We start from the raw sequence: 70,789 nt of genomic DNA, 5'->3' as shown, positions 1-70,789 counted from the left end.
TCTGGTTCAAGGCTTGATCTGGCCAAAGGTAACATAATATGAAAAAGAACATGACTGGAAACATAATATATATGACCAAATTATATTTTTATATGTTCGGAAAATATTTCTCTTTGGACAATGAAAAAGAATATGATTGGAAAAGAAAAAAAAAGCATCTGAATATTTACTATTGCTGACCCAACTAAGAGTTTAGCGATGAAGGTATCCTCAATTTCACCACTACATTAAAAAAAATATGAAACACATCTGAGCAAAATAGAAAAAGAAAAACAAAACAAAATGGGAGTTGTGGGGTCTAACAAATGAACGTTCAATGCCTATGGTGGCTAGCCATGACTCTCCGGCTAGCTGTCTTAGTAATTTTCACAGCTTCAATACTATCAATTACACTGCCAATTTGGTTCATCTATAGAATAGCTAGTTAAAAATGAAAATTTCCTCATATAGTTAGAACATAATATGATAATAGTATTTTTAGATTGAAACGAAGGAACTCCTGAGAGGGAAGTCATGAAAATCAAAAGATGGAAATAGCTAATTTACCTTCCTCAAAAGAACATTGCAAGCCTCTTCATGAGTGGAAAATCACAGATCTTGTTGGATCAAGGTACTTAAGTTTTGGTCCCTTCAAATGGGTGACATGACGCTGATCACCAAAGATAATTTTTGCGGACTCATGCTAATAAATCGTTATTTTCCAGAAAACTGTTGACTGAATTAATGTTGCAACGTCCAAGCGCCAAAAACACCATCAAAAGCAGCTCCTTCTAAATAGCCACCACTTTTCCTAACCCAAATGTACTCTGCAAAGTCAAGTATCTTTCAGCACATATTCACAGGGTATGATAGAGAGAGAATTGATTCATGATGCTTTCTAAGCTTGATATCAATTTTGTTATTGTTTAAAAATAGATATATAAAAGTGTTAAGTAAGATTAAATAGAGGACAAAGAAGCAAACCTGATTTTGAAGGGGTTCATGCATGACAGTGCCTTGAAACCAAGTCATGCTAAGGGCCAAGATATTTGCATTTTTATTGTTGACATTAGTAGATAACTTTTTACTTGCAGTAACATTCCTGCTCCTTGTTCTTGCTTCTTTGCTTGATTTTAGACTGAAAAACGTGATTTTGTCCATTTAAGCAAGTATATCTGAACTGGATATAAGAAATTCAAGGACCAAAATGTGGCAGAAGTATAAAGGAACCAATTTAATTTAAACAATACTAACGTGGAAGATAAGTAAAGTTTGAGCTATGATGAAACAGAGGTTGAATAACGCAAAAAACTGAGTTAGAATTCCTAGCCAATAAGAAATAATGTGCAGGCAATAGCATACAGAACATAAACCAATACTTATGATCATTTTAAAATGAATCTATTCCCTCAAGTCCAATTAAAAATCAGAAATAAGATTTGCTTATTTCTTCTATGAGCTCGCAATCACTAAAATGTGTGCTCAACTGCTCATGAGTTCCTAAAATACAAAAGCGACAAACGTTCTAAAATTTGGAAAATAAAAAACAATCTGTATAATAGACAGGTTTTTCAATAAGATGATGGGGTTGTTGTTTACCCTTAATTTTGGATCCAATTTTCCAACCAATGCCAACAAAAGGGTCACTTTCCCTGTAGAAGAAGTTGCAACAATTGTATGGATTCATATTAATAAACCATATTCTATGTGTTGACCTTTTAATGGTGTAGAGGAAGCTGCCCTTGATTTTGCTAGGAAGTAGTGCTTACCTGGTTACCATAATCCTGCAATGGTGGGAACAGACACATGCATAAATGAAATGCTCACACCTCCGCACCCTTGATTCTTAGAATGTTTCTTTGAAATATGAAGATAGCGTCCCCTAAAAAATTGAAATCCAACAGAGTCTTTCAGCTTAAATATATAGCCTAGAATATAAACCTAATTTTGAATTTTTATTTCTATATGAATTCAATAAATTGAAGTTTGACAGGGGAGTAATATAAGGTCAAGCGCAAATTTGAATTCAAAATCACTAATTAATAAGGCCAGGAGGTTAGCAAATTGATAAAACTTATATCTGTAGCATCTTCAGTTTCAAACACATCCCAATGGAGGCTCTAAAATAATTTTCTAACATGTATGATGAATTTTGCAGAACTGACCCTACAAAGAAGCAAAGGAATGTTGTGCCTCTTGATATTAACTGTTTCATGGCTTATATAACCAACAATAGCAATTGAATATAACATAATCAAGGTAAAGAGAATTACTGTATCTTCATATGGAGACCCTCAGTCTACCCTATTAGATTCCCAGCTGCACTTGCTTTGTTTGCTTCACTGGGAATGAGAACGTAAAACCCAGCCAAGATATGTCTTCCTCGGGGTGGATGAAAACCTTCAGGTTCTGAATCAACAAACTTTGCAAGAGCTGCTGCTATAAAATAAAATGGTCCCTGAAATAAACCGAATGATTGTATATCAGAGTGTAGGCAAGCTGAATACTCTAATAGATTTTCCCTCAACAAACTTACCTCTGAAGTACTGGTGACGGGGTTCAAGTCTAAACTGCAGCAACAAATGGGGGCTAATCGGTGTTGGGTTTTGGGTACTTCGCCATTGACTTTGCTACATGTTGGTGGTATCTATATATGTATGTATGTATCTGGTTGCATCCGAAATCAAATCAGGTGATGATGCAAGGAACCTGCAAATCATGCCAAAATCAACTAATAATTCCACACTTCAACTTGTTATAAACATGTATGTTTTCCAAGTAAGTATCCGATTAGCTTCCTTACAATTTTTCATATAAGTAACTAATACTAAATGCTAAATACCCACTCCTACATTGAACTCCTCAATAAACCCAGCAGCAGAATTTAGTCAATTCAATATGATTGATCCTTAATACAATTCAATTGCGATTTCGCATTACAACAATAAACAAAAAAAATTGTAACTCTCCAAATGCAGTCACAGATTTGTTTTTTCTGGAAACCCTGATCATTTGCACTCTAATTTCTATATGTAAACAAAAAAGATGCAAGAACATAGGCAGCAGAAAGGAGAAGAAGCAAAAGAGATAACTCATGTTGATATGAGTTTCCTAAATATAGAAACTCATCGAAACTATGAGGACACATATATCCTAAAGACAAAACCTAGAAGAATTATACAGAGAATCTAGCAATTGTACCCGGGCTACCTGCGTATAGCTCTTCCTAATATTTTGTGATGTTCAAAGCTCTCACATGGAATACTATTAATGTTATCCCGTTCAGACACCTTAGCAAGCTGCTTCAGTAATCACCACAGCAAAGAAATGAAAAACAAAACCTATGTGCAATGAGAACATAAACGACTCAAAATATATCAATATCATCTCTTAATTAGATCCAGGAGTAAATTCATAGAAGAGGAAAGAGCAGGAAGCCATGAACTGCAAAGCCAAGGGAAAAAAACAAAATCTCAATCAAATAACAAAACACAAGTGAAAAAACAAAGACTGAGATTGTTAAGAATCTTGTCACTAAGAGAATCAGGATTTGCTATAAACATAAAAGCTCTTACCTTTATGGAGGATCTGGAGAATTTGGGACCCTAAATCAAAGAGCAACTCTGATTTAGAAGACGAAATAGAGGGTGTAATGAAGGATTAATTAAAAGCAAAATGAAGAAGCACAATCTATGGAATGCAAAAATTATTTTATGATTTCAAGCAAGGTTAAGAGTGTACTCAAAAACGTCAAGAGAGGTCAGTAAGCATCCAAATGGAAAAACGTCAAGAGAGGTCAGTAAGCATAAAAAACGTCAAGAGAGGTCAGGTATTCGAATGCAAAAACGTCAGTAAGCATCTTTTTAGAGAATCGGCCTGCAGTACCCAAATTCCTCAAAATCAAAATCCAGGATATAAAATCTAAAATTAGGGTAACTATAAACCATACATCGATCAATTAAGACCTGAATACCTGCAGTGTCGTCGTCGTGCCGTGGAGAGGAATGACGTCGGGAGAGGGGATTTGTGACATGAACTTTCATGATAGGAACACATATCTGACGAAGATCGCGATATGGAAGAATCGAAAGAACGGCGTCGGGTTGAGAAACAGGATGCAAGATGGAAGAACTTGAGAAGGAAGAGAGATACTGATTTGTGTGAACCGGAAAGGATACGGTGGTGAGAGAGGAGGGGAAAACAGTCTGGAGTGAAACGGTAGAGAAGAGAAATAAACGCATTTTGATATACATGAATGCTATTAAAGAGAGATGTGTGAAGGATAAGGAAATTGGTGTAGGATAAGAGGAATGCAGGATTGAGTGCCATGTAGGATTTTTTCATATATTAACCAATCAGGAGGTGCCACATATGTGATGACTGGACTGAGATCTCTTCCTGAATGTATATACTATGGATTTAAATACTCTTAAAATCAATTTTTTTTACGTTAAATAAAATCAATTTTTACTATTTAGATGTTGGTAAAAAAACTCATTGGCCAGCCCCTACCGCTTAGTGCGTTGATCGTGGGGCGAGGGATTAGTCTCACGGCTGTCGGGATACCTTAGTCAAGACCAAAAGATGTTGGTCAAATCAGTCTCTAATTTTGTAAGCGAGTTTAATTTTAATCCTTCGGCAAAAAATGATGTTTAGTTGTGGTAAAAAATAGCCACTAGTTGTAGAAAAACCACCACTAAATGTCATATTTTTCGCCGATAGACTAAAATCAAACTCACTTACAAAATCAGCGACTAATTTGACCATTAACCTTTAAATATTTATAATATTTATTTATATCACGAAAGGTGTCCCATAATAGTTTTATTTGTAAAAAATATCAATTGATTTTCATATGTAGAGTCTGTTTAAATCACTCGGAGCTCCAGCGAGTGATGAAATGGCATGGTGATAGTGTAAGTGAAGCTGACGTGGAATTAAAAAAAATAAAAAAATATTACACATCATATAATTAACAAAATTAAACCTATTTCTATTTCTCACCCTAATTTAATTAACCAAATTTAATCCCCCAAATTTATCCTAATTCCCCCAAATTAACCCAATTTCCAATTGCATCAAATCAAAATTAGGGTTCATCTGTTCTTCCTCTTCTTCTCCTTCTCCTTCCCATTCTTCTTCTTCTTCTTCTTCCTTTCTTCTTCTTCTCTTTTCTTACCCATCATCTGAAACAGGGGAAACAGAGGAGAAGAGAACCCACTAAAGGTATGAAAAACACTAGAAAGGGGGGCGGGTTTGAATAGGATTTTATGTTTAAAAACTTTCCCTCTAAGATTTTAACAAATTTTCTCGGTTTCAAGAACACAAAGTGCAAGAGATAAAGAGATGAGAAAAGCACACAAGTGTTTTATCCTGGTTCACTTGATAAATCCATCAAGCTAATCCAGTCCACCCGTTAAGGTGATTTCTTCCTTCGTAGAATGAAGGTAATCCACTAATCAAAGATTGTTATAATTGCACTAGCACACTTTGCTCAATGACTAACAAATCTAAGAACTAGCAACACTAAGACAGACAAGTCTTAGTCTTCTCAAGAATCCTGACCTCACTGGTCTCTCAAGGAACTACAAACAAATTTGTAGAAGGTTTGGGTTTACAATGAGTTGCTTCTAAACAAGCAGGAGTAAACACAATACGAACAATGAAGAAATATTGCTAAGGTATTTGCTGGCAGTTTTCACTTGTATTGCATAATTGTTTCTTAGCCAATTTCTTCTCTCTTCAGCCTTTAAATACTCCAAGGTGAGATGTTGTATTCGTTGAAAGAATCTATCCGTTGGAGGGCAATTCTGGAAATTCCAGAACATGTTGTGGCTGAACCTCGTAGGTAAGGCGGTAAGATTAGTACACTGCTTTTGTACTATTGACAATGACATTGCCTTAGCCTAGTTGACTTCTGATCTTGGCAACGCTTCATGTTGGAACTTGTGAAGCAATGTGATCAGAGTCAGAAGGAAGCTTGGATCCTCTGACCTTCATAACTTCTGCTTCTGGACCGTTCACTCTGGACATCTGGTCTTCGGAATTAGAAGTACTTTGGTCTTGAGAGTCAGCTTACTCTTGGACTTCAAAATCTTCAAGTCTTCAGCTTCTGGACCGTTCGCTCAGAACTTCTGATCTTCAGAATCTTCAGCACTTGAATCTTCAGAGCCCACATCAGAGCTTTAATCTTCAGAACATCTAAAGCGTTGACTATCGTTCAGAAGAACGTAGTGATTGCAGAAGCGTTGCATTGGTTACTCTTGGTCATTAACTTCTGATGGATATGCCTTTGAATCAGAATCAGAAACTGTTTGTCAAACACTTAAAAGACAAACGTTAGACTACCATAATTGTTCATACACAAACTTGTTATCATCAAAACATAGAGTTGTACCACCTGACCAAATCTTGGTCTTACAATCTCCCCCTTTTTGATAATGACAAAACCAAGTATTTTGATGAACAATTCTTAAACAATAAACTGAATACACTCAGAGTTTAAGGTATCAGAGTTAAACTTATCCTGATATGTATGGTTTATTTAGCTCCTTCTGAATCCAAGCCTAGAGCTTGATTCTGAGCTAAGCTCCCCCTGAATCTAAGACTTAATGAAATCGTTAGAAATGTCTAGATTCTGAGCTAAATTGAGATAGTGATTAGGGTGATATCAATCAGAGCATTATAAATAGTTCTATAAATAGGTCCCCCTGAATCTAAGACTTAATGAAATCGTTAGAAATGTCTAGATTCTGAGCGTTATATGATATAAGCATTGTAAATGAATCAGAACTATAATAGATTAGAGTATATAATTACTTCAGAAGAAGTGGAATGTATCCCTTGCTATTGCCTCATGAAAGATCTATAGTTATAACGATTGATCACTTAATCTCCAAAGGAAAAAGAAATTTTAAACTTATCAAAAACATAGGTTGTACTCCCCCCTTTTTGTCATAAGCAAAAAGAGTGTGAAAAACTTAGCTTGAAAAACAAAAAAAAGTACTAGGCACTCCCCCTGGTTAAAAGAAACTAAGTTCACATAATATAAGATAAGTAAAAGAATAAAAGAGATCAGATGCAAAACTTATAATATATAAAAATAAAATATAGTAAAGACATCAGAAATAAGAAGATAGCAGAAATAGAGTTCCTAAAGACTACGGTTTAGGATCTGGGAGCCTCTTCATGATAACTTCCATCATCTTGACAATACTTTGATTGACTTGTGCTTGTTCTTCAATATGCCTCTAGAAGTTGTCAAGTCTGGCGACAATTGCAAAAGATCAGGTTGAACCGGAGCAGAAGGTGCGGCTTGAACATAAGATGAACCCGGAGCATAACTTGTAGCAACATTAGAAGCAGAAGCAAGTGCTTGTGCCTTCAAGGCGGCAGCTTCAGCTTCCAACATAGCAGCCCTTTCCAGGGCTTCTAAGCGAGCAGCTTCTAACTTAGCAGATTCAATCCTTGCAGATTCAATTCTGGCAGCTGCAGCTCTTGCAAGTTCTTCAGCTTCTATTTTCTCAACGTGTAACCTTGCAGCTTCAGCTTTTGCTTTCTCAGCTCTTGCTTGTTCAACATTTTCTTCTCTATTTCCGGCTTCCAAGGCAAGTTGTCTCAGATTTTCAAGTTGAAGTTCAACAAGTGCTTGTCTTCTTTTGTTCTGAACTTCTTGCTTTTTCTTTGCAGCACTGACTCTGTCACCTTTGTCTTGGTCAGAAAATTCCAAGATGTCCTCAATATCGAATCTCATCCATCCACATAAAGCATCCCACTGAGCAGCAACCAAGTTGGGCTTTTCACTAGAATCAGTAATGACACACATATTCTTCAGCCTAGTCGATGCCCTATAATTAAAGATATTGATGCATTCCAGAAGATTGGTTGGCTCGGGATAGGTGTAGGGAATGATTTGAAGGTTAGGTTTTGGTGAAGGTTGAGGAGCAAGATTGGAGCTTGTTGCTTCAGAAACAACTTGAGCAGAAGTGACTGCTTCAGAAGTTGCGGCAACATCCAGAATCATTTGATCAGAAGTGGTCTGATCAGGAATAGGTTCAGAGGCTTGGACATCATGGTTTGAAAAGGCAAAGTCTCTGGAGTTGATAGGAGAATATCCAGAAATAGAGACATTTGGGGGTTCAGAAGATGTGAAAGGAGGAAAAACAACATTGAGAGGAGTTGGGTTAAAAAGAGTAGGTTGAGTCGAGGCTTGTGTATATGGAAGAAAAATGGTTGAAGAAGGTCCAGAAGTTCTTTCTCTTAGAACTTTGAGAAAGGCTTCTTCAGAGGCTGGAGTATTTGTAGGAGATGAAGGTTGAGGTGGTGGTGCAATGGTGGTTGTGACGGTTGTAGCGGTGGTTGAAATGGCAGTTGAGGTTAGTGGACTGTAAAGATGAATGAGAGGTGCAGTGAATGGGGGCAGAAGTTGGAATTGCATCAACATCAATAATAACAGAAGCAGGAGAAGTAACAACAAGCTTACTTGATTCCTTGGCAGAAGCTCTGGTTATTCTTGGAGCTTGATTCTGAGTTGATTGAGAACCAACTGCTTTGGTTTCTGCCTTAGTCTTCTTCCTCTTCTTCTTGGGCTTCTCATCAGATTCAGTATCTGAATCTTATGATCGTTTCTTTGGTTGAGTCTTGAACATGTCAGGAGGACCTTTAGGAAGAGCGTTGAAGAATTCCTCAGTGTCCACTTCTAGACCTTGCATCTTCTTTCTCCATAATGCATGTAGGGTGCATTGATGTCTTGGCTGGAGTACATTCTGATATGTTGAACTTCTTCAGAAGTTCATTAGGATATTTACTTTGATGAATGTACGTTGCTTCTGGTTGTTGATCTACTTGAATACCCAGAAAATACTTGAGTTCTCCCATCGTACTCATTTCAAATTCGGCCTGCATTAACTTAGAAAATTCCTTGCAAAGAGATGGATTAACAGAGCCAAATATAATATCATCAACATAAAATTTCACAATCAGAACATCATCTTTGTAAAATTTGCTAAAGAGAGTTGTATCAACTTTACCCATTACAAACTTATTTTCCAGAAGAAATGAGCTAAGTCTCTCATACCATGCTCTTGGAGCTTGCTTTAAACCATAGAGAGATTTCTTCAACTTGAAGACACAGTTAGGATGTTTAGCATCTTCAAACCCAAGGGGTTGATGAACATACACTTCTGCAGAAATGTAACCATTGAGGAACGCGCTCTTGACATTCATTTGGTGAAGAATAATGTTGTGATTCACAGAAAATGAAATCAACAACCTTATAGCTTCTAACCTTGCTACAGGAGCAAAAGTTTCTGTGTAGTCAATGTCTTCTTGTTGACTGTAGCCTTGTGCAACAAGTCTTGTCTTGTTTCTGACAACTTCTTCTTTCTCATTGAGTTTGTTTCTGAACACCCACTTGGTTCCAATGACGTGGACATCTTTGGGTTTCTGGATAAGATTTCAAACATCATTCTTGGTGAATTGACAGTACCATTAAGTTGACATGAAGAAATCCATAATATGTTCACAATTTTGATTAGGTAGGTAAAAATATTATGCCGTTTACTTTGTTTGGAATTTTGAGAAACAAAATATCTATAAATGAGGATTTTGGAAGAGTTCTAGAGGTTATCTTACAGCATAAAACACTTCAATAAATCTTTAAAACAGAAACAAACTTCCATATTTTAACAAGGTAAATACTACCATACCACAATTGTATCATACCTTAGTGATTTGGACCAATTAAAAAACGTTTGACTGTAAGTTTTGACTTTTTATTTTATTTTTTAAAAAATATCTAAAAATATAAAAAAAAAATAGAAAATTGATAATTAAAATTGTCAGCTTGGGTTAAGTTAACCTAGTGTGGTTAACATTAATGAGGATTTTGAATTTCAACATTAAGGAGATGATACGAAAATTGAGATTATTGAAGTTTCCAGAAGAGGGAAAATTGAGAGAGTTAGGGTTCATCATCTGGGCTGTTGTTGGTCGTCGGCGGCGGCCCCATCCCGGAGGTTGAGGTTGCTAGCCTAATGAAGCAGCTTCTTGAAGCCATCACGCACTGTCACCGGCTCGGCGTCGCGCACCATGATGTGAAGCCGGATAATGTTTTGTTTGGTGCCGGTGGAGATCTGAAACTGGCGGATTTTGGTTCGGCGGAGTGGTTTGGTGACGGGAGGAGGATGAGTGGGGTGGTTGGGACGCCGTATTACGTCGCGCCAGAGGTTTTGATGGGGTGGGAGAATGGAGAGAAGGTGGATGTGTGGAGCTGTGGAGTGATTTTTGAGGCGGTTATTAGGGGGAATCTGAGGTTTCCTTTAGAATCTTCCGGAATGTTTCTCCTGCTGCTAAGGATCTCTTAAGGAAGATGATTTGCAGGAACCCTTCTAACAGAATCTCTGCAGAACAAGCATTGAGTATGTTCTTGTTACTTTCAATTGAGATTTTGATTTTTGTGTGGTTAATTTCAATGGGGTTTTGATTCTGATTCTTGTGGATTTTGATTTTCAGGGCACCCTTGGTTCTTGAGTGCTGGTGATACTGCTAGTGTGACTTTAGAAAATGTGGAGGGTTTTACTGGAAGGAAATAGAGACATGACCTGAAGCTACATGTAGCTAGTTTTGGCAGAGGAAACAGAGGAGGTTGCTGTAAATTCTGGTGATGCGGTGCAAGTAGTTTTTTCTTGTGTTTTTAGGGTTTAGGGAGGTGAAGACTCTTAGATGTGAGTTTTAGAGGGTCTTTGTCTTTTGGGGTTTTTCTTCTATCTTCTCTGTTTGGTTTTCATCTTTTCTTCATGTAAAGGAACATGGGAACTGAGAAGTGAGAGGGGTGAAAAATCTGAATGGCTTCAAATCTCCTTCATAATAGAAGAGAAGAGTTTGATGCTTTCAATGTAGCTTTTGTGAATATGCAAATAAATTTTGGATTTGAGTGTGTCTAACTCCATGGTATGTAACATGATTTGAGTGATCATCATGCTGGTTAAGATTATATATTGACATTGTTAGAAAGGCATTGTATGTGTATGCCAAATTTTTATGCTTCAGACATGGTTAAATGCCCTTTGGTTGGCCTTTTTGAGTTATCTAATTTTATATGGTACCCCTTTAAAAAGAGTTCAAATACTCCTTTCAAGACTGGTTCAGGGAATCACAGGCATGTATGTCCAATATAGTGTAAGCATTTGTGGGGAAGGGAATTTCTACTTAGCAATATATGTGGAAGTATGGAATTGGTGAGGATACTGGTATAACTCTGGTTTGTTGTCAAAAGGAATGATGAAGGGCTCTATTGGTTACTGCACATTGTAATTTTGGGGCTGCTGGTATATGTCTCCTAAGGGGTTTAATGAATTGTTTTGCAAACTGCTTCTAGTGTTCTTTCTTTTAATCTTTTGATTCTTTTGTAAGTTTTCTGGGCAGCATCAGTGGTACTTTAATGTGCTCTGCTTTGTGGCTTCTTTTTTTCATGTACTTGGTTCTAGCAAGTAGCAACCCTTGTGCTAGTAATAATACATTTTGGCTTACCAAAAAAAAATATGGTACCCCTTTTGTCCTTTCATCTTTTATTAGAAAAAATTAAAGTATAGGTTGCATTTAATAATAAAAAAAGGAAAATAGGTGTTGAACACAAGACCTGAAAGTATTTGGCCCAAGCACCAACCATTGTACTACGTTGACAGTTTTTTATTTAAGGCTCCAAGAGTCATATAAGTATTATGTTAATGATGTTTTTTCAAGGAAAAAAACGCAGAAGTAAGGTTTCGAACACAGGACTTCGCATATTTATAGCATAGAGGTAACCACTACACCACTAGGTATGATTTTGTTAAAAGATATTGATAAATTAATAAAATAGTTCGTAAAAATCAATTCATAATAAAAGAAAAGGGTATAATGGAGGATAAATTCACTCAACAAGAATCGAACCATGGACAAGTGATAAATTTGCAACCACATGTACCATTAAGATACTGGTTAAGTTATGTAAAGTGTGCAAATCAATAATTAATATCTTAATTAGCTTAAGTTAAAACAATTTAGATTAAGGCATCAACTCTAACTACCTATCCGCCCCTTCCCTTAGTGCTTAGTCGCCCTTAATTTAAGGCATCAACCCTAACTACCTTTCAGTCCCTTCCCTTAGTGCTTAATCGCGCTTAGTTTAAGGCATCAACCCTATCTACCTCTTTGACGCTTCCCTTAGTGCTTAGTCGCGCTTAATTTAAGGCATCAACCCTAAGTACCTCTCCGACCCTTCCCTTAGTGCTTAGTCGCGCTTAGTTTAAGGCACCAACCCTAACTACATCTCTGACCCTTCCGTTAGTGATTAGTTGCTCCGAGTGTGTCATCAACCCTAACTACCTCTCTGACGCTTCCCTTAGACCTTAGTGCTTAGTTGCTCCGAGTGTGTCATCAACCCTAACTACCTCTCCGACCCTTCCCTTAGTGATTAGTTGCTCCAAGTGTGTCATGAACCCTAACTACTTTTTTGACGCTTCCCTTAGTGCTTAGTTGCTCCGAGTGTGTCATCAACCCTAACCTAACTACCTTTCCGACCCTTCCCTTAGTGATTAGTTGCTCCTAGTGTGTCCTCAGCCCTAACTACCTCTTTGACGCATCCCTTAGTGCTTAGTTGCTTCGAGTGTGTCATCAACCCTATGTACCTCTCCCACCTTTCCCTTAGTTAATAGTTGCTCTAAGTGTGTCATCAACCCTATGTACCTCTCCACCCTTCCCTTAGTGATTAGTTTCTCTGAGTGTGTCATCAACCCTAACTACCTTTCAAAATATTAATTTATTTTTTCTAAAGAAATCTTAATGTTGTATTTTCAAAATATTTTATTCATTTTTGCTAACGAAATCTTAATGTTGTATTTATTTTCAAAATATTATATTTATTTTTTATAATAAAATCTTAATGTTGTATTTAATTTCAAAATATTATATTCATTTTTTTTCTAATGAAATATTAATGTTGTATTTGTTTTCAAAATATTATGTTTATTTTTTTCTAATAAAATATTAATGTTGTATTTATTTTCAAAACATTATATTATTGTTTCTAATGAAATCTTAATGTTGTATTTATTTTAAAAATATTTTATTTACTTTTTCTAATGAAATCTTAATGTTGTATTTGTTTTTAAAATATTATATTATTTTTATCATAGATATACTGTTTGCATTTTGTTTTTCAACCATCACGTTATTTAGTTTACAATTTCAGAATAGAAACTAGAAATAGTCACTATTCAGATTTAAATGACCATAGCATGGAGAGAATTAGGGATCTACGGCAGCCTCTCCCAATTCCTTCTACCGTTTCTTGAGAATTAGCAATGGATTTGTCAATTCAGTTCACAAAGGCAGCTTATTTGCACAATCAATTGATGAGTTAGTTTCTTCTGAGTTCATCTCCATTCTTCTTCCTTTATTCTCTCCCACTCTTTTTCCAGATTCATCATATTCACCATTGATGTACCAGATTAAGGTTAACCTTCCCCAATACTCCCCAACATCCCAAAAGCTTCATGTTCATCATCTTAAAATCAGCTTTATAATTGTCAAGTTCATGATTGAGAGTGAAAGCTTTATTGTGCGGTTATTGAACAATATTACAACAGATTTACAATGTGAAGAAATTAGTTCTGGAAATTGAAGTTTCACGTTTTAGTACAATGAGAATTAGGGGCTTATCAAGATATCAAAGGGCCTTAGAGAATAGAAAAAAACTATAACCATACACAACAGAAACAAAACCCATCTTCATCTCCCTCATCCATCTTTATCATCTAACAACAAAAAAACCCAGATTTAAATTAACTAAAATAATCCAGTCTCCAGAATCTCAAACCCTAAGCTTCAATAACCAGATCTGAGCTTCATTGAACCAGTCGGGGTTGGTGGCGTAGGAGGGGCGAGATCTGGGAGAGGTAGAGGATCTCGAGCTCGTCGCCGCCGCAGTCAACGCGGTGCGACCGCCGCTGGAGCGCAGCCTTCGCCGACGGCCGCGAGGTTAATGCGGCGATTGAAGATGGGTTACTCAGTACCCAGAGATGGAGAAGATGAAGATCTGGTACGAGGAAGAAGGAATTTGTTTGGTGTTGGTTCGGCTATGACAGATCTAGTGGTGGTGGTGGTGGTGAGAGGGAAGAAGATAGTGGTGTTGGAGGTGGAGGAAGGAGGGGACGGTGGTTGTCGTGGGTGGTGGGTTCGTGGGGTTTTGGCTGGTGGTTGCCGTGGGATTGATGGTGGCTGGGTGGCAAGGAGGTTTCAGGGAGAGGATGAGGTTTGATTTGAAGATGGTTTGGAAGCAAGGTGAAGTTTAGTAAGAGGAAGGGGATGAAGGAGAAAATATTAAACCCTGTTTAAAGTATTGGAAATACAATAAGTTACTGAAATCTAACTAGGGTTGGTTAACCATGGGTTAAGAAAAATTATTTTCCAACTTTTTAATATTAAAATACAATAAAACGAAAAATGATAAATTAAACTAACCCACTTAAATTCTACTGGTCCACATCAGCTCATGTATCATACCCACAATTTTTCTTGTGGTATGGTAGCAAGCACCTTTTAACAAACATGTTTCAGTTTTTCTTTCCTTCAATAATTACGAACAAGATAGCGAGTTGGTGGAGCAAGTATATCAAGGTTGGCAGCTTCAATTAACTTACACAGGAAAGAAAAAAAAGTAAAAAGTGAAAAAAAAAGGAGAAAATGCTAACTATATAAACGTTACAATTGCTCCAATATCAAATATCATTTTGTTATAGCACAACTTGGGCGTAATAGACATTTTGTTCAAGTCAGCGTCAAAATCAAGCAAGTCCTTGAACGCTCACCATCATATCCAATTCCTTTGCATTCCTGTCAACAAAATCATCATGTGACATTTCACTGCCATCTTCATCGTCATCACTATCATATGTAGTTCTCACTCTTGACCACCGGACAAAATGTGGCCTTATGTAGCTGGAGGCAGACAACAAAGACGGTTAGAGTGGAGAGCAAAGCAAGATCAGAAGTTTGTTCTATGCAAAAACCAAAAGTTACAAACCTTTCACTCTTTTTCGATAGACATGGATCAAATGGGAAAAACATATCAAGTCTATCAATCCCACCAAAAGATCTGGAAAGATCATCAGACTCAAGCAAATCATTGAAAACAAATGTCTCTGAGGAGGACATGAAAAGTTGAGCAGCCTTTGCCTGTCTAAGAAATTCCTCTACTACCGTAGGCAAACACACCTGTCACAAGTTTACATCATCAGGCTTCAAAGTTTTGTTTCCTTCCAAGAGAAAAGTTCAAATAATATGCAGTCTTCATTCACTCACTTAAAGGTTAGAAGGACATGAGTAAGTTTATGAAAATTTCCACCAACACACTCTTTTAAACACCCTCTTCAACACACTTTATGTGATTGGTTTAAAATGTCAATACATCTTTAAAAAGTGAGAAATATTGGCAATTTTGAAAATTGATCCAACCATAGGAGACTGTATTGAAAAAAAGTGTGTCCTGAAGTTTAGCATGTCGCTGTTTACTAAATAAAATTTAGCATGACAGCTTGCTGAAGTTCCTAAGGACCTTCTTACCTTCAAGGGACTCAATTTATGTTTCCAGATTGGCTCCATGGGCATATTGAGAAGTTGCAACTTAAGCCTTGGAATATCCACCAATGATCTCATGCGAAAGCAAAGAACATACATGATGGCCTGCTCACCCAAAAACAAAACAGCAAATTTAAAAATTCTGCAAAAACAGTTGCTTCAACGTGAGGCAGTTTTTGCAGTTTAAGGAAATAAGGTGTTGCCCTCCTTTATTTCGGAATTTCCTTACTACATTTCGAACCCAATCCAGAAACTCATCACGAGTAGCAAAAACTTACATACATTCACACATATAGGTATCAATCCAGCACAATTCAAATATACTCATGAGTGAAGGTATACGAAAATACTCTGTCTGTGGTAAATTACTCAGTGTAGTTCGCGACAATTGACACATCATCTCCAACATTTACATTGGCTAACTTTCTTTCTTCCACCTTTTCTTCAGGCACCTTTTCTCCAGGCATGTACACTTCATATGATTTAGGGAGACTCATTCTGAAATGCAAAGAACAAATGGTTCATTGTTTTTGTGACAGTCCAGAAATGCAAATGATCGCACTATGAAGGTGCACCTCAGTCGCACTCTTATAGTGCGACAATATTATAACAAAACGAATCAACAGAAACACGCAGTTACAAACTGCGTTAGAGACACGCTTAAAGAGTGCGTCTACAACGCACTTTCAACGTGCGTGTGTAACACATTTAACAAGTGCGACAGATCTGAATCGGGAAATAGTGCAGGTACCTTTATAGACGACAGCGACAAGTCGGGGAAGGCAGGCGGCGGCGACGAAGACAGTGGTGTTGGCGAACGTCGACGACAACAACGAGGCGACGATGGCGTTGGTGGTGGCCGGTGACAGGAGCAGGGGAGAGGTTGTTGGAGGTTGCTATAATGGGTATGGAAGCTGAAGAAGAATGTAGTGGGGGGGGGGGTTTGAAGAAGAAAAGAGGAAGAGGGATGGAGGGAGGGGGTATTTTTTAAATTTTCTTTTTTCATTAAGGTCATTTTCGACATTTTGCACTTTTTTGGGGGTATGAATAGATGTGGGAAGGGTCTGAATAACAATTCTCTTTTATAATCTGACTCGCTCTTTATTTTCTTTAGGGATTCCATACTATGCCTTATTAACATTTGTAATTTCTTGTGTCTTACAGAGTAAGAAACTAATGTATGTATTTCTTACAAAAATTGCAAATTTCCTGATTTACTCCAACAATCGCAAAAGTTTGGTACAGTAAAATAAACACAAAAAGGAAAGAATTTTCAGTTGCCTACTAAGAACATCTCCAATGCTAGTTCTTAGATGTGAGTTCTTAAGCTAAAAACTAAGATCCAGGTTCTTGAGCATTGGAGATGGTTGACGTGGAACTCTTAGTTTAGTTCTTAAAAATAAGAACTAGTTCTTATATAAGCAACTTTGCTTTATGAGTTCTTAGCATAAAAAAACATTTTTCTCATCTAAATTACTTTATTACTTTATGAATTTTGTTTTATTCAAATGAATAGTGCTAAGAACTCAAAGTTAAGAACTTCTGGTTGAAGCGAAATATGCAAAAGTTGTTTAAGAGTTGCTATGTGGCAGTACGAACCCACATAACATTGTGGAAGCTCTAAGAAAAGATTCCAATCTGTTTTACATAGCTTATGCAAAATGTATTTGCTCTGCAGAGTGCAGAGTAACATATGTAAGTGTAATATCGTCCAGCATTATTAAGGGTCATGTGAAAAGAGATACGAATGAGAGAAACTTGGATTTAAGAGAAACTAGTACTAAAGATTCATACTCGCAATGAGAAAAATGATGATGCACCGACAGTATAAAGTTTTTTTACACCGTTAACCAATCAAATTTCAAGGATGTGTCACGTCAATTAATGAAATTAAATAAAAGAGAGATTTTCTCACATATTTAAAATCTGATTGGTTGATGGTGTAAAAAACTTTACACCGTTAGTGCATAGAAATTAAACTCATTTCCATAACTGATCATTGTAATACCCGGTCACACTTAATGGGTTAAACATTTAAGTTTCATTTTTTGGTGTCAAAATCCATGTTTTATTTTAGTAACAAATAAAAAAATAACTAAAAGTAAAAAAATTGAAGTAAAAACTCAACTGAATCTAAATAATACACAATATAAATTCTGTTATTCATTCGTAATTGAAAATTATATAATATACACATGAGAGAATTTTATTGGCTTCCACAATGCATATTAGTGGACATAATTATAGAGATTGGTACATAGTATCATGATAGAATTAGACGCAGAATCTCTCCAGACCACTTAAATGACTTTTCTGTTTCTTCCAGACAGTGGTTCTTCTCTTCCCGAGTCCATTGCTGATAAAACAAAGAAATGCCAAAAGGTATATTCATCAGCTTAACTTACAACATTTGAAAGATTTCGTTTTCTCTTTTGTTACTAATTAGATATAAAGCTGCAGTAGAAATCAACTTAATTTATTATTCTTAAGAAGATTGTAAGGAAATGAATGCATATGGTTATTGGTTAAGAGATTCACGAAACTTACTTCAGCAACCTTGTTCAACTTGTCCCTCACATTCTGCAACAACTGGGAAAGGTCACCATCCCATTTATAGAATTCCAAACCCTTGTTGTTGAGTAACTCTCCAGCAATCTGTAAGAGTTAAGGTTAAGAAGCAAGAAGATCAAGAGTATACAAAATTTAGCAACAATTATTACTATTTTTCACCTTGTCAGGTGAAAACTACTGAATAATATCTAGAATATAGTGAAGCTTACTAACCGTTATGAAAAGAATGTTCAGTTACTTACTTTACTATCTAAAAAGCTTATTACCATAATGCATCATAAAGGTCTTTGGGCTGATTTCTTTTAGTGCAAAATATGTTAATCCAAACATGCGCATTCAATTAGTGATACTGATTTATTACCATCATCGTACTAATAGTTGAACACAACAAAGTATTTGATGCAAAGAGAAAACAAAATATGTCCTACATATGTGTGACAAAACTCTGCAATATCTGCATACAGTTATGGAAATTGCCAACATCTAACACACCAGCTAATATTTAACTACTCATGCCTCAGATAAAAGTTTTACGGACCATTCCACTTAAAAGAAAGTGGATAATTCCCACATCATCAAACTAACATCTCCAAGGAGATGTGAAGTGCAAAAGGAGAGGAAAACTGAAAATATCCCTAGATATGATTGTGCCCTATTAATCATGAAACATATATTATGGCCCACAAAAGAAACTCCAAACCAAAGACGTGCATGATCCATGTAAACACAAAATATAATCTCTTTTAGCGTGCATGTGAATGGTTACCTTTTTCCCGATCATTCGACCACCAGCTGAATGGGCAAAGTAGATGTTGTAGAAGTGGCAAATGAAGGCTTGGGGATCATTCTGAGATAAATCTCTGAGATATTGTGCATAGTTAAGACCAGGAGAGGAAGGTTGAGGAATGGTGTAGCCTTGCTCCTTGAACCATTCTAAATCTTTTGCCAAACTTGCAGACCTTTCCAATCCAGTATTCCTGAATTCAGCATCTAGACAATAAAGGCAAAAGCATCAGGCATCAAACAATCAGGTCAGTTAAGAATACCTACACACCAGAGAATTCCAATTTATTAGTTGTGTATGTGCTAAAGAGGTCAAGAACAGAATGTAACTAACACGTATAACAGCAAGAAACCCTCAGAATGGAAAACTATGTGAAGAAAATAACTAAGAATGAAACCCAGAATATCAAGGTTAGACGATACATGATTTAGAAAATTAAATAATGCTTTTGTTTCGCAGTTATTTTCTCACTAAATTACATGTCTAGCTTGTATAGCAGGAAGGCTGGACAGGATATTATAATCTTAAAACAGGCATAAGAATAATCAAAAGGGAAGTTAAAGGGAAAAGCAATACTCTGAACTGTATTTAGAATGGCGAAGCCAACTATGACAGACTAATTCACAGCTCTGACCAGTGAGTTTGCAGATATGAACTCCAGGCAAAATCATCTTTCACTATAATTAAGAAAGTACACAAGAATGTTCGCAGTGGTGTACCCATGAAAGTAAATTACATGTTTATTTATTCCAGCAATAAAAGAATGGAGTTTTATAAATAAAAGAATTACAAAAGAAACTAGGGGAAAAGAGCGAAATATCATTTCCATTAATCGGAGTTATTGTTATTGGTTTGAGTTTATAATGGTAGTTTGGTTGCACTTGCAGGGACAGATAGAAAGACAGAACATTCTCAAAGATCACAAACCATCAAGGATGTTCTGTACTCCCTTTGCAATTGGCTTGAAGCTACAACCGGATTTGAGAATCATTTTCAAACAAGTAAAAATCAGATCACACATAAAGGATGTGGATACAGTAAGCCAAAGATTCCAAGTTCCAACTCAGTGACTTCACCATTACTTTACCCTGAAATATTTAAAACACCGCAAACCCTCAAAATAACCTTCAGCATTTTTTCATTGACTTCAGATTGAAGTCAATTTAGACTTGAGACTAAAGAAACTCTATAAGTTGAAAAAGTGATTCTGACTAGGAATAACTTTTGTTAGAAGGCAAGTATGTGCATCTTTGGAAAGAAGCGGAACACAAAATCATGGTAGACAGTCGCAAAAGTGAAGGGCCACCATGATTTTGACTTCACTACAACAATGTATCCAAAGATGCAAGTAAAATGCAAGTAGATCCAAACATGGTAAAGACCTAATAAGATGTTTCTAATTAGTCCTACCTCTAAAAACAAATAATAATAGCAATTAGAAAAACAGAAACCAAAAACACATAATAGATAAATAAAAATTGTTAAGAAAAATCGAAAACGAAGGAATGAGAGCAGAAAGTAAAGAAGCTCACAGGAAGGATGAGTAGCATCTTGAACGATCTTCTCGAGAGTATCATAAACGACCTTGCTGTCAACGAGGAACTTCAAGTAGCCATCGACAGTTGGTTCCCACTTGGTAACCGCTTTCTCCTCAGGCTCCGTGACCTCTTTCTCACCCTCCTTGGCCTGGTCCTTGGTGTGCAGCTTCATCGCCACAAACCTCATCTCCTCCACGAAACCCTTCGACTCTCCCGGATACCGCTTCCTGGCCGTCTCCGCCGCCGTCGCCGACACAATAACCACCGACTTCATTTGGCGGAAGCGATGCTGTTGTAACAACCTCGTCGTCGGGAAGTAAATTGAGCGGAACTGACGATGTGGTGGTGGTGGTGGTGAGAGGCGCGGCTTGATGATATATAGGGATTGGATTTGGGAAACAACTGTGGCTGACGCCATGGTTGATAGGGTTGAGTGCACGGAGTCGTTGAAGTGAAAACGATGATGGGAAGAGCGTGAGAAATACGATTGGAACCTTGACCTAGAAGAAAAAGCGATGGACCAGGACTCAATAATTAAATAATAAATAAAGATGATAAGAAAATTATAGAATAATAGATTGATGATGTGGGAGGATATAGCAAAAGCAGGCAGAGTAGTATGGGGGATAGGGAAGAATAATTTGAGTGTGCCTTCTTGCCTGTATCTGTATCTGTATGACTGTATCTGTGTGCTGTGGAAGTGGTTTGTTTAAGGCGATTGGTGTTTTCTTTGTTAAATTAGTGATAATAATGGGTGGTTTTGTTTCTCTGCAGGTGGGAATGCAGAATGGAAGGGATGTAGGATTGCTAGGATCTGCAGGTATCCCACACTGCACGTATATCCTTTTTCTTTTTTTTTTATGCTGCGAAAATAAGAGGAAAATGTAAATAATTACCTAAAAATTTGACTTCCACACTTACTAAAACGTATAAAATTACTCTTCTGTTGCTTTTCCTATTGAATTCTAGCACACTCCCATGATTCGCATTTAAAAGATCCATATTTTTTTTGGTACAAAGCTGCTAAAAGAAAACAAAATTAAACCCTTAACGCCTCAGAAAATGAGTGTCACGGTAGTCATCCGCCAACAAACAGATGACAACCAAAGGGGACTCTCTAAGGGACTAAACCGGCTGGAACCAGAAAGCACCCTCCTTCGCAAGCAAATCAGCCACAACATTCCCTTCACGGAGAATATGCGCAAACTTCACATTCCAACCTCTACCCAAGAGCTCCTGGATCATGTCCACCACCGCCGCATACACATGGAACCGGCCACAACCACTCCGCACAAGGGTAAGAGCCAGCTGAGAATCAGAAAAAACCATAACTCGTCGAACATCGTGCTCTCAACAAAGACGCAAACCGAGGAAAATCGCCAAGAGCTCCACTTTTAGAATTTCCGAAAACCCAAGGAACGCTGAGAAACCAAATTGCCACCTTCCAACTGCATCACGAACCACACCCCCAGCACCCGAGCACCCCGGATTGTCAAGAGAGGACCCATCGGTGTTCGAAGCCACCCAATAAAATAAACTAAAACATGTTTTAATAATTAAGTTTATTTTCTCGAACAATGAAATAAATAAATGTATTCAAACATTATTTTTGTAAAATCAAATAAATACATTGTAAGATATACATGAGTTCTCCTTCTAGAAGGACATATTAGTTAATATATTTTAATGATAACATAAACAATGGAGACCAAAATATAAAAAAATGAAGGCCATAACAAAGGTATGGAGACCAAAATATAAAAAAATGAAGGCCATAACAAAGGTATAGAGACCAAAAGTAGTCAATGAAGACAAGAAGATCATGCCAAAGCAGCAAGAACAGTGATAAAGATTCAGCTTTGGGAGAAAGAGAAGATCAACATGAAGAACATGAAGATCAGGACAAAGCAGACTAGAGTCAGACTAAAGTTCTCTCAGAAGATCGACAAGAAGAATGGAGAAGACAAGCTCAAGGCAGGCTCGAATGAGAAACATTGAAGAAAAAGTCTCTTAGAAGATCAACAAGAAGGATGGGGAAGACAAGCTCGAGGCAAGCTCGCAGAAGAAACATCGAAGACTTTAAGATAAAGGACAAAACATTGAAGTCAGCGCAAACATCAAATACCGACTGGACAAAGTCCATGATACAACATTGCCCATATATTCAACAAGTATAAGTCCACAAGCTTCGTCTGAAGCCATCGTTTGCAGACTGTGCGAGTCTACCATGTACCTACGGCACAACCGCAACACTTCTTCGCTCTCTGAAATTATACATGTGTGACCCCACCAGATCAACCCTTGTAGCAGAAAAGACAAAAACGTGGGTTATGGATCCCTGCTTCGCTCACAAGTTATTACAGTGTACCATCACCAATCTGCCACACCTGATTCGCATCAAACATGCAAGATTTGCGAGGGTGCATGCTCTTACGTTGTACATAACCACACCAAATCATAGCTCCACTAGAACGTGATAAACATTATAAATAGTGTTTTTAACCTTGTTTTGGCATCTTTAACCTCTTGGACGATATAGAGCAACAACAATATTGGAACGAAGGAGGAATAACAACGTTGAAGGAAAAGAAAAACAACTTCAATTCTCCATTGATTTTATAGGGTTTTCTTCTACTTCTTTGTAATCTTTATGCCCATGTTAGGCTAAACCCTCTATTTATCACCTGGGACATAGGGTTAGAGATATTATAAATCGTTTGAACTTTACAATTACTATAGTGCATCACACAGTGACACTTATAATCTTGGTTTATGGGAGAAAAAAAAAAGACATATCTTAGCAATGACCCTTACCATAATGAATTGCAAGTAAAATTTACAATATACTAGAAATTAAACCCATGCGTTGCACGGGTTTTTTTTAAATAGTAATTTTTAATTGTGATATTTAAATTTATGTAGAGGTAAAAAAAAATGTAAATGGAAGAAGCTTTGGATTATCAAAATACATATAAATTATAATTATATTGAAGAAGTTCATTAAAACTTTATTATGCACTACATTTTTAGTATATTGTGCATATTTTTCATCTTTCTCAACAATAAGTATATTCAATTTGGTGGTGTTACTCTAGAAAACACAAGGTGATAACTTTACATAGTTAGTTATCACTGATATAATTTAGTTTTTCTTAATTATATTTATAATTACTATATTTATCAAATATTAAAATTTAAAATGCTTAACTATTGATTTTTTTAACAAATCATTAAGTAAATGAAGCATTAGAAAAATACATAATAGAATTAGAAAACAACAGAAGCCCTAATCAAATAAAAAAGCGGAAAAATCCTCAATCTAGTGGTGGTGAGGCAGCCATGTGAGGCATCCTGTAAAGCACGCAACTATTTGGAAGAAATGTGTTACATGGAAGGAGAACTGAATTGCACAAGCACAATCGACTGGAATCAAGGTGCGCATCATTTGCATCGAAGGATCTGTCTCCCACGACACCACCCACGTCGTTATCGCTCTGCTCCTCTTCATCGAATCCAAAAACCCTTCCAAACCCATCAACATGTACCTCAAATACCTGGTAGCACCATCATTGTCGGTTCCCTCTTCATCCATGTTAAGTTTCTCTATTCCTATTTTCCCTTAGTCTCATTTCTTACAACCCATTTTGCTAAATCCCAGATAAACCTTCATTTTCAATGTTCTGATGTGTAAATGCCACGGTTTTGTACCCCTTATATATTTAGTTTCTTACTTATTGAGAACATAGTTGAAAAAGGTGCTTTAATAACTTCCCTTGTCAAAATGTGCCATTATTGTAACAATTTATTTCACTCCATTGTCTTAAAAACATAAACTCAACTAAAGTTTCTAGCTACGTTATCATTTTCTACTCTTAATTTTAGCAGGTGTAGTCAGTGTAAGGATGCTACCTCTTTTCTTATTTTTTCCAGTTCCCATATTTTGGAAAGTTAAGAAAAACAACTCATACTTTAGTTGGTTGAAGAGGCATATTAAAAAGAAAAACTAACTTGTTAGTTTCTGTTTTTCTACTTTGCTAGGTGTGCTTGATGCCACCATCTGATGTATTGGATCTTCCTTTAATTTCTTTTATACAATTTGGATTTTCAAAAAAAAAAAGTAACTACTTTTGGGTTTGGGGCATTGAGACCGCATGGTTTTCTAATTTTATGCCAGTGGCAATCCAAGCAAGTATCTTCAGTACTTATGTAATTGGAGCCAATTTGAAGTCATATTTTTCAATTGATTGAAATCTTTAAAATTTGTTTCCTATTCTCTCTTATAATTGTTCATTCATTTTATGGTCATTGTAGTTATTTATAGATCTAGATTTGGTGCTAGGGAATATTTTGAGTGGTACGTACTTCCAAATTTGGCCAATGATGTGTTGGTAGCATGAAGATCGAAGTTCTTTTAAAGTCACTTGCACCAACTTTTAAAGTATATTTCTATGTTGTTGGACATTTGCTCTCTTTGATGGATTGAATTGGGTTGCTATTTTTTTGTCCATTTTTTTGAAAGGAAAAATTCATATATAATAGCACAAGGGGTGCTATACCCAAGTACAAATAGGTTAAACAATAAATAGTAACCAAGCCACTTAGCCATAATGACAAATATGTAGGACAATATTGAGGAGTGAAAGATTCATATTCTTATGAAATCCTAAGTGAAGAGTACAGTGATGTATTATATTTTACACTTACAAATTCAGTGATCATAGAAATTTCTGTGATTCACATTTTGTTGTTGGCTGGAAAGGTAACTTGGCAAAAGTTTCCTTTCTGTTAGGTGTTGTGTATTAGTTTTTTTTTTTTATGTTAATGAGCTGTGTCACATAGATACACAAATGATGATGTATTTGAATGATTCAATTGGATGAACAAAATAGTATAGAAAAACATAAGAGAGACTATAAAGTAGTTAACTACCTGATGAAGCAGCAAACACAAATTTTTTTTTCCAGCCCTTAGCCTTGCAATGATTGTCCTGTAGAGAAAGTTTTTTCTAGTACCTCCATGTTGTAAACAAAGTAGAGCCCTGCAGTATTGGCGGTTACCGCATTTATAACATGATTGTATATTTCTCTTTGTTGCTCATTTGGTAATGAGTGACATCTTTCGTGCTTCTCTTCTCTAATAAGTGTGTTGTCCAATGTTTCTATTGCTGAGTTCTGGCAATGGAATTCCATCAAAATCAATGAGATATTACTTACGATTCTTGATCAAAATCTTCTCAATTTCAATCAACTAATGTTATAAAATATGACATACTTGCTGAAATAGCTAGTGACGGTTTCCATTTTTTTCTCACTTTGATGGAGTCGATATGTATGACTTAAGTGTGTGAGTGATTTGTTTATATAGAGATACACAATAGATGCATAGTTTAATTTAATCCATTGTATTTTTTTTAATGTAGGTAGCTAAAAAGTCTTTAATTTTTTTATCAGTTTGGAAGTTGCAGTACTGCCATATAATTGTATAGTGCAGGTTACGAAATCTGAGTGATTTCCTCAAGAAGGTAATTGTTAATATATGAATAGCCCGTCTCAGTTACAAAAATTGTTAAGAAATGGTTCACATCCTGTTCTAGAAATGTCAATCTTTTAATTAATAAGTTGAATAGCTTAGTTATTGAAGTTGTTACGAAATGGTTCACCGTTCAAACATGTGTTCACTACAAAAAAAACGTTATTTAGTGGGGGTTTTTTTTGCACTTAACGGGGGTTTTCAACCCCCGCGAGTTACTTAGCGGGGGTTTTGAAAAATCCCGAAGATACACTCCCCACAAATTATTAACGGGGGTTTTTAGCAAACCCTGATACCTGCATATGAATTTAGCGGGAGTTTTTAGCGGGGGTTTTAAACCTCCCTTATCCATAAGCTTTTTTTAACGGGAGTTTTCAACCTCCCTTAATTGCAAGAGATTATTTACAGCTTTAAACCTCCCTTAAACCTTCCTTGACTACTAGAGTTTATTCTAGGGACATTTTTAACCTCATTAATTGTTGAGTTTACTTATTAACCATAAGATAAGCTAGAGAAGAAATAGGATAATAGAATAATATCATAAGCTAATTGTCTATATAAGCTTATCAAGACACTTCTAAAATTAATGAACATAATAATAACTGCAGTTTCACAGAACACATGAACAACAACAGAGCAATTCAAAACAAGGTGAAGTTTTATGGACCTCAGCCAATTATATCATGTTTCCAACCGTATATATCAGTACATGTTGACATAAAAAATATATATAAGCCACATGGTGGGAAAGATGATAAGAATATGTGAACATTTTGCTGCTGATACTTACAGGCTTACCAAGTCTGACAAAAGACTAATCTGATTGCTTATGAGACCTTTCAAACCTTGACTGCCCAGATCTCTGAAATAAAAATTGGAATAAGATAAACTCAAAACTTCAGGGGAGGAAAATAAAATAAATTAACCAGAAAATAACTGAAGACAATATGCATTTGTGGAACAGCAGCTGAACCCATAATCCACGACCTACCCAAGCTTTCCAAGGGAAATAGTGTCGATAAATTATTTAACTCTAAGTCCTTCTTAAAGATTTGATATAAATTATAATCCAAAGAGTACTTATTGTAGCCAAATGGGCTCTATGTCCTACAGACAACAGCTATATAAACTTAGGCCATTTGGATCTGATCTATATCTGCCAGGTGATTATTTGAACAATTCTAAGCAGTAAACAGAAGCATTCATAACAAGTAAAGGATTTGTAAGTGGCAAGTGTCTTTGATTCTTCTAGGTTATAACAATCCCTAAGAGCATATAAGTATGCAGGAGCAACTATATACAGTAGAAGATCGAACCCAAGTGCTCATGACTTTTACAATCTGAAAGAAAAAGGTTAAGTATAATGACATTATCCAAGCCAATGAGTATCTACTTATACTTTAGAAATTGAAAGAAGCTGGTCATACAGCATAAGCAGGCCTATTACTTTTTAACAATCCCCGAACTTACTGTATTAAAGTATAATTCAAAGAAAAAAGTACGATTTAAAAAGAAAATCATTCCCTGATTATTGGCATATATAATTCCAACACAAGATAAAAGGCAAAGATGTAAATGGAAGCAAACCATATTTACACCCTGATACATTGTGAAATATAAAGTAGTTGACTATTTAGAAATTGGATTATCATATAAAGAATATATACTTTCAGTTCCTTGAAGGACTTCAATGCATCACGGGTATATAATATAGAAATAAAATACACAAAGGTTACTTTCAGCATCCTTGACAACCAGTGCAGCATGAGACTACAACCAGTTATAAAAGCCAAAAAGAAAATAAAACAGTAAAGATATTGACAGTCCCAACAAGTAAGAATCCACTTCAGCATCCTGCACTTAACAGAACCAGCCTAAAAGCCACAATAGTATGTTGAAAAACCCATCCAAAGTGCTGCAACATGAGAGCTCCATCCCCATAAAATATCACACATGACCTTTACAATCACACCAAGCACCATCACAAGAAGAAACCAAATGCCCCAATCCAAAATAGCCAGTTATATAGATTAATGAAGGCATTGAATAGTGTAGATAATATTAATGAAGCAATTCATCAAGGTACTCCCCAGGACTAGTCAGCCTCATTCAATCTTATCATATCTAAGAAGCTAATGCATTAAGACAAGGATCAGAAGCATTTTTGAACAATTCCTTGCTTTAGCCATACCAATCCAATAGTTCACAAAAATAATCAACATCATGTTTATAAAACGAAAATGGTCCAGTTTACATCATGCACTACCTAAACACACATCAGCTGACCAAATCATGAAACCATAGGTAGGTCATAATCTTACTCAAATACTACCTAAACTTATAAGCACTTAATTAAGTTGTTTACCGAAACGCACACATAGTCTTGAACAATGAAAAGCACTTACAAATGTGACATTGCGACTCATAAGCTAAAGCTATTAAAAAAATAAGCCAAGCAAAAATATTTCAAAACATTTTCTTGAAGTACTAAGTTTAAATTGTTCCATTCACTCACTTTCAAGGAAAAAGAAAAAAGCAGTCAGATATCAGCAAAAGAACAAAACTCATAGCAATGAATTATGACCTTCAAACTCGGAAAGTCTATGGACAGCTCTTTTGTGTAAATTGAGCTGTTTCTGACCCGAGTCAAGGGTGGAGGATTCTTTCACCAAATTCTCACATGCGAAGGAAGCTGAGGAAATCAATACAAATAGTTAATGAATTTGCTGATAATGCTATCATGACAAGAAAAATGGAGCTCTCTTTGCAGCATGAGGGGAACAATCAGAAAAAGCAAAAATCAGACTAGTTAACTATGTTCATGAGGCTCAAGAATGAGAGTGGAAAACCGTATTCAAACAAGACAAGAATTTTGTCAAAGACAAAAGAAGCATCATATTTAAATTAAAAATTAAAAAAAACTCAAAAAATATGCAGGTGAATAAAATACAAAGAGGACAAATTTTTCTAAACTAAAACTGATTTGAAAGAAGAACCATGATTGTAACTTAACTGAACTAAGTAAGATAGAAACTCAACAATCACAAGCTGCGGAGGAGCAAACATAGATTAAGTGTGGATTTTGATCTTGTGCTTATGTAAAAAGTAAATGAATTAAAATTCAAAAAGGAGGAAAAAGGATAGAGTAAGGTACATAATCTAACTAAAGCAGAAAACGAACCTCCTTCAGATCCTCAAGAATGCAGGTAAGCAAATACTCCAGTTATCAAGAACAAGCATAGACCTGCAGAAAGAAGTGAGAAAGAAAAAAGTAGCACAAAAGGCTAGTGAGTAAGCCAAATCATAAGAGAGATACAGGCCAATGTTCTCAAGCAAATACACTCTGCTTTTGTTGTTTGGAAAGGATTTGATTGTCCAAGAAGAAATAATCAGAAAGAGAAGTTTTTTTAATTGAAATGTGAGTGATATTAATTATATCATTGAGCTGCCACAAATATAAAAATGTGACTGCAAGTTAACTCAACCAAAAACCAAAAAGAAATAATATATCAAACAACGATGGTATCATGATTGAAGTGGTTTACCTTACTTGCAAAAAAATTGCAGTGTTAAAAGGAAAGATCTGCATCATTTGCATGGAAAGCAATCTCCTCTGACACCTTATTAAGATCAATGCCCTGCAATCCATTGAACAAAACAAGAATGAAACATGTAATGTAATCATCATATATAAATCTACCAGATAACAAACAAAGTACTAAGTTGATTTTCTTACAGGTAAATCATTTCCAGAGTTGGCAATTACAAGATTTGAAGTGCTAACACCCATGAGACCTCCTTCTTTATCCTTTAACTGGTAACTAATATAACAGTGTTAGGAGAGAACTTGGTCATCATAGCAAAAATTTGCCAAACCTAACTCTCCTTACCCTTGATATGATTTCAAGTAGCTCAGGGTAAGTCACATCATTGATGGAGGGTAAGTCATTAGCAGCCAGTACAACCTACATTCATAAGAACAAGACATCCATAAGAAAAGCACATGAAAATAACCTTCAATTTCACATAACTTTAAAATTGGCAAATACTATCACAACTAAAATAAGTAACAATTACTCTACTTTAAAGTACTTAAAATAGATTAACAAAACATGCAGTTCTTCTAAATTCCTTAAAATGCAAAATAAATTCTAAGTAATACAACACATTGGTCCATACCTGAACCCCACAGCGAAGAAGCTCCCTCGTAAATGGCAAAATACCCAAAATGATATCCGCGCCTGAGTTATCAACAAATATGATAACCTGTCATGATAAACAAATTAATCAGGACGATACTCCTGCACAAGATATGCCAGAAAACATCAAATGCATCATAATATTGTATGTTTCTATAGCAATGGGAACATCAAATGCATCATAATATTGTATGTTTCTATAGCAATGGAAACATCAAATGCATCATAATAAAACCAATGTCCTTAGCAGATCATAAACACAACACAATACACACACATAATTTCAACAGAGAGAGAATTGATTCGAGCTGATTCAGATCTGATTATCCATTAAGCTATTCAAACCTAAACCGTTTTCAATCGATGATTATACCGGAGAGGAGAGAAATCTCCAAATCAACTAATGAAAACCTAATTTAGAAATCTGAATCGGTTAATTAAGAAAAAATCGGTACCGGAGAATGCAGCATGCGACGGATTAGAGGTTGTTGAGTCTCTGAGGGATGCATCCATGAGAAAATCACAGAGAGAACTGCGAATGAAGAAGGAGAAGCGGTTAGTCAGCTTTTGAAGCTCGTTTTCCTTTCTCTTTAGCACAGTTAAATAGCAAAGAAAAGCAAAGTAGGTCATACCGACGGCGGAGGAGGCTGTTGCTACGACGGCGTGCGGTGGTTGTTGCCACGGAAATGGAAGCGAACGGTGAAATCGGGGAAGGTTGAAATCGGTGGAAAACGAGATCAAATCGATGCAAAACGAGATCAAATCGGTGGAAAGCGAGAAAAAATCAGTGGAAATCGCTTGCAATCGTGAGCTTCCATGGTTGAACGAGTTCTTGTGTGAGAGTGAGACTGAGAACGAGTTCTGTTCTGTGAGTGAGAGTGAAATCAGAGTTAATCAATGAAAATTTTGCGGGGGTTATTAAAAACCCCCTTAACTAATAAAAATTGATGACATTTGCGGGGGTTATCAAAACCCCCGCTAAATAACCCCCACTAAATAACGTTTTTTTTGTAGTGGTTCTAGAAATACATCCTTTTAATAGCCTTTTATTACATAATGAAGGTTACGCCCTTTTTATAGTTTTTTTTCATAATGCAAGTTATGGAAGCTGTTATGAAATACTAAGATGAATAGTCTTTTGTTCAACTTCATTGCTTAATGTAGCTTAAAAACACTTTATTGCTTAATCTATTTAATGCTAAGCTACTAAGCTCAAGTGAGCTTTACATATATATATATATAGATTGTAGTACTTGTATCCGCCCGTGCATGCAATGCACGAGTCCCAATCTAGTATCAATTAAATTTTGAACAAACTTTTCTAATCTCTCCTTCTGTATCGGTCTTCACCTCTATATTACTCAATTTAATCATGGCCTTTGGAAATTCATACGCAAATTTCAACCCCAGCAACCCTCTTATATTCCCAGCATAACTCTGCACTACACTTTGTGTAGCAGAATCTCCCCACAGCCTCTGGTCAGACTCTAGAACCCCATTACCATCACGCACATTCTTGAAGAAACTAACATCAAATTTGGCTGGACTACCACTATCCAATGAAACCTTTCTCAAGCCATTTCCATTCTTGGGACAAAGTGCTTGAAATTGTGCTAAGGTTGCTTGATTTATAGTTGGATCTGAATTCCCAGTGGTAGTGAAATTATACAGGCGGTAGCTGAAGAATCTGCATTCTGTCTGGCCTATGGTATGTGCGCCTGCAGACAGTATGTAACACAAAAACGTTAGTTGTATTACACCATATACCAGTTGCATTATTATATTTGCTCATTTAGTTTAGACCGGTAAGTAATTTTAGTCCCTCAATATTTTTTTAGTTTACATTTTTTTCAATTATTGCAATCAAGTCCCTCAATTTGTCAATCATTATTAATCTACTTAAAACTCTCAAATCTACTTAAATCTAGTTGCATTGTAGATCTTCGTTCTTTCAATAAGTACTAATCAAATAATAAATTTCAAAAAAGTAATTAAAAATGTCAATTTTCCTTTCTTTAGACCATAATTTCACTAATTTCACTAAGTTGTATCATATATCCAATACATCATGAACTATAAAATATTTGAAAAAAATGAAAATTTGAAAATGACCAAATTAACTTAATTGTAAAAGTATAGGGACTTCACTCATAGTCAATACTCAATACCAAGAAAAGAGAAAAGGCAATTAAAAACACACCAACTAGAGTGACAAGGTCATGGTCATCTAGGCCTTTGGCAGCAAATTTTTGTCTCTGGACTGAGACAGGGTCAAGTGGGGAAGGCAAATTAGAGGCTTGCGCTGATGAAGATATCCTCCCATCTCTTCTTCCGGTGGGAACTGACCAACTTGGACCATTACTCTGTCAGTTATTTCAGGTGTTACTTTTATCAGTTCAAGAGACAAATCATTGTACACAATAATTATCAGTTGAAGATACAAATCACAGTGGATAGAAGCAAAAACTAATTAATTAGGAAAATCGCTTCTATCCGTTGTGATTTTTACTTCACTGTATGCCAAACATGCATGCAGTTTATATGTTTAGTACCAAGTACACTGCATCACGTGCTGCCACAGCTAGTATGTCAGCGCATGAGACAACACCTGGGCATATTGCCTCAAGTTGTGATTTTGCATCTTCAATCACTTCAAAACCTCTTAGACTAAGGTTTGCCAATGCATTCCGCTCTGCAGATGACCCTACAATCAGAACTGAACCATCGCAGCCCTGGGCAAAATAATGTAACATAAACTAAATAAACAAAATAAATATGTAAGATCGACCCCAAAACAAAATTAAATAAATAAATTAGGCAGCATTTTATGTGATCAAATTGTTAAAAAAACCTGAACAAAGCAATCATGGAAATGAAGCCTAAGCAGGCTAGGAGCAATGGTTGGGTCTTTATTGAAGTAGGATTCAATAGTGGAACGCACTGTGGCCTCTGCGGTTGGGCATGAAGAAGAGTAAAACCCAGTTTTCAGTTGAGCTTGCGCGATAATGAAACTTATCATGAGAATCATTAATGAACCCAACAACATCGCTTCCATTTGGCTTGAAACTTTGTATTTGATCTTTGGTATTTCACGCTTTCCCTTGCTAGCTAGCTGCGTTTGCTCCATCTCTCGTTATTTCAATATAAGGGTGTACTTCTTCTTAGTGGGAATTAGAAGTGGATGCTCCACCATGCTTTTCAAAATGATTTTATCCATCAAGCTCAACTTACGCCTAGTTAAATTAGTAAATAAACGTTCTAAAAGCCTATTTAATTTAAAAGATTAGTCTAAAAGGCACTAAAAAAGTCATATTAACCTAACAGAATAGTATTTAAGTGAATATGTGATTAATATATACAAATTATGCAAATTTTCCCAAAACTACAAAGCTTTGATTAATTGGGGTACAGTCAGATTCCATCTTTTAATATGGTGGTATGAAGCGTTGCAATTTTATATGTTTTCTTGTGTACTGTAATATTCACATGCCTTATATAGGGAGAACAAAACATATCAAAAGTAGCTTTTTAATTCATTTACACTTCATTCTATCTAGCATTTCATTTTACTCACTTTCTCTTCTTATCTTCCTCCTATTTATTAATTATTACATCAATCACATCACTCATTCTTTCTATTTTCTTTCTTTCTCTTACTTGGTGTAACTTTTTAAAAAAAAATTAAACTGCATATATTCAAAGCCAGTAGATAAAGAAGCCATTACCTCCAAGTTCACACAATGAACAGCAGCTGCAGGAACCTCCTCCACCCGTACTGTATTAGCATAAGTGTGGGCATTCCTAACTAGAAAATCCGCTACGGAATTATCAGAACGTCTCGCAAAAAAAAAGAACACAACTCCAAACTAGAAATAAGAAAAATACAATCACGAATTACAACATCTAAATACGACAATTCAACCTCTCCTTTCTTCCAAGTCTGAAACAATCAGTCTCGAAGGTAACCCACCGAAAACCCAGCTCCACTGCAAGAGTCATGGTCCACCTCAAGCTTAAAGCTTTTGCAAGAAAAGGTAACAACGTGGAGAGACACTACCAGAAAACAGTCTAGTAGCAACCGACCAAATTGGTCGCTAAATGGGCTAAATCGGTATCTAAAACTGTCAGCGACCGATTTAGCGACCAAAGTTCATCCGTTTCTATAACCTAAGTCACTAAACATAGCGACCGAATTAGCAACCGATTTAGCGATCTATTTAACGTTTGAAAGTCACCGCCTGCCAGGAGACCAAATTCTCTCTACGCCAATCAAGATTTCTGATGTAAAGAGGATGAACCTAAGCATAGATATATCAAGAGTTCCTAAAGAATTCCTACCCAAGAAAAAAAAGAAATCGTATGCAAAGGGAAAAGGATAAGATTTGGAGTCTGAACCAAGCTCCCAGGGGAACAACACATCAAATTATGAGGAAGCGGTCTACACCTTGTCAAATCTGCCACCTCAGCAAACCAGTCAATCGGCTTCTAAGTTGAAGATAACGACCGGTGGAATTGCACTGTCGTCTAATCAACCAGTATCGTCCAGAACACGGTCGGTGCAAGCATCTCCACGATCATCCTCAAGAATGCTAGAAAAGTCAAGTTTGATGAAGAGAAAGCAACTAGAAAGTTGAACTGCGACTCTCACCGTGCCCAAGAAGGCAAGAAGAATGTATTTCAGAGAAGAAGAAGACACGCAAGAAGGAAGAAATGAGGTCCAACCAACTTTTGGTGCAAACTCCTCCGAAGCCAACAAGGAGACAATGTCTGATGTCTCACAAACAAGATTTGTGAGTGCACTATTTACAGATACTGATGAAGATCAAGTGGAATCTCCTTTATCTACTCATGAGTCAATTGAAATAAGAGAAGAAAGAAATGTCCCTAAGTCTCCTGAATTCATACCAGTTGTTACTCTTGAATCGTCTGATGAATTCATGATATATGACAATGAGGGAGGATCATTCAATATTGGCACTGATAGAGAAGAACACATGGGGTCATCCTCAAAAGCCTTTTCAACTGTTAATCTGGGCATGAAGATTGTTCGACGAAGACATTTACAATTAATGGTGAGATTAGTGTTGAAGAAGAAGAAGACATCCACTACAAAGAAGCACAATTCCTTGAAATGTATGATTGCAAGCATTGACAAGTCTAGTGATGGTTGTGTCACATTTAACTGGAGCAGAAGTTCTACACCTTAACTGCCCGTGAAGTTATTCCCACACCATCTCCAAAGGACTACTATGATTGGCAGTTGATCATTCATCAAGATTATACTTGCAATGCTCCTTATTGCTAATTCAAAGGACCATTGGGTCTCACAACTCCCTGGTCACACTGGAAGTTCTCTTTAATGCCTGCAGGTGTTCCTTGTAAGATCAAGATTTGGTTCTGTTGTACATCTCTAGGTTTTGATGATAACAAGTATATATTTTGTGTATGAACAACTTTGGTACTCTAACGTTTGTCTTTTATTTGTTTGACAAACAGATTCTGATTCTGATTGAAAGTGGAACTCATCAAAAGTCAAAGACCAAAGATTGACCAATAATCTGCTTCTACACTCACTACGTTCTGATGAACGGTAGAATATTCCTTTAAGTTATGAAGATGAAGCTCTGTATTTGGGTTGTGAAGATCAAGTGTTGAAGACTCTGAAGACCAGAAGTTCTGAGTGAACGGTCAAAGACTCTGAAGACTTGAAGATTCTGAAGACCAGAAGTTCTGAAGTGAACGGTCCAAATGCTGAAGACTTGAAGTTCTGAAGATCCAAGCAACCTCGTGACTCTGATTTGAAGCTTCACAAGTTCACATTTAAAGCGCGCCTCTGGAGATCAGAAGTCAACTGTAAAGGACAAAAGGTCACTAACAAATAGTACAATCACAATGTACTATTCTGACCAGTCTACCTATGAGGATCAACCTTTGTACGTTCAAGAAATTCTAGAAGTATCCTGCAACGGATAGAATCTCACAACGGATAATTCACTTTGTGCTTGGAATATTTAAAGGCTGAAGAAAGGAAGAAAAAGCCATGAAACTTATTGCAATCAAATTACTATCAGCGAATACCCTAGCAATCATTTTCTTCATTGTTCTAAATCTGTTTCCACCTTGCTTGTTTTAGAAGCACTCTTTGTAAACCCAAACTTTGATCATACTGTTTGTATTTCCTTCAGGGACCGGTTAGGTCAGGATCCTTGAGAAGACTAATTAAGACTTGTGTGTCTTAGTGGTTTCTAGTTCTTAGGTGTGTTAGTCACGTAGCAAGTTGTGCTAGTGCAATTGTAACAACCTTTGATTAGTATATTACCTTCATTCAACGAAGGAAGAAATCACTTAACGGGTGGACTGGAGGTAGCTTCAGGATTTGTTCAAGTGAACCAGGATAAAATTTATTCTTTGATACCAAGAGATTTACGTGAAATATTAAAGGAAACGTTTTTATTGCAAAACCCTATTCAAACCCCCATTTCTAGTGTTTTTCATACCTTCATTCCTGACGTGGGTAAACTAACATTTTTTTCAAGCATAAGGAAGGACATGCCAAAGCTAATTATGTGAAAAAGATGCACGAGCGTGTGAAGGCTCAAATTGAAAAGAAAAGTGAGAGTTATAATAAGAAAGCAAATAAAGGGAGGAATAAAGGTGTATTCCAACTCGGAGATTGAGTTTGGGTGCATATGAGAAAGGAAAGGTTCCTAGAACAAAGGAAATCCAAACTCCAACATAGAGGGGATAGTCCATTTCAAGTGCTGGAGAAGATGAATGACAATGCCTGCAAGATAGAATTGTCTGGTGAGTATAACATAAGTTCAACTTTTAATGTTGCTGATTTATCTGTCTTTGATGCAAATGGTTGAGACTTTGATTTGAGGTCAAATCCTCTTCAAGAGGGAGGGAATGATGAAACATGATCAAGGGCAAGGACCAAGAGGCACTTAAGGGACTTGGAGGACCAATGACGAGGGCCAAAACCGAAAAGGCCAAAGAGGCTCTTCAGCAAGTGTTGGCAACAACTCTTGAAGTCAGAGTCAATTTGGAAGATGTGTAGCCCAAATTAGTGAATTGTCTCATGGAAAATGAAGAAAAGGGGTGTGTCATGGAGGCTGAATCAAGTTGAATAAAGGCCCAAATGAGTGTAAGAGTGGCTGCCAATTTCCTTGTGGATTGCACTACTTGTGGGCTGTTTTTAAGTAGTAGTTTTTTTTTAAGTCCAATAAAGTCCAAACCATCAAGGGCTAAGTTCAGCCTATGCAGCTGGTGGGGAGGGCATGAATAGGTCATTTTATGCTTAGAATTTCAGTTTCAAATGAGGCTATTCAGCACCATGAATTGTCATCATTGGTGTTAATGCCTTGTTTAGTTTTGAATGTAATAATGGCTAAGCCATTAAGGCTTTCATTCAGAGGGTCAATTTTCAGTTACAAATTAGCACCATGAATTAACAGTATTGGTGTTAATGTCTTGTCTCAAGTTGTAACCAAGAAAAGGCCAGCAACCTTATAAGCTGCACCCTCTTCTTTTTTTGAGCAGAATATGAATAATATTTTTGAGTTATCAAAATCAGTTTTTGAGAGTGGTTCTCTTGGTTCTTTAGTGATTCAAGAAAACTGACTTATCAAAGGTTTGTCCTCTCCTTTGTGTGACGTCATCGCCTTCCATTCTATTCAGACCTCCATCTTCTTCTCTACTTCCAGCCCTTGCACGCCTCACATCACCATCTATTTCCTTTCATTTCTGAATTTCCCAGGAGAGACTAACTCTTAGACGATCTTATCAGCCCTAGAGTCAACTTGGGGCTTATCACAATGTCCTTCATCCATTAGCATGCCTGCATCAGTTTCTGCTGCCACAACATCTGCGCAGTCAATACGCAAAAGAAATTTGATCGACTTGCGAAGCTTCAAAGAAAAACTTGAAAATAAACCACAAAAAGACAACACAAACAAACTCTTTAACCACTAGGACTACTTTCGTGTTGACAAATTTTATGCATCATTTCATATTAATATATATCATTCTCGAATATAAAATCATTTAAATTAAATTTATTATATAAGATATATGTATACATTTCTACGTATTGTATTTATAGAATTGATTCGACCAGTAACCCATTGATATAGTATTCTAACCCGGTTAATGACCCAACTGAATTTTAAAATACGGTTCCATAAAGCAAATTTCAATTTTTTATTCAAGTTATTTAAAAAAAAAAAAAAAGCTTCTTTGTACTGCTATTTTTTAGGGTGCCCTAATATGCACCACTTTTAAAGGTGGTGTAATTTTACACCACTTTTTTTAAGCTACTATAACAGGTTAACATATCTTTTTTTAAAGAAATTTAATATATGACAATTTTTTAATAATATTTTTTCTTAAAAAAATAATGTGTAAACCTGCTATACCCGGTCAAAGTCTTTAAAGTGATGCATATTAGGAAGAATTTTTTTTTTAATATTAAATTAATTTGGAAAGCTTGTTTTGTCTAAGGGTCTATCTAAATCATATCAAAACTATCAGATGTACAATTTTCCAAATGTAACAACAAAAAAAAACTATCAGATGTACTAAAAAAAAATATCCAAACTCTCAGAGACTTTTTTTTTCATCGGTGAAAACCATGTACCCAAAGGTCCATGAAAAATCAAGACAATTTCTTTTATACCCATTTAAAACACAATGATTTTCAAAAAAAAAAAAATTTAAACACAATGGTTCCATATCTTTTACTTTTAATTGTCGTATTTCTAATTAATAATTTTTTTTAAACTCAGTGTTTTTACTTTTTAGTCTTAAAAAAAAATTGACCTTTAATATGCATTACTTTTAAAAGGGTGCAATTTTACACCACTTTTTTTAATCTGGTATAACAGGTTAACACATTTTTTTTTAAAGAAATTTAATATATAACAAATTTTTAATGATATTGTTTTTAAAAAAATTAATGTATTGACCTGTTATAACCGGACAAAGTAAGTGGTGTAAAACTACACTACTCTAAAAGTTGTGCATATTAGGGAGAAAAAAAAAAGGAAAGATTACCCGATCATAAATTAATTAATTAATTAAACGAAAAAAATGAAAGATTTCCTCGAAACTTGAACAAGTACGTGCCGCTCAGAGGGAATAAAACCCGAATTATACTCTTGGAATTTACGGATATTCCAACAATGCCCCGCGAATATTCGCTTCCTTACCGTTATTTTTATACATATATATTTCACTGCCATCCACACCCTTGATTCTCCTCCTCCTCTTGTTCAATATTCTTCACATTCTCGTCAAGTTTTTGAGTTTAGCGTGCGTTACATTTTCAATTTTCAATTTCAATTGGTGGTTAACGGAAGGAAGCGATGAAATTCGGAAAGAGCTTGAGCAACCAGATTGAGAAAACGCAGCCCCAATGGCGTGACAAGTTCCTTTCGTACAAGGAACTCAAGAAGAAATTGAAACTTGTTGAGCCTGCAGCCACCGAGGAGGATCATCGCCCCGCCAAACGCCCCAGGAGGATCGATGAGGAAATGTCCAAGGAAGAGATCGAGTTCAGAAACTCCCTGGAAAATGAACTTCACAAATTCAATGCCTTCTTCCTTGAGGAGGAGGAAGAGTGCATTATCAAATTGAAGGTAGTAGTAGGTTATTAAATTAATGGTAATTGTTTTTCGCACCTCTCTCGTTTAGTACCACCTCCTTTTAAGTGCGTTGCGTTAACATCGCACTTCCAAAAGGAGGTGAAACTAGATGAGGGGTGAGAATAACAATTACCTAATTGGGTTCTTATCAATTTTTATTTTTGATTGATTGATTGATAAATTAGGGTTAAAATTGGTTGGGGTTGAAATGTGCAGGAGTTGAAAGATAATGTGGCCAAAGTACAGGGTGGTTCTAATGAGCAATTGATGCAAATTCGCAAGGAAATTGTAGATTTCCACGGAGAGATGGTCTTGCTTGAAAATTACAGCGCCCTTAACTACACAGGTAACATTTTAACTAAATAGTACTGAAACTCTAGTGATCAGAAATGGATTCATTTCCCATATGATTCTGAAAAATTCTCTGGGTAACTAGATTAAATGATGAGTATGATTGTGTTGTAAAGGGGCTTTTACTTGTTGAAATATTTGTGTTTGTTTTGTATTATTGAATATTCAGCCCTTTCAATATCTAAAGTAGGCTAGCATATATTTCTTCAATCTACTTTAGATTTAGATTAGTAAGCAAGCCTATTCCAATATAAGGTTTCATTAGAGGAGTATTATTTTGAATTATGCTGATAAGTTCCAAAATTATTCCCCTGTTGCTGGGTCTGCAAAAGGCAATACAGTGGAACAGAGTATTTTTGTTATTTTATTTGAAAGCCTATTTAGGCATATAAACCAAATGTTATGTCAAGGATTCAAACAATACTCTATGATTTAATGGTGTGTTCAGTTATGTTTGAGAAGTCTCACCAAATAAATGTTTGTTTATAATAGGTAGAACAGTTCCGAACCTTAAGCTAGGTTTTGGGTAGAGTTTAGACTTCACTCAAATTTTAAAAATTACATTGAAGAATGTGATACTTTAGATTATATTAAACAGCTCAATATATCTAATGTTCACTGCAAATTTTACCCAACAGGACTAGTGAAAATACTAAAGAAGTATGACAAGAGAACCGGTGCTCTCATTCGCCTTCCTTTCATTCAGAAGGTCCTGCAACAGCCTTTCTTTACCACTGACTTGCTCTACAAGCTTGTAAAGGAGTGTGAAACAATGCTTGACGACCTTTTTCCAGCTGGGAATGATCCTCCGGCGGCAGCGGCGGCTTTGGGTGAGGTAACTCTCCAAGATGAAGAAGGGTGTGATCCTTCAACTTCAAACAGTACAAAGACTGATGATGGTGTGAACCTGCCCATGGAGAGCCTCTATATGAAGAGCACCATATCAGCTTTGCATGTTTTGCAGGAAATTAGAAGTGGAAGCTCAACGGTTAGCATGTTTTCGTTGCCACCTCTGCAGATAAATGGTTTGGAAGAAACATGTGCTGGAACAAACAGCCAAGTAACCTGCTAGTTTTACTTGGTGCTAGATTTAGTGGGATGAGACGATGAGTGTTACTTTTTTGTTCTCTTTTAAAAAAATCTAATGCCTCTGTCGTCATAGTATACTTCGTATACCTACACGGATGAAAGATTCTAAATGTAGTGAAAGTATTCATCTTGTGGAATTAAGGTTCCATTTCCATATGATAAAGGGCAAAATGCATAATTGAACATATCTCCAACTAAAGGTGTTGAAATTACAAAGGGAAATATAAGAACAAGAAAAAATAACCAAATTAACTGAGGCTCATGCGCAGAAAATTGGAGTTTGAAGCTCACCAACAAACTTTATAAAGTAACTGAACACCACGTTTACTAACTCCTTGCATATGAAGTAAAACCTTGGAATTAATATGTGCATAATTTTTCAAGCAGTTCACCGAGTTATAGGGGTTGCTTATTTCCGACGTGCGGAATCTGGCGTTGCCAATTCATAGTTCATTCATTGACTTCATTCCATTCCTAAAATTGGTCATCTCAGATTTATATCGGACGTGCCAACCAATGACCACTAATCCACTATGCCTATCTTTACTGGCTCCCCATACTCAAACATTGTTATTATTTTCCACTGAAACCCTTCGTGCCCACCTTCACCTTCTTCATCATTATATCATACCCTTACCTCTTGTGGATCATTGCAAAGAGAAGCGTCTGGATTCACTCAAATTCAAAACTGCCATGTTGAGTCACTTTCATCTTGTAGAATCTCCAAGCCTCGAATCAGCTTTCATCACGCAGCTTTTTGCAATGCAAGATCTCCTACTCGTACTTTTACTCAGTGAACCAGTGTCATGTAAAAGTTTTAGGACTAAAATCGCTTGTTTTTAAAGAAGAGGTACTCAAATTGCGCAGTTGCGATAGATAAACGACCAAAAGCTCAATTAAGTCAAATTATTTTTATAGATTCACACTTATGTTATCATACTCCTCTAAACGAGAGTTTCATTTACAGTGTCCTTCGAATCTCAACTATTAATTTCATAATCAAGATAGTTCACTCTACCCTTTGAAATGACTTTCACACATTAGAGGAGTCAAATTTCTACCCTTTGAAATGACTTTCACACATTAGAGGAGTCAAATTTATCTCTCTAAGGTAGAGGTGAAATTCAAATGTGAATAGACTTTTTTTTTTTCAGATAGTAGATATCAATGCTACAACTACAGCCAGCATTTCAAATTTAATATATTTTAAATAAATTATGTAACACCCCATTTTCTGTTATTAGGTTATTTATTATTTTATTTTAATTAGTATTATGGTATATGGTAATTAAGTGATTTTGTTAGATAATTAAGTGATTATGTGATATAGATAAATACGGTTTTAGGGTTTAGTATGAGTAATTGAGTGTGGGGCCCATTGTATGGCTATTTAAGGGTTAGGAGTGAAATAGAAAGAAAGAAAAGAAAAAAAATAAGGATTAGAAGAGAAGCAGAACAAGAAACACGTGAAAGCAGAGAAGGAGAGGAGAAAAGAGGAGAAAACTTAGAACTGATTTACAAGAGGTAGGGGTTTGAATTCATGTTTTATGGATTGGTATGATAGTGGATAATGATAGAAAGCATGATTTAGGAACCCTAGGTTGCAAAAATTCCCAAATTGAAATAGTTAGGGTTTGGTTTTTAGATGATTTTGGGGGTAGATGATAGGCTTGCATGATGCGCAGAAATTTACGTTCTCTTGTACCCTTTTTCGTGCTATGTTAATGGCCGAATTTGAAGAAGTAGTCTTCATAAAAGTTGTAGGTTTTTCTGTTACGAAACTTTTTCCACTGGTTTCACGTCATTCCGACGTCTGTAGCTCGAGTTATGTGTATTTTAGTGAGTATAGGTTAAGCTGTCCAGTTTCTTACGAACTGCGGTTAGTGTACGATTTTTCCTGATTTTTGTACTTCGAATTGTGACTTGAAAATTTATAGAGGTTTACAAAACGTGTGTACGGAACCATGATAAAAATATTAGATTTTTCTGAGTATATTTGATAATTTACATATGTTTAATAGTTCATTAGATGTGTGGTGCGCGCACATGGCGAGTTGCGCAGGAAGATGTCGCAAGATGTCGCGACATGGCGAGTTGCGTAGGGAGATGTCGTGAGATGTCGCGACATGGCGAGTTGTGCAGTGAGATGTCGCGAGATGGCGAGCATGAGCATGTCGCGAGTTTTTGGGAAAATTTAGAGAGAAATCCAGTCTTTAGGAAATAGTTGCAGAACCTGTTATATATGAATTATATTTAATTTACATCTATTTTTAATAATCATTATATGATGTTGTTTCTGAATTGATGTTATGTTTGAGATGCTAAGTTGTTGTGATTGCAAGTTGTATAATTTATAACATGTAATATGTGTTTTGTGCAACTGGTGATGAATATGCTAAAATAATTAGGACTTGGAGATGTCTGAATATGCATATGTTAGTTGAGTTTTGCACAATACACTGCATAGTTGTCAAGAGGCAATGTTTGCTAGTTCTCGTGGAGGCTAGTGACTTGTCCCAAAACTGGAGTGGTTTTGAAGCCTAGAGCGAGGGCTTTATTGGTGGTTATCTGTCTGGAGTGGACGCGGTGATACTGCTAAGAATAACAACTTTGGTACCAAAGGCATTTGCACGAGTCTCACTTGAGTCATATGTGTTATGGTGATATTTTTGGAGAGATTTGATGTGGTGGTAATTAGAGACTATTATATATGTTCTAATTGAGCTATAATTTATGGAGTATTTGCCATAACTGTGAACTTGATTAATTATGTTAAAATTACATAATTTATTATTTGTTAGTGAATGTGAGTAATTTATGTGGAGCATAGATAAGCTTTTACATTATTTATTATTATGCTTATCCATATGATATGAGTTCTCACCCTTCTGTTGGAATGATGTTCTATGCGACATCGCTCAGGTACTGAAGATAGTAGAGCTTCTCGCGAGGGTTAGTTGGAGGAGCTAGTCTTTCATTTACGGTTTAGTTAGGGGAGTCATGCTCTGTTATGTAACACCGGGAAACGTTTAGTTTTGTACCTTGATGTTAAGAGTTACCTATGAACTCTCTTTATGTTAAATTTTGGAGTTGAAATAAATCCGCTGTGCTATGCATATGATGTTGCGACATTAAAGTTGGAAAATTTATATATTTATTATGAGCATGACAGGTGTTTTGATTTATGTTTCTGGAGAATAAGTGTGACACCCTCTGTGTTATGCATTTTACTCTGATTTATGATATATTATTATGCGGGGTTTAGAGGGTGTTACAAATTATGTAGTTCAAAGTTATTACATTAAGCGTTCATTTCATTTGCATCTACATAAATAAGTTAGCTTTTCAACTGATGTACGCCATAAAATCATAAAACCAATACTTATGCAGTAACAAAGAGAAAACAAACGAATTTGGAATACAAGACAAAACAGACGAATTTGGAGTGTTCAATGTTACTAATGAACTGACTGAGATAATTGCACTTGAAGAGTAAAAACATGCTAACTTCCTCAATCAAGCAAATCGGAAACTGCAGTTTTCTTAAATGCATCAACTTGAGCCAACTGTTTAGCCAAAGTATTGTTGGGAAACACGTTATCAGCTTTCATTCTGTCCCTGATCCCATATGCTGGAACCTTGGCTTTTATATAGGCCTGTACCAGAACTTGAAACGGAGTAATTCGAGAAGTATAACCAGCTTGTCTCATTCTGTGGAAAATCTTTTCTGAATTATGGACATCACCCCTCTTTGCATACTGCTCCATGACCGCCATATAAGTATTGAACATCGGCGTCATTCGACTCTGCTCCATTACTTTCTGCAGAACAGCATCTGCCTTCTCAACTTCCCCTGCTTGGGTATAAAGTTTCACAAGCGAATCCCAGGTCAATGGGCCTATCTTGCACCCATTTTCTCCCATTCGCTGAATAAGATCCTTACCCTTCTTTAGCATCTTATGATTTGCATACACCTTCAAGAGCACCGAGTAGTTCTTTGAGGAGAGTTTCCATTTATTTGCCATCATCTCAAAAATAGCTTCTGCTTCTTCAATTTTCTGCAACCTTCCCCAAGCTTCAACTGCAGCAAGGCAGACGTCAATTCCAGGCTTCGACTCGACGACCTTCCAGATTCTCTCCACTTCATCAGCCTTTCCCAAGTTTGCATAAAGGCGGAGCAAAGTCGGGCATACCCATAGATTGTCTCTCAAGTTTTCTCCTTCAATCTCCTGGAGTATAGCTTCCGCTTTTTCTTTAAGCCCAGCTGAGGTGTAATACCTAGCCAGTGCTGCTTGTACTTGATGGTTTGGTTCAATGCCTTCGGCCTTCATTGTCTCAACAATTTGTTCCATTCCAGCAATATCATTACTCTGACCCTTTGTGTCTATTAAGATTTTATAAGTGAAATGAGAAGGTTTCACATTCTCTTTTTCCATCAACAGTAACACATCAGATATTTTCTTCTTGTCAACCTTTTTGTAAATAAGAAGCAACTGGTTACAAGCAAATGCTGTGATAGGGAGATCCAAGTCCCTCATTTTGTTGAATGTTTCCTCAGTTTTCTTCAAATTGTTCTGACTAGCATAGTTAGCCAGTAATGTTCTGTATAACAACTCGCCTCTAAAAGATTCTGGAACCTTCTTGATGTAATTTTCTGCCCTAAAGAGGCCACTTACTTTGGCAATTAAATCAAGTACAGAAGCATAATCTTTCTCAGCAAATTCAAGCTTCTTGTTTTTCTCTAGCCACTGTAAGAGCTATAGTACCAAACAACAAACGAAGATTAGATTACACTAAAAACATCACATTGTAAAAATGGAAATTCAAACAAGGTATACATCGACAATGTCAATCAGTTTTAAGTTGTAACATATACTTAAGAAAATATGCCTACATGATCAACAGCAGATAACCTACATGCTGCTAAAAGAATCTGCAACATGAATGATAGAGCTGGCTAAAATCAAGGAAGAAATCTGTCTTTTTGCATAAGAATTTCCTCACTAACCCAATAAGGATAAGTTCAGGGAAGAAAATGAATACAATCATGGTAGACAAAATTGCAATCCAGCACATAGAACCTACGTTTCCGCTTAACTATCATTATATCAACAGACCACTGTCATACCCAAACTCTGGAAATTGTTTAGCCCAACAACTCAATATTAGTATAAATAGGCAAGGAGATAACAACTGTGTTGGACCCAAGCCAACCAATTCCAACACTCTTAACAGCAACCAAGGGTCCAGAAGTAGAGGGTACTAAGGCTTTATTACATGTAGAACTTACAAAAAGACTGCAAGATAGAAAGGGTAGATAGAAAGGCACAGAATCAAGTTGAATATTACTGGCCGGAGAAGCCTATAATCCAATTTTGATCTGACTCAAAATTAACCCAGAAAAACTAAAATTTAAATACAAATAAATAGATGTTTAACTTCAACCTCAGTATCAAACCACTAGCCAGAATAGTAAAATATTTTCAACCAGTCCACTGCTAAAATTTCAATCATGTAACAAATATTCTTGTTTGAATGAATACCTAGTCAGCTTCATGGGGAAACTTTCATCATTAACATCAAGGAACTTTTCCTGTCTTGTAAAATTATAGTAGAAAAATTAGCAGCAGGCGCAACAGCCGATTTCCGATGGGTATATTCAGGATACATGGAAACCATTATAATTGATCTATAAAGGAGGAAGTGGAAGGCTAAACAAGAATAGCAAGATATCAAACACCAGTATTATTTTCTCAGACAGAGTTTCAGGTAAACAACATAACCGAGAAAAATTACAAACACGCATCAAACATACAGAAAGAGGGAGCGATAACAACCTAAATTTATCAGCATAATACTTTATATGTTTATTTGTCTAAATTGGACGCAGATACAAGTTTGATCAATTTACCTGCAAAGCCCTCCCATACATTTTACGCTTCCGAAGATTAACAAAGGCCAATGAGATCTCTGGCCTGTTTAGTTCCTTCCCTTTTTCAACCCACTTTTCCAGAGCTGACTGAACAGACACACCTGGACTACTTATTATCGCCTTGAAAAGTTGTGATTCAGTCTTTCTGTGTTGCTTTTTCACAGTGGGATCAATCTCAGTTTCTGACAGCTCGTTGTGTGGTTCCCCACTACCATCATCATCATCAGACAAGTCTACTTCAGATTCATTTTCATTAGTATCCCCATGTGCCTCCTGCTCACACAATCCATCTTCTATATCATCATCCTCTTTGGTGCTACTAGCATCAGCTTGTGACGAAAGTTCACGCCTGCTTACAGTAAAGTTCAGGGAGGCACGACCACCGTGGTAAAATCTGCTCGTTGAAAGAAATCTACCATATCTTATTGGATGAGACTCAAGGATACCAGCCTCATCTTCCACATAAGTGGTTGGCGACGTTAATTTAGCACAAGAAGCCCGATAAGCACCTACATTAAGTATTGGACTCCTACAAACAAATTAGAATAAACAGTTAGCATAATCTCTTATAGGTGCTACCAACACTATATCCTTCCAACACCCTCTATATTATTAGTTGAAATTCATGTGGTCTCCAAAAAATAATGAGTGAGACCCATCAAATTGGAAGAGGAACAATATGATTTAGCAAATCCAACTTGGAATTCAACCAATAAGAAATTAGGCACCTAGCACATGCGCCAGATAGTACCAAATCCAAAGACAATAGACACAGCACGAATCATTCACGTTGTACACTTATAAAAATGATGAGAAATTATAAATAAATAAAAAATGACTCAAAATGAAGATGTGAAATCGTAAAAGTAACACCAAAGAAATGGGCAGAATCAAGGGATCTCAACCAATCTCAACCACGAGTTTTATTCAAAATATATACGTGAATGAAAGAAAATCTGTTACCTGAGACGAAGCGAAGCTCGACGAAGAGCCCACATGGTGAGAGCAGGGAAGCGTAAACGAGGGTTGATGGAAATGAACCAACACCACGCTTAAACCCTAATAAGTATGAGTAAACCCTCACGGCCCTCCCTATCCACGTTTAAGCATATTAAATTCAACTAGATTAATTTTTATTTCGCCGTAAATAGTTGGATGTTTTTCTCCAAATAAATTCATTTTTATACTAAATATATTAAAATAATTATTTTTATTGATCAACTAATTAAATAAGATTTGTCAAAAAAAACTAGTTAAATTTTTCATTTTTCTAATCAATACTTAAGTTTTCAATAAAATACTAAAAATAATAAAATATATTTAAAAACTTATTAGTGGTTAAATATTTTCAAGGATTAAAGGTTGTGTATTGTTGCCAATTGGGTTCGTTAAATTAGAAAATATATTTTTATTGGAGTTTTCTAAATGACCCTTAAATTTTTTTGGTTAAATCATCCTAATCATCTTAATTTTTATTAAAATTTAAAGGGTTGACCTTAAAGCCGTCCCTGAACTTTGAGCGAGATTTGATTTTCGTCCCTCGCCGGGAAATCTTCCAATGGACGCCATTGAACCTAGGTTTTTTTTTTTTGAAACCGTCCTTGCCGTTAAAAAGCTTCGGCCGTCGTGTTCAGGTGTCTGTTTTGGGCTTATGTGGACAAATGACGTGTAATTTTTTTAAAAAAATAAATAAAAACTAAAAATTTTAATTTTAATTAAGTCCCCCAATTCTTTTCTAATTAAAACTCTAACCCTAAAACTAATAATCAACTAAAACCTATCTTCTACCGTCTTCCTCCTTCATATCAAAACAAAACCCCCCATTTCATGTCTTCCTGCTTCAGACCCAATTCACTAGATTTCTCTATTCATTCCCTCGAAAGGGTGTTGATTGGGGAAAGAGATGGGGTTCTGAGAGCGAGATGTTGCTGGAAGGTCTGGATCGCCGGTTTTGGCTGATAGGAGAGGCGCCAGACAAGGAAGAAGGGGCAGATATGAGTGACGTCGGACAAGGACGGAGGCGCGGTTGCTGCAAGAAGGGCGACCAAGGGCGGCGATGCCAGAGTGAGGAGTGGTAGCGCTAGGGGTTGAGCACGGGGAGGCCACAACCAAGGACTAGTGGCGGCATTGTGGTTACTTGAGGCGCGTTGGGCTTGCAAAGAAGGCAAACGGTCGGCGGCGGAGTGGGGAGCGGCGTACGGAGGAGCGGTGCACAGGGGTGCGTCGCGGACGGTGGTGGGCAGCGGCTGGAGGATCTGTGGTTGTGTTGTGATGTTGAAGTTGTTTGCTGTATGAACAGGTAGAGTTATATTATATTCTTTGCTTAATATAACTTCATACAAAATAGCCAAGACTTAGCACGGGTCTTCTCTTGAGCCGAGCATAGGTTTTGGAATTTGGACTGAAGTGTTTGGTGGGATCTTCTTATTGCCATGTAGTGTTGACATAACCACTTAAAGGAAGTTGTTTGATAAGGTTTAGTTATTCAAATAGGCCAATACAAGCTTAACAAGCAGCTGTTAACATCAGCCAATTCAAGCAGTTTGTAGATGAAGGAGAAGTAATTACTGATTGTTAGATCTGAGATTGATTTTTAATTTTTTGAATTTTGGATGAAGAAGATGAATTTGATGATGATGAACGAAATGAACATTCATATGTTTTTAATTTTTTAAATTTATATTCTGCATTTTTTGTTCTTAATGGTGAAGATGATGATGAAGATCATTGAATATGAATATCAAAATTAACAGGGGAGAGGATAGTAGATCCAATTGACGTAATGTATAAATTGAATTAGTTAATTTCAAATCAACAGAACAAGAAAGATCTCCCAATTAGAAACAAACATGGAATCCAGAAAATGAAGAGAACCAAAACTCAGATTTGGGTTTCATGGTCTGATTCGGTGAAATTCAACCCCAAAAATCACCCTTGTTAGAACCCAAACTCTGGTTTTATAGCTTAGTTCCCGAATCCATAAATCACCCTCTCCAATCTTCTTCTAGTTGGGTCGTCGCGCTAAACCCACCGGCGACGGCGCTGGCCGGAGCCCCACCATTGCTCCAAACTTGGGCAAAACGTTTATGAAGGAAAGATATCAGAATACAAAGAACATATCTCACCCAAAACACTTCAACTCAGGGAAAAAAGAACATATCTGCACAACATATTTCTCCAAATTTATCACGACAGGCACTGCAATCAAGATCTTGCCTTCTCTGTATGGGTTCAGTTCATTGCTGGGAGAAATTAGGTTTTTGGATCTTTTGCTTTCTGATTAGAATATGGGGTTGAGACCAAGATTATTCAGTAAAGTTTCAATCTTTTTTGAGAGGAGAGGGTATGAACAGGATCAGTTTGATTGAAGGTTGGGGATATGGGTTTGGACTCTGTTAGTTTCCTCTCTAGATTCTCTCTCTTGTTGCAATCCCTTCACTCTAGGGACTATACCCTATCTTTATATTCTTGGCAGGAACATTTGGCGCCGTATGTGGGGATTGGTAAATTTCGATTCCTAGACTACGTGGATTGCTTTTACGATTGAGAGAAGTTCGTAATTCTGTTGAATTCCTTGGTTTTTAGTTGTTTTCGGATTGATTTTCTGGTTTATGGTTGATTTTTTATGGAAACTCGTCGTCGTCGACGCAGTGAGACGCAGGAGTAGAGGCGCGGTTCACCACCGCGTCGTGTGAGGGGGAGACCGTGTCGTGAGGAGGTTCATCGTGAGCAACCTGAGCAACTGACTCCTCCTCCACTTCCACCACCTCCTCCTCCTCCTTCTCCAACGCCTCCGTTGCCTACTCCGCCATCCTCACCTTCGCAGCAAGGAACTCCGGAGAACTCCCCAGTCCTTGCAGAAAACGGATCACCGCAGCCTCAAAGGCCAATTACTCACAGAGATTGGCGGCGTTTGATACGCAATGTTGACAACATTCGGCAACGGAATGACTATTTGCAAGAGCAGCTTGACTACTTCCGCCATCAGCAGTAGGACGAGGGAGTGCGAGAGGCGGAGGCCGTAGCAGAATTTGAGCCTCCAGACAACATGAAGAATCTCGTCCTGGAATCTTACAACGGAAAGACGGATCCGAAAGATCACCTTCTGTATTTCAACACTAAGATGGTGATAAGCGCGGCTTCGGATGCGGTGAAGTGCAGAATGGTTCCATCAACATTCAAAGGCACAGCGATGGCGTGGTTCACGACTCTGCCTCGTGGATCTATCACAAACTTCCGTGATTTCTACTCGAAGTTTCTTGTTCAGTTTTCCATGAGCAAGCTCAAACAAGTAACGATCGACGACCTGTACAACGTTCTCCCATTTTAAGGAGAGACTCTGAAGCAGTATGTGGCGAGGTACATCGCAGGGTCCGTCAAGATCGAGGAATTGGAACTGCACGCTTGTGCGAGAGCTTTCAAGAATGGACTGTTGCCTGGAATGTTGAACAACAAGCTAAGCAGGAAGCCAGCTCATTCAATGGCGGAGATTCACACGCGGGAAAACAGCTACATTTTGGACGAGGAGGATGACGCGTTCAAAAGAAAGCGCGCGAAGAAGGAGAAAGATGGAGGACAAGTGGAACAATTGAAAAAGGACGGGCAAGGTCGGGAGAAAGGTGAAAGCAGCAGGGCGAAGGGAGAAGAAAGGTAAGTCGTCAGAGAAATACGCTAAGGAGCAGCTTTATCCGAAGAAAGAGAGTTTTGAGCGGCGTCGTCCTTGGCTGCAGCAAGGGTCACGTCGGCGAGAGGAAGCGAACTAGGACTTGAGTGCACATTTGACAGACTTGCTTCGCGAGGTGAAAGCAACGCATGCAGTTGCGGAAGTCGAGCAAGAGGCACGTCCGCCATGAGTGGCAATAGACATGACTAAATGGTGCGAGTACCACCGCTCGACGGGCCATGACACTGATGACTGCTTCACTCTGAAGTAAGAAATTGAAAGACTGATCAAGGCGGGACGCTCACAGCAGTATGATCAAGGCGATCGTCAGCAGGGTGACCGCCAACGAGAGGAGCGCCGACAGGACAACCGTCGCTCGACCCCGGTGACAGTTCGGCAGGAGACATTGGCGATTGGAAAGAAAGGAGCTGAGGAATCCTTTAACAAAGATCTGGAGCCGCTAGTTGGAGCCATCAATACAATCGCCGGAGGCTTCGGTGGTGGGGGCGACTCTCAAGCAGCGAGGCGAAGGCACGTAAAAGCGGTAAGTTCATTACAAGAGATTCCGTTTGGTTTTCAGCATCCGGATATAGTAGTGTCGTCGGCTGATTTTGAAGGGATCAAGACTCACAAGGATGATCCCATAATGGTCATGGTAAGGATCAATAGTTTCAACATAAGGCGAGTACTCCTAGATCAGGGAAGTTCAGCGGATATAATCTACGGCGACACGTTTGACAAACTGGGGCTGACAGATCAGGACCTGACGCCGAACACAGGAACTTTGGTGGGATTCTCGGGGGAACATGTTTGGGTGCGCGACTACCTAGATCTGGACACAATTATTGGTATTTGGTTTTGCGAGTAAGGTATTTGGTTTTGCAGGTGGTAGCGTCGTACTACGTCATCATCGGTCGGAACACACTGAATCGCCTATGTGCAGTGATTTCAACGGCTCACCTGGCGGTGAAGTACCCGCTAAGCAGCGGCAAGGGAGGAAAGTTAGCAGTTGATCAGCGGCGGGCAAGAGAATGTTATAACAACTGTTTGAGTCTGTACGGCAAGAAGGGAGTTGTTGCAGGTCACAAGTGCCACGAAATTGAGGTTTTAGAGGGCGACCAGGAGCAGAGAGGCGTTCAAGAGCAGGACCAAGACAGAACACGCAGGCAAGGACAGTTGGCTGGCGCGAGGAACGACAGGCACAGAGCGAGCCGATATGAGGAAAGAGCTGAAAGAAGGACAAGAAAGGATGGGCAATTCACTGACTCTCATATTGAGGAGCCTAGGGCGAGCCAGATTTGGGATCTTGAGATGTTTAAATTTGCAAGGGGGGTTCTGGCGGTTGGGCCTCGGCTCACAGAAGAGCAAGAGGATCGTTTGGAGAAGTTGATGGGAGATAATTTGGACCACTTCGACTGGAGTGAGGAAAGTGCGAAGTGGGAACCGCCCAAGTTTAAGGAGCCAATTCCTCGGAAGCCAGCGACAGCCTACCAGAATCATCGCGGCAGAAACAAAAGAAATGGGAAGGCTGTTCAGCAGAGTGGCGGTCAGGGAAGATCTGAAAAGATGGCGATGCGTCAGGAGTCTCTCCCAGAGAACAAAGGCAAAGGAAAACTGGTGCATTGGAAGGCGGCGGGGGCGACAAGTTGCAAGCCCCCCAAGACGGCCCGACAACTTAAGGGCAAATTCAAGATTGGTGAAAACCAGTTTCACCACAGGAGGTCTAGGTGAGAGGTTTGGTCTCCGGAGGATGCAGGTTGGGTAGCGAGCACTTCAGGGTTGAAAGATGGGATGCTCGGCGAGGTGCTCTGACTGGCGACAGAGGTCTGAGGAATCAGAAATGCGGCCACTAGCGTGGCGACACAAGCGAGGACTTGACTTCAGCATGGCGAGCTTGAAACAAAAATTAGGACTAAAAATAAAGATGTACTGTTTTTCTTCAACACAAGAGTTTTTTAATGAGGCATCCCTCAAAAAATGTTAAAAATATTCTTTACAATTAAATACAAAAAGGATATTCTCAGCAATACTCCTGCGAAATAAATGAATTGTAGCGGTTGCACGGTGGTAAAACTTCCCTGAAGGTGGCGATCCCAACACGACCTTGATGTATGGGGATCGCTCCGGAAAGTCCGGCACAATTGCTGCTATCCGTTGGCGACGTGTGGGCAGGGACGGATGCAAGTGTTGAGGCATGAGGGCAAGTGCCCTCACTTGATTTTGCAAAATATCATTAGAAAAAAATTTGAGTAGTAAAAGTATGTAGTTTTTTATGGCCCCTTTGGTAAAAAATGCCCTCACTTGTGTCCCACATTGCTAAATGCCCTCACTTGTGTCCCACATTGCTATATGCCCTCACTTGAGTAGTAAAAGTATGTGGTTTTTTATGCTCATTTAGTAAAAAGTGCTCTCACTTGTGTCACATTTGATAAAAAATGTTATCACTTCTAATAGTATGTTAATTTTTTTTATTACAAATTTATATTTATATATTGCCCTCACAACATTAAATTTCTGGATCCGTCACTGCGTGTGGGATAAGCTTCTTATCCAAAAAGCCTCCTATATAAGGGTGAGTATACTTAACTAGGTCAAGCCTCGGGCAACCCAAATGTCCATTGGGACCCGAGCCACTATAAGTCCTTCGCCGAGTAGAGTTGGCGAGGCCACACCTGCTCGTATGGCGAGTAGAGTTGGCGAGGCCAAGCCTTGGTTCAAATAAACCGAGCAAAAAGTCCTAGCTAAACCTTACACACTTTCAATGTCGTTAAACGTAATTCAGATTTAAGTTGAAAACATACAAAGTGGCGAAAAACAAAACGATAGGCAGAAAAAGTCAAAACAGCGACCATATTCATTGATAGCCAGCCCCAAAGGGCGGTTAAAATTACAAGCCAAGGTAAACAATGACAATCATTCATTAATGGTGTCATTAACATCTTCTTCTTCCTCTTCTTCAGAGTCCAGGAATCGCTCGGCAGTAAAACCCGGAGGGTCGTCAGGGCCGACTAAGCCAGCAGGGGTGACCTTTTTAAACGCCCCCATCTGGTGAAGATCCAACTGCTTATGGAGATACTAAACTTGAGCCTTGGCAAGGAAGAAGCCACGACCGCGTTCTTCGGCGGCAGCCACGGCGGCCTCGTGCCTCAGCCTCTTCTCAAGGGTTTCGACGTCAGTTTTAGCCTGGGCCTTCATCATGGCGAGGGCTTCGTCTTTCCTCGCCAAATTGTCACGAGTGTTAAGTTATGCGTCCTTGGCAGAAATGATCTGATCTTTGAAGATTAGGGCCTCATCCTTTGCGCCGACCTCTGATTGCACATCCTGTTTGAGCTCCCCTAGGGCATTCTCCAACTCCAAAATTTTATTTTCCCGAAACTCCAAGCTGACCCTGGCCTGATTAGTTTCCTGCGCCAGTTTCTCCTCGCAAGCGATCTTCTGGGTCGCCAACTGAACCTCCAACATTTCGCTTTTCTCGTTGCACTTGGAGTTGTTGGCTCGGAGTCGACTCATTTCTCACCGCAAAGCATTAGCACCCGTGGCGGCAGATTTGTAACGATGGAAAGCATGGAGCAAGGTCACCATGGCGCCCTCAGCTACTTTGTCCAGGCCTTGCCTCGAGACCACCTGCTCCAACCTCTCGATGCTGGCCTGAGAAAGGGAAAGGGTGAGCGGGATCCCCGTCTTCTCGGTTGTGGGCGGAGGAGTTTGTTCGTGACGGGGAGGCGGGGGCGGTGTTTGGCCGGTTGGGAGCCTCAGAGCTTGACTGGTAGGAAAAGTGAGATGTGGCGAGGCCCAGTCTGGGTTAGGGAATCAGCAGTTTTGGATTTTTGGGCAGTTTGAACCGCCACGTCCGCTCGCTGGGATGACGAGGCGACAACGTCGGCCTTTGGAACGGTTTATTGGTCGGGCCCGCCTTGGTCGTCGACGGCGGCTGGAGGATTCTTCTTCTTAAACTGCGGTTAGCGGACATCGTCGCCAAAATCTTGGGGTGTACGCTTCTTGTTATCACCTTCCATGTTGAATTGCGGGGGAAAGGGGGCGGCCTTCTTTTTCTCGAAAGCAGCCAGGAGGTTAGCACTGGTGAATCTCATGTTTTCTGTAATAAGAGAAGAGGAAAATCAGTAAAGTGCGACTAAAAACAATAGAAGTAACAAAGCATATGGAAAGACAGGTGGGAGTCTGGCGACCTAGATATTGAGGGTTTAGCAAGGTTTTAGCCTCCTCAAATATTTAAGTACATTCTAGAATTGGAAGTTTGGCAAAGAAGCTGATGATGATTTTGTCCTCCTTGGTCAAAGAGCGTTCTAGCGGGTCAGTAATCCTGACGGGCTCCTCCGTCCAGTAAAAGGGAAAGCGGGCAGTGCCGTCCCTCAAGGTGAAAGCTTTGGCATACTCGTGGGACACCGCGATCTTGAAGTATTTCCGTGCGAAGATATCTTTGGCGTTGGACCAGAAAGGGTTGAAGCGCTTGTGGCCGGACCTAGTTTTCAGAGATATCTAGCTGCTCGACCGCGAACGTTGGACGACCACGTCGTAAAAATAGAAGAAATGGGTGGGCGACAGTTCACGGTGGATGGCGTCGCAGAGAATTGCAAAGCACCGCAAGAATGCCAACCGTTAGGGTGCAGTTGACAGGGGGCGACGTTGATATCGCGCAGCGCTGAGCAGACGAAGAGGGAAAAATGAAGTCTTATCTTTAAATCGGTGAACATATATTCATACAAATCTGGTCCCACCCGCACCTCCAATTCGAACCATGACTACCCGTAGAATGTACGACATTTCCAAACCCAAAAATCATTTTAGTCTTTCGGTCTCCATTGACGACCCATCTATCTCTCCCTTGCCTCGTAACCCCAAATAAGCCTTATTCTATCCCAATTGGAAGTTCGTTACGCAGTCTGAATTTAATGCTCTTCTTAGAAATAATATGTGGGAGTTGTGTAAGACCAGGGTAGATTAAGCATTTAATTAACTAGTTATTTATCAACTTAAGGGCGATAAACGCTATTAAGCTTAAGTTGATTTGTTTATTGTGCTATGTGTTTTTATAAAAATGATTGTATTATTATTATCGTTATTATTTTCTTCGTAAACCAAAAAAAAGGGAAACAAAATAAATAGAAAGGAAATAAAGAAAAATTAAAAAGGGAAGAAAGACATTAGCACGTGAGTGACTAGTGGTTATAATATATATATGTACTGATTGTTTGAAAAGGAGAAAAATAAAAATAAGTTAAGAGAATGTATCTTCTAACTTAAGTTTCAAGGTTTTTTACTGTTCACCCGTGCCATTTTTTTTTGTTACCATTGCAGTTGCTGTTGGGCCTGTTCGGTTCGTGGGCTGCATTTGTAGGATACCTTCTGTCTCTTTCACTTCTTCGCGTGATCTCCCTCGCCAGCCGTCGTCCCCCATCTGAGCATCATCTACCTTCTAGCCACCATGCCTGCAACTCTACTCGTGGTCCATCTTGTCATCACATCACATATACTAATCTCGCAGCAAAAAAAACCGAGGTCGAGAACTTTGTCTTGAAGCTAAAAGCACGTGTTTGAGATTTTCCAGCAAATCCAAGCCTAACCATGCCAAAACCCATAGCCACTTGATTCGATTGAACAAACAGTTACTGATGCAATGCTATAGCTCGTGAATTTTGGCCAGCTGTTGTGTGGTTGTTTTTTGATTCCTGAACCCTACAAGGGATGCTACGGTCTATGTTTGTGAAGGGTTGTCCGGCATAGGAAGTGTTTCCAACCATCCAAATGATGTCACCTGAATTTTGGCCAGCTGTCATCCAATTGAAGCTTACTCATCTACAGCTGGTGTGATTTGTAGTTTGATTTGAGTTTCCTGCATTTCCAACTCCTCATTCATCAGTATAAATGCACCCAACAGGTAACATGTTTTTCACATACTTCTCCTACTCATTCCTGTTTTGCTCTTTTACATTGCTTTGAGTCATAGACATGAGTTCCAAAATTACTGCCATAAAGGATGTTTGTCAAAGAAAGAAATTTCCCATAATCAGGACTCGAGTTTTACGAATGTGGGGAGTTTATCCTGTGGTACTGGATATATTTTAATAACTGATTTGTTTCCAGTTATTTGGGTTTGCTTCTGCATTAGTATTGGATTTAGTTGCTTGTACTCTATACTGCCTTATGTTTTTTATGGTAGGGTCACAAAATTGAGGCAATTGCTCCGAAGGGAACTATGTCCAAATTCAAGTCTGAGCTTCATGAGGGCAAGGTTTACAGAATTTCATCCTTTGCAGTTGTGGCCAATAGTGGCAATTTTATGGCATCTGAACACGAGTGTAAGATTCTTTTCAATGAAAGAACGTAGGAGATATTGGAACTAGCCTCCTCGATACCAATGAATGTCTTTACGTTCAAGAACACTGCTGAGATTTTTTCAACTGGAGGTGAATCAGACTATCTTATTGGTTTGTCTTTGGCTCTTATTTCAGTTTTCTAAATCTGTGATTAACTAAGTTGCCTAACTGGACCTGTATGTGAGACTATGTGTTTGTTGCTCAGTGGATATACATTTAACTCAATTATAGTTGCTTAGTCATGATTGAGCAGGATAGTTCATATTGATATTGAGTTTGACTCATTAATGGTCACACATAAAATAATCAGAACTTTCAGCCTGTCAAGTTTGTTTTGTAATTGTTATGTTTCTCTAATCAAGTTGAATATTTTTTTTATATGTGTTGTTTGGCTTTGCCTAGCTGTTTCTGCCCAGATGACCTGAACTCAAGTCTAAAACGTTACAATCTGTATCCTTCCTCCTTTTCAAATTTTATTTTTTATACTTTTCAGGAGCTAAAAAAAGAAAGAGAAAAAACAGGCCTTGAGCATATTTCATTTTGTCATTGATTTCATGTTGCTTGGAATTTCCTATCATTTTCCGAATATGGCAGGAATTTATTTATTAGATTAGATCAGTCATTACATACAGTTACTTCATACATATTTGTGATTATTCTGTAGTGAACATAAGATATGCCCAACGAGATGGACTCTGACCTGTCGCTGTGGATGCTAAAAGACTTCCTTTTTCATCAAATTGTTTTGCGGTTCAACTATACCCCATCTGTAAAATTTGTATATCTTTAAAGAATACCAAAAGAGGTAGAGAGGAAGTTTTCTTTCGACTTATCCTAGACTAATACACTCCTCAGTTTCTTTTCCTGCTTTTCCTACCCAGTTTAAGAGATAAAAACTACATTAATTGAATGTCTTTTGTGAAGCAAGATAAAAACTACATTAATTGAATGTCTTTTGTGAAGCAATGTTTATCAACCGTTACAAGCATGGTTATTTTTAAGTCATACTCCCTATGTATTCCTTGATACCCTGCTTCTCTTATTTTTATCCCAAGTCTGCCATGTTATGATGTATAAACAATTTTAGAAGCTTCCTTCTAAATATGCAGGCAATTTCAGTTTATCTGAGAGGTTAGTGGCAAAGTATGGTGGGGCTGCAGCTATGTATTTTGTGTCAAAGAAATTGAAGAAGAAACACAATATCACCGATGAGCGTGTTGCATTGTATGGAGCTGCAGAACAGTGGATTGATGCTTTGAAGGGCCGAAAATTTCTTGGTATAATTCCTGGAAGCAGCTATGAGAAAAACCAATCATGAGCAATGAAGATTATGCTAATTTAAAACAGAGGCTAAAGGTACTTAATTTGCCTATTTGAATGAGGGTGGATTTGAATAAAGGGTCCGCTTTGTGTGTTTTGTAATGTGTTGATGTTTGATCATCAGTTCCCTAAATCAGTTTTGTAGATTTGAAATTGAACAATCTGTTTGGTTTTTTTGTGCTCGGAATGATAAATTTTACATAAATAAAGTGGGGGGATCTGAGATGGATTGAGACTTAGAACTTTGATGTATACAAAATTTTGATTATTTATTTATTGCAGTTCTGAATTGGCTTAACACATTACCCTGTGACATGATGTTTCTTTGAAGAGTTCTCTTAACTTTCTAATGCAAATAAATATTCACGGTACTTTTCTAGAATCAGCATCTGTATCCCAGATTTCCAGTAATTGTAGACCTGTGTTCTACATAGAGTTTATGATGTGGTTAATGAAAGTATTAATTTTTTCCATTTGATTACTCAATCAAAATGTTTTAGAAAATATGACTGAGAGAATGTTTATAATTCCAAAGGTGTGAAGTTCTCCATATCTTTTTCTATTAATCATATTCCCTTTTAGTTATATTTAAAGACGTGGTAGTTTCATTTTTATTTTGATCTTATTCCAGAAACCCAGTTGAGAAAGTGACTTTGAATCTGCTAGAGACAAGCAACAATAGCAGCAGTGGCTATTTTCATGAATCCTTGGCCTTTTGGCATTTGTGAACATCTTTTAAACTTCACTTCTCATAATTGATTTGTGTATATCTATTTTGTCTCACAAAATTTCTAATTTTTTCAAGCCCGTACTTTTCTCAAAATAAGCTACTTTATTTGGTCGAGTTTGTATTTTTCACTCATGTCTGTTTCTTTATCTGTGCATATGATGAGCTACTCGGATTCCCCTTCAAGACATCTTGGATGATGTGAACCCGAAATTCTGATACGCATCAATTTCTTGCCAGAATTCTAGAGCTGAATGCTTCATATTTTCTCAAAACAGGAGGTCATTTTGTTACAGTTGACAGCAGTAAGGAAATGATTGGAACATTCAGCCCCCAAACCGATCCTTACACACATGAGATGCCTGATGAGACAACACCATCTGGAATATTTGCTAGAAGGGCATATTCAGCTAGAAGGAAGGTAATTTTCACATGTGATGCGCTTCCTTAACACTAAAGTAGAGTAATTACTAATTACTCACTGCAATGCTGCATACTGTTTGAAATTTAGTCTTAAAGACAAATGGATAAAATTGGTAACTTCTGTGCATTTACTATCCCCATGCATTTTCATGAGATATTATTTGAAAAACTATGTAAATTGTGGGGACCTATGCCTGCCTGCAATGATCTGCTGCGTTCACGATTTTCACCAGAGAACAGCTACTTACTGAGTACAGATTAAGAAAAAGAGTTAATCCTAAATCCTAAACTTGACTTTTATCGAACCTCTAGCTGATTTACCTTCATTTGAGATCATGACCGTTCATTAGATTCTTTGTCCTCATTTGGTGTCTCATTTCTTCTTTCACTATTAAAATTGTGTCATGTAAGCATGAATATGACAGAATTAACCTTAAATTGGTAGTTTTTAAATGTCATGTCATAATTTTATTTGGTGGAATAGAGGAGGAGACGCCAAATGGGGATAGACAATTACACTGGCCCGCTAGAGAGGGTTTGGGTTCGACACTGATATGTTTCCATATTAGAGTAATTTGAGGACATGTTTAGAAAATCAAGTGAAGCTGATTTCATGTATGTTTTGCATCTATCAGACCATCAAAAAATGTTCTAATAAATTTGGCACCAGACTTCATGTGCACCCTTTCAAGTTTCAACCACTTTTTCAAAATTTCTTAGTCACTTTTTTGGTAGAAGGCTTTAATTCTGATGGAACTTCTGTCGTGATGGAGCCTTCAAATATGATTACTTAACTACGAATAGTAGCAATAATGCACACTCTTTAATATGCTCAAAGATTGCTTTGCTTTCATTTTTGTTGTTGAATGTGAACTATTTGACTTCCTATTTTGTTTCTCCTTTTTTCAGTTTGTTGATGATGACAACAAGTGCTACTTGGAGATCGACTACACGTTTGATATCAGAAAGGATTGGCAGCAGGAGTCATCTGAGTTCTCATTCAGTGATGTGTTTAATCCTTAATCATTGTTATTTGTTCTGAAATCTCCTTCAGTGTTCACTTACTTCTTTTTCATTGTTAATTTATTTCTAATCCTATCTGAGACCGGTAATCTTAACAATGATGAGAGGATTTTGGGGGATGAATTGGAATTCATTTCATAGAGATAGTTTTATCTATAAAATTGAGTTTTGCCTGTTTGGTTGCACCACTATGCTCCTTTTTCTTCATGGAATTGCAATATAATATAAAGTAATCATGATGGTTTTAGATTCTAATATGTGAGCATGTGTGGTAATTGATCATTTAGCTTCTACGAGCACCTGGATTAATTTAAAAAAATATATAATATTGTCCTTTTGGAATATTTTAGATGCTATTTTTCTTATATCAAGAACAAATAATTGAATCATTTTTAAATTGAAGTGATCAAGCTGAAGGCAAATCAATTTAAGCCTGCTGAGCAAGTCACCCTTGAACCATTTGAGCGCGACCATGCGTGTGTTGTTGGTGGATACAGAGTGTCAAAGAAGAAGAAAGATGCTGAACAGATTGATTGCTTTTGAAAGACATGAATCAATGTATTTCTAGCAGGACCATGTAGTAATGTGTTATTTCAGTGACTTTTGATTTCATTGTCTCCAAGAAAAGGTTGGGATTATCAAACATACTCCTATTTTTGGTAGTTATTATTCGTAGTTGCTTTTGGCTGAAAATTTGTTGGCTCTTTGGTGTCAATTTTGCTAAGGGTAATCCTTCGCGTATAACACCAATCTTGATATTGAGAAAAGAGGTGGTGGAACCAGAAAAAATAAATCATATTGTTTAATGACATGTTTCTAAATGCAGTTTAAACTTTATAGATGGTAGACTAAATCCAGTAAGAAACATTTGTGTGAAGATTTGGATGCAGCAGCTACTTTGTTTAAAAATTATTCTAATTTTTCTCAAGTATTCTTCTTTGTTTAAAAATTATCATAAATATCTCAGCCATAACAATGAGGTAGATTTTTTAGTTCTAAATTTTACGTTTAAATTCAGTTTTAGATTTATATCCAACCGACTACCATTTTTTGCATTTCTACAACGAAAAAACCGAGCATACTTGATATGATAATGGGATAATAGTTTCTACTGCTCTATTTGTGGCACACCCACATACCATCAATGAATATATGTATTAATGTACGTTGAATGTTCAGATTTATTTAAACCCCAATTTTGACCAGTTTATTTCCAATGTAAGTAAATTCATATGTATGAGCTACAAAAAGCTAAAATTAGAGATTAGACTCATGTACTCAAAGTCTTAAGATTTCCAGTGAAAACGTAATGTCATACTTCACTCTTTATCCATTGGAATTTTTTCATAATAGCATACAATAAAACATGATTATAAATAACAACAAAAATTATTAGATTATGTATTTAATGAGGTTTCGTGACATTTTTTTTGGCAATGAACGAACTATTAAGTCGTGTTTTATCAAAATAATCATGTCCGAAATGAAATCCCAGTACCCTTCGTGCAACGCACGGGTATAATCCTAGTATGTACTAGTTCCAAGGCTCGTACATGCACGGTGAGAACTGTTGTTTTTTAATAGTCATAAGGAAAATAAATTTGGTATAAAAAAAACTTAAAAAACACAGCTGTTTATCAACAGTCAGAAAAATAAGAAAACAAATCAATGGAAGCATGAAGGACTTGGACATCAATATAATATTGTATTTGTACTGAACAAAGTTACAGAGTCGCGATTCACAAAATTAAGATGAAAATAATTTGTGTTTTCACACCCATCTTTAGGCTTAAAGAGGTGGAAGAAGAAGAGAAATAAGAATAAAAGAAAAAGTTTGAGAAAATAAGTATAAGATATGATAAATAATAAGATAAGAGAGATAAAAGAAAAATTTGGTGAAAATGAAGTGTATAAAAATATGTGTGAACATATCATTATTTCAAAATTAACTTTCATATTCATTGGCCAATAACATTTAATTGATGTAGCAATTTTTTTCATTTATATTTAAAAAGCATTTCGATTCAAAATAAAAAATGCAGAACATGTCATGGAATAACTATAAAATTATTTAATATTGACCACAAAAAATAATTAATATACTGTTTATAATTTTTTAAAGACAAAATAAAACAATAATATTAAATTAATAAAGATAGAGAGCAAATAAAAAAGCTTAGGGAAAGTTAGAGACGAAGAGGAACAAGAATAAGTCTGGACGAATCAAAACGATGGAAGAAAACTTACCTAGAATCTTTACCATGCCTCCCTTTCTTTGCTTCATGATTTCTATTGTTTCACTCAGTAAATTTGAGATTGAATTTGTATATTAAACAGAGTAGGTCGATTTTCGTGATGCGTTTTGACTAAAATCCATATTCAACACCAATTGCAGTTTTTCTATAATATGGTAAGCTTCTGACTTTGAATATGTACCTTGTTATCCTAATTCCCCGATCGCACACACTTCTGCACGATCCTCCTAACTTGAATCCGTAATTGCATGTAACAATGTGTTTGGATCCAACGCTCTATGTTGGAATCAGATCTATTGCAACATTATTCTTACTATTAGATCTGATTGTTTGGTTTTTCAAATAGGTCTGATTATTTGAATCGTTCAATTTGTTGACATAAAGATTGCAGATGAAGTAATTCAGGCATTGATTGGAATGGAATAGAGATTGAGAACCTGACAGTACGTCTTTCTTGGGGTCGCAGGCCAGGAAATAAGCATTGGAGGTTTGATTCCAATGGTGGACATTATGGGGTCAGGGTTATGGAGGCCATGGTTTTGATGTGAGACAGACTAATGATATGGGTATGCTTCCTACTTCTACAATTAAAGGGGCCTCAGCTAGCTCTGCACTCGATCTGGTCCTCAATTGATACAGTGGTATTATTATCTTTTATTTGCATTTTAGGTAGTTTACAATGACTTCTAAACACACGTCTAGTTGCAGTCTGCTATTTGTGGTCCAGATTACATTCATAAACATAGAAATGATAAACGTTTACCTAAAATTGACTTCTGCATTCTACTATTGGTGGTCCAGATTCATAGACATAGAAACAATAAACTTTACCTTAAAATGACTAATTTTTTTTAAAGTAAAAGAGAAAATTTTAATTCATTAGATACATGAGAACAACTCTCATTTTTTTTTGCAGCTGGCTTTCGTTTTTCGCATTAGGCTTTTGGTGTCATCTTTATTTTTGTTAGTGTGTTTGTCTTTGAAGGATTTCTTTTCCTATCCTATTATCATTCAGATTAGTCCTTGGGAAAGAATTACCTCAGTCTTGAACCTGCTGAACTCTTAAGGATTAAATTCATTGAAAATACTAAGACCCAAAGGATCGATACATGGATCATTGGAAAGCAAGAAATAAGCCTACGACACAAACGGCGATATCTAACCATGTTCCCCTGGAATCATTCAAACGAAAAACATATACGTAGATAGCACAACCCAACAAACTCAAAGCACAGAAATACATCAAAGATTCCCACTTCATTAGTCATTGAAGGTCGTCATCTAGAGTTTACCTAACACGAAATCAACATGGATGATCCTGAGAATTGAGTTGGTGAACTTGAGAGTCACCACATCACCCGCAAAGAGACAATGTACATCGCAGAAAAACTTCCATCCTTTGCCAAACTTCACTTAGAATTGTCCAAAAGGAGCAAAAACTTTGACCACCACCACCAAGATACCAACCGGACCCCTTAATGTCCACTGATTCACCCCAGAACGACGTATATAATCAGCAATAGGTCGGGGTAAGTCCTGATATAGAGGGGGGGGGGGGAAATTAGGAAAAACAATCAATACAATCAGTATAAAAAAATCGGGCTTAAAGATCATTCTCACCTGACTCCCATAGACCATGCATGTGGACAATATCATAGCGTGTGTGAGCTGATATAACACAACAGGTGGTGGGTTAATTTGGAACTGGATAGGTAACTCAAGAGGAAAACCATCCAAATGCGTGGAAGCCTAATTTCATTTTCTACTACAGGCCGAATTATTGGGGCAATAGGAATTTCTGGCACCGGAGCAAGATCTTGATCAACATGCATTGGCTCAATGTCATTTTCAGCTTGGTATATTTCATCATCCTCAGGGGGAGGTAAGTTTAAGTCAATATCAATTACTAGAGGTACGAGGTTCGAAGAATTCGGGTTCACGACAACTGCTGGTATAGATTATGGCTATGTTTGACACGCCTAGCTGATAAGCTAGCTGAAAGTTGAAAAGCTAGCTGATAGCTGATAAGCTAGCTGAAAGCTGAAAAACTATGTATTTGGAACAAAAGTGCTTGGTAAAACTAGCTATTGAACAAGCTGAAATTGTAAAATGACATAAAAGGACATACTTGTATAATTCTTTTTATATTTAACATTACTTTATTTTCACATTAATACCTAAATAATATTAATATTAAAATTATTATAAATATTTTAATTTCACTCAAGTTTTTTATCATCTTAAAAATAATATTAATTTTTACTCATTTAATTTTCTATATTTTATTAAATTAAATAGATTAAAACAAATAATTTATATTTTATAATATAAAATTATTTATTTTATTTCAAAGTAGTAATTATTTGTGTGCGGGAATGGTGTGCATATGAGACAAGCGTGATAACTCATAAGTAAATATGTTTAGTAAAAAACATATAAGGCTAAAGGTGGAATTTTAATAAAATAATAAGGATAAAAATGAGAATATATTTAATAAGCTATAAGTTATAAGCTTTAAGCTATAAGCTTTAAGCTTTAAGCTACCTGAGATAGCTTATAACTTTAAGCTTTAAGCTATTGAAATAAGCTCCTTCACCAAATACTTTTATAGAGCTTTTAAGCTAGTCAAATAAGATTTAAGCTAGTCAAATAAGCTATAAGTTAGCTGAAATGACATGTCAAACATAGCCTATATTGAATCTCCCCTATTATGTCGTTGTATATGACAATATCAAACTATGAGTTTCCATTGAAGTTCATGACACACCAATGAGTCCCATTAAGACCATAAAATTTTATCATAGATGACCACCCTAGAGTGAGAGGTGGGTTAGCAAAGGAACGATTAAATCAAATCAGGTGGTCATTCCCAACCGAGTCAGTAATGATCCACTCCTCACCATGCTCCAAGTAATGCTTTTCCACAAACTTGAATGGCAGTTTGACTGTTGTCTGCATCAGATATTACGTAGATTAAATAAAAAACATTACTATAAAAGAATATAAATAATACCAGAGAAGGCAAAAAATCGTTATTTAAAAATGACAAATTCATTCCTGAAAAACTTCCAAATATTACCATTTCTCATGTTAGTTTTACAACTTACTATAATTTCTAACTACAAATATTTAACGTATGTAGTGAGCAAGAACTTGGTTACCATTAATAAAAAATGCAAATTGTGGATGAGATGTAATGGGACTTCAGAAGAAATAATCAACCATATATTGGGTCAAAAATGAAAAAAACTAATTCTAAACATCTCACACTAAAGAGTTCTCAAATACAAAGGATGAAATATAGTTTCAATTTGAAGGACTTTTTTTTACCTCATTGGGATAAATAGACATGAACTGGGATCCTTTATAGAGAACTTGAATCCTCCCTCCTAAAGCTTCCATGGGATTATGCTATTTTACTTAACAACTCTCCTTTAAGTGTTAGAAACAAACATGGGAACCATCCTATTTATAGATGGTTAAACTTTGATATTAGCGGAAGTGGTGCAATGTAGATTCACAATGTTATTATGGCCATTAAATGACTCTGCAATGGATCTTAGTGGATCCACTTATTCTCCAGGCAAACTATAAGTAGAGTACTTTAAGTTGATTTGATACCACAAATAGTATCATAATTTATTGAAATAAGTGTGATAAAAAAAATAGTTCATAGGAAATATATCATATTACATATCTCACATGAATAATTTGGCAAGAAAATTTATTCTTTGTAAATAAATATAATACATGGTCCAATTACATTGAAGAGAAGTGAGTTAAAATTTTTATATATTATTTATTAATTTATTTATAAAAATTATATTGGTCCATAAAGTTGTGGATTAGTAATTTAAACAGCTTATAAACCTTATCACACAGATTCATACCATTATGTCCATGGGCTTATTCCAACCTAACTTCACACTTGATTTGACATCTTTCCTTACTCCCTCTTTACTATATTTATTTGCTATGATCTTTTTATTCAAAACAGCCTACAATTTGAACTTGTGAAACCTGCACAATCATTGTCCAATTCCTGACGCAGGTGGCTCGATTAGATGTACATGAAGAAGTCCAATTATGGTGATCCTATGAACTTATTATAGAGATTGAAATTAGTATAGACAAATTTCTATTTATGTCTCACTATTAAAAGAAACAACGTACTCAATACATTATTACGAATCTGGATTTAGGTTTTTACCTTAATAATGGTTTTAAATTCCTTATTTGTTATGGATGAAGGATACTAAAGAAAGTTCAAATACAATAGGATACTAAAGAAACAATAAATAGGTATGTTTCCCTTAAAAACTTGATTGGTACACAACATGAACTCTCTTTTGAATAGAGTCAACTAACTTGTTTACTGCCTCCAAAATATCTTTAAGAGAGTGCTCAAGTATCCCAAATAACTCTCCTGGACATAAAGTTGATGGATGGAGTCTTGGACAGTAAGACATTTAATTGAAGTTATTGACTTGAAAAGTAATTTCGGAACTATAGCTCCATCTACATATAAAATTGGGGATATAAATATTTTTCAAAACTTATTTATGAGAAACTTTAAGATATTAATCACTGTTTTAAAACTCGGCTCGGACCGGCCGGTCCGACCGGTTCAACCGGAACTCGGTCACTTGACCGGTCCGAGCCACATATTCGATCGGTTTTGCAGTCAACTCGGTCAGGACCGGGTCAACTTGGCAAGTTTATGGAAAAAACCGGTGACTCGGTCGGTTTTTGGTTGAACCGACGAGCCACAGAAAAAACCACATCATTAATAATTGGAAAAATTAAAAGTGTTAGTTGCTATGTGAGAATCGAACACTGTCCCTCAACCTCACAAAGCCAAGCCTTTACCACTAAGGCAACAGTTAGTTTGACATGCAATGTGCCAGAAATTTAATATATTGGAATAAGAAATATAAAAATGTCAACAACTTAGATATGTAGCGTAATTTATATATTCCAATATTATAAAAATATTTCTTACTCATTTTTTTTATATGCAAAACATTTCTTACTCATGTACTTGATAATTTTATATCTATTGCTTAGTTTAACACATATATATTAGTAAAAATATTTATTTTCATAATTTTATGTAATATCACTTATATTCTTTATCATTTATAATATATAAATTTATAAATTTTGATATTCACCAAGTCAAGCAGTCCGCTCAGTGACTCACTGGTCCGACCAGTGACTCATTGACTCAGGGCCTCGACCGAGTCGATCACCGAGCCAAGTTTTAAAACACTGATATTAATAATAGGCTTCAAGACTATTAGGTAGCATCCTATAGGAGGTGGGTCGGGATCTAAAGCATGTTAATGGGTAAAATGAGCTTCATTTTTTTATTATCTTTTATGTATGGGAAATATGTAGCTCACCAACTAATAGTTTATGGACCGGGCGGGCACGTCACAAGCCTATACCCGCCTGGGATCACCAACAAAGGACTGTGAATAGGGTAAGGACAACTACAAGGGCAGCACAAGAGGCACTCGCCCGCTAAGTAGGTGCTAAGCTGGGCAATTATTAAGCTAGCAAATAACGACGAGCCTTGTGTATGGACCTGGGCCTATTTTTTCTTATTTGTATTGGAATTTGGGCCTTATCTAAAAATGGCCAAATCCAAGAATCTTCTAGATAAGCACTACACTCACTATATAAGGGGGGTCCATCATTGTACTAGACACCTTTTGATAATTAATGATAATATTTCCTTATTTTACATCATCTTTCCATTTATGCTCTACTAGAGTTTACTAGAATATTCATTTATCCCTCAAGTAGACCTTAGTACGAAACATTAGCATCGTCTGTGGCTCTGACCTAGATCTACCGGTGACGTAAGGCGGTGAGAGGTACAACTGATGGAGACGCGGTCTTGTGGCATCGAATGTCGTGAACCACGCCGTAGAGGAGGGGGCCGACACGGCGGCCGGAGCGGAGACCGAGGCAATAACCAGGTGATACGTTTTGAGCCGGAGCAAGAAGCTTCTTCTGATGGTGCACAGTCGGTGGCGGCGCGGTCACATGCCTCCCCGGCACAGATCCTACTCTGGTCCAACGCTCATATTTGGTTGCAAAGTCGGATCTAGGTGTTCGGCGACGTCCTCCGACGCCGGTGGACATAGATCTGGACCCCACGAAGACGGGGGAACCTGTGAAGGAACAAGATGTGGTGACGGGCATCACTCCAGTGGCCTTGAAACATGTCTTAGATACTTTATAGAAGGTTCAACGCCAGAATGAGCACTTGCAAGCTCAGGCTAAATACTTAAACTAAATGAGAGACTCCCGCCGTGGTCAGCGCATTGACGCTGAAGATGTGGTGGAATTTCAGCCATTCGTGTCTGCGGTGGCGGCGGTGGAGATACCAGGAAACTTACAAACTATGACATTAGATGTGTTTTCTGGCGACTCTGACCCAATGGACCACTTGAGATACTTCAACCCAAAAATGGTCATTGGCGGGGCGACGACATTTAAAGGCATGGCGATGACTTGGTTCATCAAACAACCACCATTTTCTGTTAGTAACTTCACTGATTTGTCCACCAAGTTTTTGACTCTGTTCTCGGCGAACAAAACTCAAAAGGCAACCATCTTTGATTTGATCAACATACAACAGCAGCCGGGTGAGAGACTAAAGACTTACATGGCACGTTTTTGCAAAATGGCGGTACAACTGGAGAATGACAGCCCCGACCTGTGTGTGGCGGCTTTCAAAAATTGACTACGGGCGGGCTCGTTAAACCGTCATTTAACTAGGCGTCTGGCGCGAGACA

At 37.1% G+C, this 70,789-nt stretch overlaps 6 protein-coding genes, 1 long non-coding RNA gene, 1 other non-coding gene and 2 pseudogenes across 9 annotated transcripts in view; 5 read left to right on the top strand and 5 right to left on the bottom strand.

Annotated features, from left to right (window-relative positions):
* Nucleotides 1-9,530: 9,530 nt before the first annotated feature.
* LOC130736041 (phosphoenolpyruvate carboxylase kinase 1-like) lies at nt 9,531-10,571 on the top strand (annotated as a pseudogene).
* A 4,033-nt stretch (nt 10,572-14,604) lies between these two features.
* On the bottom strand, nt 14,605-16,010 carry LOC130731846 (uncharacterized). The gene is made up of 3 exons (XM_057584046.1): nt 15,583-16,010; nt 15,044-15,234; nt 14,605-14,958 (listed from the first exon to the last, which is right to left on the bottom strand). Exons 1-3 carry the CDS (start codon nt 15,694-15,696, stop codon nt 14,805-14,807), a joined length of 459 nt encoding a protein of 152 aa, XP_057440029.1. The 5' UTR covers nt 15,697-16,010; the 3' UTR covers nt 14,605-14,804.
* Nucleotides 16,011-17,725: 1,715 nt separating this feature from the next.
* On the bottom strand, nt 17,726-21,312 carry LOC130746262 (heme oxygenase 1, chloroplastic-like). The gene is made up of 5 exons (XM_057599184.1): nt 21,150-21,312; nt 20,485-20,990; nt 18,935-19,158; nt 18,145-18,252; nt 17,726-17,953 (listed from the first exon to the last, which is right to left on the bottom strand). Exons 2-5 carry the CDS (start codon nt 20,906-20,908, stop codon nt 17,861-17,863), a joined length of 849 nt encoding a protein of 282 aa, XP_057455167.1. The 5' UTR covers nt 20,909-20,990; nt 21,150-21,312; the 3' UTR covers nt 17,726-17,860.
* Nucleotides 21,313-26,372: 5,060 nt separating this feature from the next.
* LOC130745491 (damage-control phosphatase At2g17340-like) lies at nt 26,373-31,108 on the bottom strand. The gene is made up of 9 exons (XM_057598142.1): nt 30,851-31,108; nt 30,674-30,750; nt 30,199-30,285; nt 29,910-29,984; nt 29,756-29,833; nt 29,565-29,657; nt 29,201-29,263; nt 28,604-28,711; nt 26,373-26,881 (listed from the first exon to the last, which is right to left on the bottom strand). The coding sequence occupies exons 2-6, from the start codon at nt 30,725-30,727 to the stop codon at nt 29,589-29,591; spliced, it is 363 nt and encodes a 120-aa protein (XP_057454125.1). The 5' UTR covers nt 30,728-30,750; nt 30,851-31,108; the 3' UTR covers nt 26,373-26,881; nt 28,604-28,711; nt 29,201-29,263; nt 29,565-29,588.
* A 221-nt stretch (nt 31,109-31,329) lies between these two features.
* LOC130744821 (peroxidase 25-like) lies at nt 31,330-33,360 on the bottom strand. Its single transcript, XM_057597198.1, has 4 exons — nt 33,070-33,360; nt 32,771-32,950; nt 32,419-32,581; nt 31,330-31,936 (listed from the first exon to the last, which is right to left on the bottom strand). The coding sequence occupies exons 1-4, from the start codon at nt 33,343-33,345 to the stop codon at nt 31,515-31,517; spliced, it is 1,041 nt and encodes a 346-aa protein (XP_057453181.1). The 5' UTR covers nt 33,346-33,360; the 3' UTR covers nt 31,330-31,514.
* A 6,098-nt stretch (nt 33,361-39,458) lies between these two features.
* On the top strand, nt 39,459-41,439 carry LOC130744145 (SPX domain-containing protein 1-like; annotated as a pseudogene).
* A 3,230-nt stretch (nt 41,440-44,669) lies between these two features.
* LOC130743450 (pentatricopeptide repeat-containing protein At1g80270, mitochondrial-like) lies at nt 44,670-48,349 on the bottom strand. The gene is made up of 3 exons (XM_057595929.1): nt 48,198-48,349; nt 47,214-47,763; nt 44,670-46,059 (listed from the first exon to the last, which is right to left on the bottom strand). Exons 1-3 carry the CDS (start codon nt 48,230-48,232, stop codon nt 44,815-44,817), a joined length of 1,830 nt encoding a protein of 609 aa, XP_057451912.1. The 5' UTR covers nt 48,233-48,349; the 3' UTR covers nt 44,670-44,814.
* Nucleotides 48,350-48,899: 550 nt separating this feature from the next.
* Nucleotides 48,900-60,379, top strand: LOC130742652 (uncharacterized). Of its 2 annotated transcripts, none has more exons than XR_009021398.1 (4): nt 48,900-49,533; nt 57,214-57,793; nt 58,076-58,322; nt 59,342-60,379. It is a non-coding gene; the product is annotated as an uncharacterized LOC130742652 (long non-coding RNA). The 2 variants fall into 2 exon arrangements; XR_009021308.1 differs by having other exon boundaries at nt 58,076-58,343.
* A 52-nt stretch (nt 60,380-60,431) lies between these two features.
* Nucleotides 60,432-60,502, top strand: LOC130734916 (small nucleolar RNA snoR60). Its single transcript, XR_009018251.1, has one exon. It is a non-coding gene; the product is annotated as a small nucleolar RNA snoR60 (small nucleolar RNA).
* A 10,286-nt stretch (nt 60,503-70,788) lies between these two features.
* Nucleotide 70,789, top strand: part of LOC130736035 (uncharacterized) — a 1,945-nt gene continuing 1,944 nt past the window's right edge. Inside the window, exon 1 of the mRNA XM_057587895.1 lies at nt 70,789. This exon is cut by the window's right edge and continues 129 nt beyond it. Within this exon, the coding sequence (XP_057443878.1) occupies nt 70,789 (1 nt within the window).

Source organism: Lotus japonicus, chromosome 1, assembly GCF_012489685.1.
Source record: "Lotus japonicus ecotype B-129 chromosome 1, LjGifu_v1.2".
Classification (NCBI taxonomy): Eukaryota; Viridiplantae; Streptophyta; class Magnoliopsida; order Fabales; family Fabaceae; genus Lotus; species Lotus japonicus.
The sequence above is the reverse complement of the archived record's forward strand: the minus strand, read 5'-3'. Positions and strand labels throughout refer to the sequence as shown.

Coding starts and splice junctions, on each gene's coding strand:
- LOC130731846 (XM_057584046.1), bottom strand. CDS start 15,696: ATGTATGTTCTTTGCTTTCGCATGAGATCATTGGTGGATATTCCAAGG. Junction 15,235..15,582: donor ATAAATTGAGTCCCTTGAAG/GTAAGAAGGTCC, acceptor AACTTGTGACAG/GTGTGTTTGCCTACGGTAGT. Junction 14,959..15,043: donor CTATCGAAAAAGAGTGAAAG/GTTTGTAACTTT, acceptor GTCTGCCTCCAG/CTACATAAGGCCACATTTTG.
- LOC130746262 (XM_057599184.1), bottom strand. CDS start 20,908: ATGGCGTCAGCCACAGTTGTTTCCCAAATCCAATCCCTATATATCATC. Junction 19,159..20,484: donor AGATGCTACTCATCCTTCCT/GTGAGCTTCTTT, acceptor TTTATTGTCTAG/ATGCTGAATTCAGGAATACT. Junction 18,253..18,934: donor GTCGAATGATCGGGAAAAAG/GTAACCATTCAC, acceptor TAACTCTTACAG/ATTGCTGGAGAGTTACTCAA.
- LOC130745491 (XM_057598142.1), bottom strand. CDS start 30,727: ATGCATCCCTCAGAGACTCAACAACCTCTAATCCGTCGCATGCTGCAT. Junction 29,834..29,909: donor TACTTGAAATCATATCAAGG/GTAAGGAGAGTT, acceptor ATTAGTTACCAG/TTAAAGGATAAAGAAGGAGG. Junction 29,658..29,755: donor ACTCTGGAAATGATTTACCT/GTAAGAAAATCA, acceptor AATGGATTGCAG/GGCATTGATCTTAATAAGGT.
- LOC130744821 (XM_057597198.1), bottom strand. CDS start 33,345: ATGGAGCAAACGCAGCTAGCTAGCAAGGGAAAGCGTGAAATACCAAAG. Junction 32,951..33,069: donor TCCATGATTGCTTTGTTCAG/GTTTTTTTAACA, acceptor TATTTTGCCCAG/GGCTGCGATGGTTCAGTTCT. Junction 32,582..32,770: donor CACGTGATGCAGTGTACTTG/GTACTAAACATA, acceptor AATAACTGACAG/AGTAATGGTCCAAGTTGGTC.
- LOC130743450 (XM_057595929.1), bottom strand. CDS start 48,232: ATGTGGGCTCTTCGTCGAGCTTCGCTTCGTCTCAG. Junction 47,764..48,197: donor CGAGCTTCGCTTCGTCTCAG/GTAACAGATTTT, acceptor ATTTGTTTGTAG/GAGTCCAATACTTAATGTAG. Junction 46,060..47,213: donor TGTATGGGAGGGCTTTGCAG/GTAAATTGATCA, acceptor TTGGTACTATAG/CTCTTACAGTGGCTAGAGAA.